Source organism: Oryza sativa, chromosome 11, assembly GCF_034140825.1.
Source record: "Oryza sativa Japonica Group chromosome 11, ASM3414082v1".
NCBI classification, from domain to species: domain Eukaryota; kingdom Viridiplantae; phylum Streptophyta; class Magnoliopsida; order Poales; family Poaceae; genus Oryza; species Oryza sativa.
In genome coordinates, this window is record NC_089045.1 from 11,028,224 (window position 1) to 11,100,312 (window position 72,089).

The following is a 72,089-nucleotide window of genomic DNA, read 5'->3' on the forward strand; positions in this document are numbered from 1 at the left end:
CATTACCCTTTTTAGCTATTTACCCAGTCTTTGGTAGATAGGAGACCTATTTCGTTGCTTCCCTGAGAGAAATTGGTCTGAGACAAGCGTGAGTATTGCACATAGTTGTTTGGTTGCTACCCTGATGCGCATCCTCCCCTGACCTGATATCTTCCGGCATGGGCTTAGGGTCTGTTTGGATGCTACCCTGACAAGGATCAGCCTGGCCTGAGATATGCCAGAGAAAAACTGGAATGTGTTTGGTTGATGCCCTGAGACATTTGTCTACTGCCTGACCTGAGCCGTCCGGCACCGTGGTTAGCCTGGCTCAGGCGACCGAAAAAGGAGGCCTGACCTCCAGGCGTGAGCTAAGAATGTGATTAGCGAGTAGCACGTGTCCTGTCCGCAGGTAGTCAGAGCTTTGAATGGCTTGGAAGCCATGTTTGACTTGTCGATGCGACAGTACCTGCAAAGGATGCATGCATAACTGCTAATTAAGTGGATTAGCTATATTATAACAAAATGTCAGTGCTAATTAAGCACGGTTTTGCTTAATCTGTTTTCCTCAGCCGTAGAACTCCAACCAAACAAGAAAAGCACAGGCACGCCTCATCAGGCAACTTTATTCTTTGATTTTCTTCCACCCAGGCACGCTTTTTTCTCAGGCATATCACTCAGGTTACCAACCAAACAGCCCCTTAGCCTTAGTCAGGCATCCAAAGAGGGTAGCCTGAGCTCCAGGCATAGCAGCACATTTCAGTTATTATCCTAATCCCCCTCGTAGAGGTTGCAACCCATCGAGAGGAGATACAATTATGCTCAGATTTGTTTCTTGCCATGTACACATGCGTCAGGCCATCAAAAGTAACCATTTGAAGCATAATTTCCGTTTCTCTCTCAAGCCAGGGCAGCCAACCCAACAAGTTCGTTCTCTGGCTACCTGACCAGCTAGGCAAGCACTCAAGTACCTCTCAGGCGCACAAATTTATTAGGCATATTGTTGAGGGCACCAACCAAACATGTCCATGGTTTGCCATGCTTTGATCCTACTTACTTTGATTCAGATTAAAAAGCGAAGTCTTGCTCTGAGCACTTTGTATACTTTCATAGAACTTAGTTCTTTTGGTAGAAAATGAAAATCATGCATCAAAATTAAGTATGTTTTTAAAAATAGCTGTCCACCATCCAAAGGATGTCACTTTATGAACCTCGTGATTCAGATCTGAAGGCTCCTCCTCCCACTGTTGATATGTATAATGGCTTTTTCTCCTCTGCCCACGACTCCCTGACCTCCACTATACACAGGTGATGAACGGCAGCACCAAGTCCTCTGGCACTACTAGAGAACTGATCTTTGCTCGGATGACAAAAATCACATATGTCCCGGTTTGAATAGGATCCGGGACTCAAGAATATCTTAAGCCCGGGTTTGAAAGCCGTAAGGTCATTTTTAGACATGGTTCAATAACTATCAGGCCGTGTCAGGCCCCGACGATAAACACCAACCGGAACTAAAGTGACGATCTTTAGTCCCAGTTGGCAACACCACTCCGGACTAAAGATATTTTTAGTCTCGCTAAAGATGATTCTAGGGTTAGTGTAAAAAGAAAGCATCTTTATCCAGGTCAGATGTGTATAGTAGGTGGGATGGTAACGCGTATGAGGGTTGAGGTGAGAGATCTTGAGTTAGACTCCCACATCCCACACATTTTTTTACTTGATATGCATCTTTAGTCCCAGTTATTTCAATTGGGACTAAAGATGTCCCGGGACTACAAAGGTTTTCCAACCGGGAGTAAAGATCCCTTCCCCAGCAGTGCGGTGTCAACTTGCCTTCCAACTATTTGTGCTTTCCTCCTCCTTGATTATTGAGAGCAGGAGGTTCAGATAGGTGGAGGAACAGACCAGCAAGAGCTATGACAAGGGCAGGAGGTCGAGGTAGGTGGAGGGACAGTCTGGCACAAGCTTGGGCATGGAAGGGAGGTCATGATAGGTAGAGAGAGAGACCGGCAGAAGCCTGAAAAGGTAGAGGCAGAGGGATAGAGTTACTGTTAGACTTAATATTATCATTTGTATATTTCACCATATCAAGTCGTATTTAGCTAGTTAGTAGTTTGTGTCGAAGTTAGTTTTTTCCGTGTGCATACTCAGCAGGTCAATAGCATTTGTGATTTAGTTTGATGGGGGGCGTTGGGGGGGGCATGATCCTTGAGAAGCAGCATAGCAGCTTGGTAGAGAAGAGAAGATGAGGGCGAGCGCAGGTGCGGGAACAACGAGGGGAAGGTTAGTGGAAGGAGCATATTCTGGGGTTGGGATTGAGAGATTGAGGTATCATACATGATACCTATCATATCTATATATACCATACATAATACCCCGTTGATTCCACATATGATACAACTAGTAGCCTGATACGACACCCAAGCCTGATCCTATGGATACTAGGTACAATGCTCACAGGTTACAAAGATGACCAATATGGTTTTTTAGTTTGGATACTTGTGATCTACTCCCTCCGTCCTATAATATAAGAGATTTTGTGCGTACTAGGATGTGTCACGTCCACCCAAAATCCATTATTATTATGTGAAGGAGGGAGTACGCACCACTACTCTATATTTAGGCATCGGTACTAGGCATAATACCTCACCAGCCGTTTCCACATATAATACCTATGACTATCTTACAAAAGCACCAGAATATGTTATATGTACCAAATATGTACTATAATTTAATTAGAAATGAGCATGTGTTACTTGTACAAGTGTTACGTAATTGGTCACCGCCGAACTAGTACAGCTGCCGTCTGAAGATTTTGGAACAAGCTCTGATGGCATTCCTTCATTTTTCTTACATTCCCATGGAAGCATATTAATTATTTGACTTGCCAAGGGTCTTCTACGTGGATCTAAGTCCACACAATTTAGCCCAATTTTAAAACATCATCAACTTGTTGGCAGCCATCTGCGTCCAGGGATGAAGACTGTAACATTATTTTCGACATCCTTGACCATTTGTTCCGTACCTACATGTAATCATCATTCGAAACAATTATCATGTGAGTATCACAATAATTGCACAAAGAAAATCCTTAACAGTATATTTTGAGAAACAATCCTCAATTGTTTAGAGAGGGCAGCAGGCAGTAGGGGCATACAGTACTAATATAGCGCTGGCCAGATGGATCCACACGGCTTCGTTGGTTTTTCTCTCCTGTCACGATTTCTAGGATTAGAATACCGAAACTATATACATCTGACTTTGAAGAGATTTCTCCTTCGCTGTAGTACTCTGGTGCCATATAACCTCTGCATGACAACGACAAGAATACCTTGCTTTTAAACTTTATATATGACAGTACTTAATTGAATTACAAAATAAAGAGGCAATGAACATGTAAATACCGAAAAGGAAATTGACCTATATTGATCGTATAACCATTGTGGTACAAGTTCGTGTTTGTTCTTCACCAAAGAGCCTTGACAAGCCAAAATCAGCAATTTTTGGCACCAAGTTATCATCCAGTAATATATTGCTCGGCTTTAGGTCCAAATGAATAATAGGCTTTCTTTGGCATTCCTCATGAAGGTAGCACAGACCCTTGCATATTCCTTTGATAATTGCATAACAGTCACACCATTCAAGACCACACGATTGATCTGCGAATGAAGAAAAAGTAGAGCGAACAAACTTTTATGAACATTTAATAAGCACATAATAAAAGCCTATCCGTTTTTCTTAAAAAAAACTAACAACTACGTACATAAGCAGTTGAAAAAACAAATGCTGAATAGAAAATATTACCAAAAATTATCTCATCAAGGCTTCCCTCTGGCATATACTCGTAACAGAGTAACTTTTCTTGCACCTCAGCACAAATGTATTTTCGTTGGTACTCATCGTATATCAATCTCTCTTGTCGTTCGTCACAGTAGCCTAATAATTGTACTATGTTTTGGTGCTTTAGCCCTAGGAGATGATTAACCTCGTTCTTAAATTGTTTGTCCTGTATTCCAGGATTGACCTCAAGCCTCTTCACAGCCACGGATACCCCATTTTTAAGAATACCCTGTTAACATTATTTCATTACTACAGACATAAATTTTTGAAGAGCAAACACCATGCAAGATGATGGAAACTTTGAATGAAACCTTTGTTTGACAATGCACATTAAGTATGTACATCCAAAAAGAACCGACATGGTTCTAGGATATCATCGCAATAAACTATAGATAAGACCGAGGACTGATAAAATGCTTATTGTCCAAGCTAGTTGGTCCAACCTATTCGTTTACGGTTTCACTGTGCTAAAAAGGGTTATAAAATCGTTCTTTTGGGTGTGGGCGGGGATTGTTTGTATGCTGAATTTTATCACTGCATTTAGGGGAGATATCGACGTTTTCCTTTTCAAAAATGCCGAAAAAAAGTGTAGAGTATCTAAGCATTGGCTGTCTTAGGGCCTATTTTGGGGGATCGAGCTTAAGATTTTGAGAAGCAACTGGTTGGTAGCTAGCATCTGAGAATCTTGAAAAGCTGGGTTTCCTAGTTTCTGGCTTCTAGTTCATTTTCTGGATTCTACAGCTACAGCTTCCTAGAATCTGAACCAAAAGCTAAACTGTTTAGGGGAGCTTCTGATTCTGGGAGAAGCTGCAGCAGCTAGAAGCTCCCCCAAACAGGGCCTTAGTTTTCCACATTTCCAATGTGGTTATAGCTACATACAGACCCTGTTATATATATATTATCAAAGCTATGTTTATTTTGTAGGCCAATGATTCAAACTAACAATAGTTATATTACAAATTGACTATATAACAATTCATATGCATTGCATGAACAAAATCGTCCCCCAAACTAAATATTTCATAGTGTTAGCTTCAAAAACAGATATGATTACTCTCTGGAAGGTAGAACGCTTCATCATACCTTGTAGACTACTCCAAATCCACCACGACCAAGTTCCTGCTCTTTTGAGAAGTTGCCTGTGATGTCTTTTAGCTGTTGTAGTCGCATCTGCCTGGCCATTTTCCTGAAAAGGTAGGATTCTTTTTTATAAACCAAAATGATATGTAAAAAAAAAGAAATGGAAAATGTTGAACTAAACTTTACTGGTTTCCTCTATAACAATAAATTGAGTTATAGAATACACATGTAAAATAATAACATCTATTAGATTCATGTGTGAAATATTTAGAAAGCTTGATGCGAACTGCACCAAATCCAAAATTGAGAATGATATGATAATTCTGTGAACTAAGACGAACTGGAAGGTCTTTTTATGTTTTCTTATGAGATTTTCAAATAGAAACATAGTGTTGGAGGCATGCCACTAGGGCCTTCGACCGAGGCTACTGAAACCACTACGGCTCAAGCGAAGCAACTAGTTGAGGACCACGGCATTCATCCTGGGGCAAACGTTCAAGCGAAGCATGAGAGCTTCACCGCTGTCAGGAGCGCGTCTTCGCCGTGAAGCCGGGAGGGCATGAGGCCTAGAAAGGTCGTTCGCCACAGACGGCCCAAGTTAGGGCCCATTAAGGAGCCCAAAGTAAAATGGACTCTAGTTACCCCAATAGATCTCCCTATCATGAGTATCCATGTAAATTTCCTTGTACTTATTAACCCTAGTGTGCATGAGCTTGTATTAAGACTATAAATAGACCCTAAGGGGCATGTAAGGGGAGATCCCCAAGAAAAGTTAGTACTAATATACACATTGTCTTTATTTTCCACCATGAGTGAACCACGTCGTTCGACACTCGCAGTTGTCATTCGACAACACAGGGTATCGTCAACAAGGACACACTTTTGGTCAAAATGTACCGTCAAATTACATTTCCTACTAAGGAAGATAATCGAGCCAACCTCTTGTGGGGGTTATCTGAGAAAATATATCGAAGTTTTATGGTCAAGGATAAAAGAAAGGACACCTGTGATGAGGATATGGTGCAGTATCAATCGACAATAAATTCTCTAAAGAGTTGCATATCTAAACAGATGTATTCAATGTATCCAAGGGTCATATTAAGAAAGTTTTTCATGCCTACTTTCAACGGATTTTTTCATGCCTACTTTCCAATGGATTAAGTGGCACATGATTTGAATGGTCCAATCAAAAGTGTTGGAAAAGTGATGCGTGAGAATAGCTAACTTTGGGGAGTTTGTGGGTTCTATGGCATTTTTTTTGCGAAAAAACAGGGAGCTTTATTTATTCAACACAATATGATTACAATCTTGAGCGAGAAGCTCAGACACACTCCCTGGATCCTGAAAACGCCGCACCGCAAACGATTTGGTGCGAAGAGCCCGATGGGCTAAACTATGGCATGATTAGATAGTTCCCGTCTATTACAATATTCTCTATAAGTTGGCAAGTAACTCATCTACATGGGTTCAATTGTTTCGATGATCAAATCATTGGCAAGGAGAAAATTGAAGATAAGAAGAATTGTATATTTAGCTCGATTTGGTTTGGACAGCCTGGTCAGTCTTACAGTAAAATGGTCATGGATTTTGCATACGGACTCCATTTTAGTTGTTCGCATACTTGTTAGAAAGATAATTTGATGGACCACGTCATGGTTTTTGTCCCACAGTCAGATTACTCGTGTTTATAAGTTTGAACCGCAATCCACTAAAAAAGCCAATGGTCGCTGCAGCAGATTTTCTTTCTTTGTGTCCAAGTTATGTAATGAGCTTGTTTATTATTTTAGAGGTCTTAGAATTTCCATATAAGAAATAGGTATACTTCCATTGTAGAGACTTGACATTACAAAGAAAAAATAGCTTTGAGTTACAGGGATGTGAGGGTCTCGTTGCATGATATTTCCATGATTTGGCACAACCACATAAAGGGGAACATGGTGATTGTATCAACATTATTGTTTGCTTTCCCACTAGGGATGAAGGGTTCGATAGTTAGCTTCCGCATTCGTAGTTTTTTGATGGTGAGTTGAAAGGTGTGCTATGTTGATTGCATGTTGTTCATCCGCTTCGTTGGGTTCATTGTATTTTCCATCCTACACTGAGAAGGTTGGGCCACCTCCCGTATCAACCTAACTAGCTCAATAAGGAGAGACTTAATCAGGGAAGTTTAAGGTTGAGTACTCGATTCCTTGGATCTATAAACATGCCTTGAGATAAAAAAAAAGTGACAACTAATATACCTTTGATTACTTCGGGCACAAGAGCACTCACTATGGAAATGGGATAAGAAGAGGATCAAGACTGACCAGCCAATACAGACCATCGTAATTAGGGCTAGTGTATCTTCCCTCGAAGGACGAATACGGATATCCATTCAATTGACTATGTCCTTAGTTTCCTAACCTGCTTTTCTTCCTAAAACAGCAATTAGGCACCACACTATGACTTATCCTAGTATTGCCCTCTTGATGAAAATAAGAGCATCAAGACTAAACATAGAACAACCGATTGGCCGAAACAACCATCAGATATTATTGTGCATGAAATTAATTCCGACAAGTAAATGCAGAAGGGCCCCCACATCGCTCTCGTGCGGGCAGATCGGGGGCAGAACCCTAGCTGCCCACACCGCTACACCCTTATCTCCTCCTCCACATTGCCGTCGGCGCTGGAGCTCGCTGGCGACGAGTTGGGAAGGCGGCAGTGAGGCCCACGCGGCATGATGGAACCGACCCAAGCACGAGGAGGTTGGAGTAAGGCCGACGATGACGGGGCCGGAGGAAGAGACGGCGGGTCGGCTTGAAGCGGCGAATCTGGCATCTCTATGGCCGGATCTCCCCTCCCCCAAGCACCCACAGATCTGGCAAGCGCGGGCGAAGTCGTGACCCGACATCGTTGTTGTCGTCGTCCGTGCCGTGCGTGGGACGAGCGTGAAGGAGGAGGGCGAGGCCGCAGGCCAAGGTGAGGTGGTAGCTGGTTGTGTGCGAGGTGGCGGCTGGCGACGAATTTGGTCACTCGGGTGCCAACCGCTGTGATAGGCCACTATCGTGGATTAGGAGGCTTGGGCGCTGAAGTGATGGTGTGGTGGTCCGGTGACGATCGTTGTGCATGATGTTTGTGTGGGTCTTTGGTTGGGAATCACTGGCAAAAGCCCTGCCAGGCCATTAGCCGGCATGACGACGACGACGAGGCCATTAGGTATCATTCCAATTCTTGCAAGCGTCGTTCTAGCGTTGACCTCTCATAGCACCAAGAACCTTTCGCATGCAACGGTCGCTAATGGTGGACTCCTACAATGCCTCTGAAGCTCTACAAACCTAGGGTGTTTGACGAGGCCTTCGCTACCTTGGTTTCGTTCCTTGCTCTACGACGGGTGTTCATCATTCTTATTTGGTTACTGCTGGGTAGAGTCAGAGCTGCTTAGCTGCTGGGGTGCGACGAAGCTTAAAAATGATGACACACTGCAATCACTTTATATGGTTGTTGATGCTAGCTGTGTGTAGGAAGTGATTCCTTGGTAGTATGGGCCAATGTCCTTCGTGGGTATCGATTATGTTTGTTCATTTTTTTGGCATTTGGGTAGCATCGCACTGAAGTCAAAGTTGCCGTGTCGCTTGGGTGGCAAGCTCAACGACGATAACATGTGTGGGCTGATGTGTCACCTCAATGACAAGCTTGGCCGATACCTTGTGTCAGGCTTAATTTGTCATGTTAGCTTAGATTAGATTAGCTGTTGGTGTGTTGTTGTAGTTGTGGTTTTCGCTCAGTTTTTCCTGATTAACGGGGCACTATAAAGTTTGGTCCTTAAAATGGGACACCTTCTTAATATAAAACTTTAGCAATGACTTGATCGTTCGAGAAAAAAAAATTAAATGCAGAAAATAAATTGGTAAGGCGTACCCTGTTCGTTTCTTACGTAAGGAGAGGATTAAATTTTGAATACCGTGACATGCTTTTCAAACTGCTAAACGGTACGTTTCGTGTGAAAACTTTCTATATGAAAGTTGCTTTAAAATATCAGATTAATCTACTTTTTAAGTTTATAATAATTAAAAATCAATTAATCACACGTTATTACCACATCGTTTTGCGTGAAACACTTAATCTTTATCTTTATCTTTATTTTTAGAAGATTCAAACACCACTATAGGTATATAAAAAAAATTGACTGATATATATATATATATATATCGATATTGATAGCAATGTATGAAATCGGAAACAATACATACACGTCACAAAGTCCCGTAGTCAATTCGAACCCTCCTCCTTACTATTACTCATATTCTACTAGCTAGAGTTAGCGGACCTGGGTCCGATTTTCCTAAATGAGTTATAAAAAGTAGTGTTGGAATCTCATTAAGATGAAGATGAAGATTAAAGGTTTTACGTAAAAACGATGTGGTAATAACGTGTGATTAATTGAGTTTAAATTATTATAAACTTAAAAAATAGATTAATCTGATATTTTAGAACAACTTCCATATAGAAAATTTTCACATGAAACGTACCATTTAACAGTTTGAAAAGCATGTAATTTTTATTTAAAAGTTTATCCAATTTTGTTGGATCAAATGCCGAGTGGTTGACCTCTTTGACTGAAATGACTCCTTTCTGTTGTGCTTAAACCCCACGGGGGTGGGACCGTGCGGCCATGTGAATGGGTAGAACTCCTCTAACCATGGTCCACGGGGGTAGGACTCCTCTACTATTGAGGTTGATCCCTCCAACGGACGAGCGGTTGAGAATTGGGACGACGAGGGATTGACCAGACCTGACTGCAAGTGCAAGTTAGTTGCAGTGATTAGCTAGGCCACCCGCCTAGCACCATTGTTGGGCCGGCCAGCCCCCCTTATGTCGGTTGTTGGGTCTTCAACTTGCGGGAGCGGGCAACTTGGATCTAGGGGGTGGCCAGCGGGCCTGATGCCCTGATCAAAGTGCACGTGGGCACTTTGCCAAGCTGGTCCCATCTTTACTCAAAATTATGCTCTATTTCTCCTTTATTTTACTGAGTTCTTATAAAGCACTTCCTCCGTTTCATACTATAAGACTTTCTAGCGTTGTCCACATTCATATATATATATATATATATATATACACCTAGATTCATTAATATCTCTATGAATGTGGGTAATGCTAGAAAGTCTTATAACATGAAACGAAGGTAGTAGCTAGAAAACAACAAAACTACTTCTTCCGTCCTAAAATATACGCATTTTTAGCATAGTGACAAGTCAAACATTTTTTACTTTGATCACTAATAGTTAAAAAATAAAAATATCAATCATGTAAAATTGATGGTACTAGATTTATCATTAAACAAACTATCATAATATATAACTCTTTTTATTTAAAACATCTTACTTTTATATAGATATTGTTGGTAAAAGTAGCATCTCGGAGACCATGTCAGGATCCAAAAATACTTCTATTTTGGGACGGAGTGAGTAATAGAAATACGTTTATCTTAAGCAAATCGATGCATTAAACTTTTGAGTTTAGCTGTTTATATACCGAAAGTTGGGGATCAGAGCTGCTTTTAAGACCTGCTGTTAAGACCGGCAATAATCAGCTTTGGGCTCAAACCAGCAGTTTTTGCCTCATGACTACGTCGGGCTCAATCCGGCATTCGAGCAGTTCAGTATATCTTCAAATTTTTAATAACATGTTAGATTTGATCTCCGGTTCAAGTTTATTGTGCTTGAGGCTCAATAATAACATTTGCTTCCACAATATTGTAAATATATTCTGGAAGCAAGAATAAGATGAATTAGATTTGGCTTTTTCTCTCTCGAAAAGTTATATTTCGCATCCCCAAAGTAGTATGGAAGTGCAATAATACGATGGGGAATTGATAATTGTATTAATTATAAAAACACATATAAGGGATAACTTAAATAAAGAATATTGAACATGAGGGACACCCAACAATGGGACTATAAAATGGAGTCTGCAACAAATTAGTAATATAGTCTTTCATTTTCAGTTTAGTTATCGTTCTAGCAAATGTTATACTTGCACTATTTTTTCTTACAAGTTGTTTTGACCTTTTTTTAATCAAATTTCTATAAGTTTGACTAAATTTATAGATAAACGTAGCAATATTTTTGCCCCAAAACAAACATAATATCAAAATACATTTAATTTAGATTTAATGAAGCTAATTTGGTGTTATAAATATTACTACATATCTATATAATCTTGGACAAATTTAAATGAGTTTAACTTAAGAAAAAATAAAAACGACTTGTAATATAAAACTGAGGGAGGGAGCAGGTCTCTCTACAAGAAATCCTATAATCCACGCACGCTCCTATCACTCCCCTTTCCTCGTCGTCCCCGCGGCATCGGCGCTCCAAACACCAACGCTTCTCCTCGCTAACGGGCCAGGCAGTTACGGGCTTATGGGCTAGGGAGCATGGGTGGAACTTGGAATAGGGCAAGGGAAAAGTTGAATCTGGCGTACAAAGGGTGGAGTTGTAATCCGCGTATGTGGCTGGAGATTACTCAGATTGGCCAAAGACGACTGTGAAGCCATATCGCGATTCCGTGCCGCAAACCACAAGCCATATTGTTTCGGTCAGGGCCGAGGCGGCAAGGACTGAGAGCTCAGCGCATGCATGTGCAACGCGCGGTGAAAACATAGGCCGGCAGGGCAAGGGTTCCGGCGTGCCAACCACGGCGACGCTAACACTTCACTATGCTAATTATCGCTGAATAGAGGACTTCAATATATCCTGCGTAATTGTAGAACTTGGTGCAGCTAACGGCACGGTACAAATGTTTAAGTTAGTCGAGAAACTTACCAAGGAAGTGGAATTAATAGGGCGGTGACGAATTAATCCACTGTGGAGCCAAAGTGGCATTGTAAGGTTTAGTCCCGTTTACTCCTTAAAATGGGACATCTTCTTAAAACTTAGTATAAAATGTCGGCAACGATATGACAGTTTGAGAAAAAAGAGTAAATGCGGAAAATAAATTGGTAAGACGTAAACAAGAAAATTGACTGATACATCGATATTGATAGCAATGTATGAAATCGGAAACAATACATACCTGTCACAAACTCGTGAAGTCAATTCGAACCCTCCTCCCTACTAATCCCTCCGTTTCACAATGTTTGACACCGTTGACTTTTTAGTACGTGTTTGACCATTCGTCTTATTAAAAAAATTTAACTAATTATTTATTCTTTTTATATCATTTGATTCATTCTTAAATATACTTTCATGTACACATATAGTTTTACATATTTCACAAATTTTTTTGAATAAGACGAACGGTCAAAAAGTCAACGGTGTCAAATATTTTGAAACGGAGGGAGTATTACTCATATTCTACTGGCTAGAGTTAGCGGACCTGAGTTCGATTTTCCTAAATGAGGAATAGAACCTTGAGTGGATGAAAGAGTGGATCAAAGGCCGAGTGGCTGACCGCTTTGACTGAAATGACTCTTTTCTGGCCTTGTTTAGTTTGCGAAAAAAATTTTTTGGGTGTCACGTCGAACGTTTGACCGGATGTCAAAAGGGTTTTCTTGGACACGAATAAAAAAACTAATTTCAAACTCATCACCTGGAAACCACGAGACGAATTTATTAAGCCTAGTTAATCCGTCATTAGCACATGTGGGTTACTGTAACACTTATGGCTAATCATGAACTAATTAGCTTAAAAGATTCGTCTCGCATTTTTCATACAAACTGCACAATTAGTTTTTCATTTTATCTATATTTAATGCTACATGCATGTATTTAAATATTCGATGTGATGTTTTTGGGAAAAAAATTTTAGGAACTAAACAAGGCCTCTGTTGTGCTTAAACTTGAGAGGGAACCCACGGGTGGGGCCGTGCGGCCATATGAATGGGGGAGGCTAATGGGCGACCGATCGCCAGGGCGATCGCCCAGCGATCGGTTTGGCCCCCCTCCTCCTATACTCCTCCCTCTTCTCCCCCTTCCTCCTCCTCTTCTTCTCTTTCTACTACAGTACACCAAACAATTTTTTTTTAAAAAAAAACAAAAGTTAGAAAAATTTATGTATAGAAATACTATATATAAAAAATTTGAATTCAAATTCAAATTTGAATTGGGTATGTAAACTTTTGACTTATAAACTTTGGGTCTATAAACTTTAGGTGTATAAACTTTAGATATATAGAAATACTATATATAAAAAATATTTGAATTCAAATTCAAATTTGAATCGGGTATGTAAACTTTTGACTTATAAACTTTGGATATATAAACTTTAGGGGTATAAACTTTAGATGTATAGAAATACTATATACAGAAAATATTTGAATTCAAATTCAAATTTGAATCAGATATAATTCAAATTCAAATTTGAAACGGGTATATAAACTTTTGACTTATAAACTTTAGGTCTATAAACTTTAGATGTATAGAAATACTATATATAAAAAATATTTGAATTCAAATTCAAATTTGAATCGGTTATATAAACTTTTGGTCTCTAAACTTTAGATGTGTAAACTTAAGGTGTATAAACTTTAGGTGTATAAATTTACTAAAATAGGAAAATAATACGGTGCCAAAAAAGAAAATCAGATAGACGAAGGGAGGGGGGGATCGATCGCTGCCCCATCTCCAGCCGAAGAGCATTTCCGCATGTGAATGGCTAATAACCAGTCCTCTACAGCTCTACTATTGAGGTTAATCCCTCCAACGGACGAGCGGTTGACAATTTGGACGAGGAGCGATTGACCAGACCTTACTGCAGTGATTAGCTAGGGGAATAAGTTCACCGGAGTTACCTCCATTTAACAGCGAGATTTTTTAAGGTCCCTCAACTACAAAATCAGAAATGTTCACCACTAAACTTACTTAAACCGTGCAAAGGAGGTCCCATGGCAGTATTTGCACCCGTTTTTACTAACGTGGCATCCTGTTGTACGGTTTTTTTTGACGCAAATACTGCCATGGGACCTCTTTTGCATGGTTTGAGTAAATTTAGAGGTGAACATTTCTGATTTTATGGTTGAGGGACCTAAAAAAATCTTGCTATTAAATTAAGGGACCCACGGTGAACTTATTCCTTAGCTAGGCCACCCGCCTAGCACCATTGTTGGGCCGGCCAGACCACTACTCAGTTGGGTCTTCAACTCGAGGGAGCGAGCAACTTGGATTTAGGGGGTGGCCAGTGGGCCTGATCAAAGTGCACGTGGGCACTTGGCATAGCCATTCCCATCTTTACTCAAAATTATGCACTATTTCTCCTTTATTTTACTACAAAAGTTCTTATTATAAAGTAGCTGGAAAACAACAAAACTACTAGAAATATGTTTATCTTAAGCAAATCGATGCATTAGACTTTTGAGTTTTGCTGTTTATATACCGAAAGTTGGGGATCAGAGCTGCTTTTAAGACCTGCTGTTAAGACCGGCAATTATCAGTTTTTGCCCCATGACTGGCTGTGTTCTTCCCCAGTTTTCCCCAACTCATATCCCCCTTGTTTTCCACTCGCACGATTATCAAACTGTTAAACGACGTATTTTATTAAAAAAGTTTATATATGAAAGTTACTTAAAAAATCATAATGATCTATTTTTTAAAAAAAATAGCTAATACTTAATTAATCGCGTGCTAATAGACTACTCCGTTTTTCGTGCGCAGTACATGGGTTCCCAACCCAGCCCACCGAACACAACTATGTTGGGCTCAACCCAGCATTTCAGCAGTTCAGTATGTCTTCAAATTTTTATTAACATGTTAGATTTGATCTCCGGATCAAGTTTATTGTGCTTGAGGCTCAATAATGACATTTGCTTCCACAATATTGTAAATATATTATGAAGCAAGAATAAGATGAGTTAGATTTGGCTTTTTCTTTCTCGAAAAGTTATATTAGTTTCACATCCCCAAAGTAGTATGGAAGTGCAATAATCAGTTATAAAATTCAACTAGTTTTTTTTCGGAAATCGCTTCGTTCATCCAAACATGCGCGTGATTTTTTTGCGATATTTTATGAATTGAATCTTTCACTTCAATATCAGTTGAGAGTTTTGAATTTGAGTTGAAACTTTTTTAAATTTAAGTTGAATGTTTTGAATTTTGAGACGAAAGTTTTCAAATTTAAATCAAATATTTTGAATTTTGAGGTGAAAGTTTTAAAATTTGAGTTAAAAATTTTCAAATCTTGACTTGAATTTTTTAAAAATTTGAGTTGAATGTTTCAAATTTTCAGTTGAAAGTTTTCGAATCCGAGTTGAAAGTTTTCAAGTCTTAATTAAAAGTTTTCAAATCCGAGTTGAATGTTTAAAGTTGACTTGAAAGTTTTCAAATCTGAGTTGAATGTTTCAAATCCGAGTTGAAAGTTTTCAAGTCTAAATTGAAAGTTTTTAAATCCGAGTTAAAAGTTTCAAATCCTAAGTTGAAAGTTTTCAAATTCAAATTGAAAGCTTTTAAATCTAAGTTGAATGTTTTTAAATCTTGACATGAAAATTTTCAAATCTAAGTTAAAAATTTTCAAAAAAAAAAAGAATTAAAAATTTCAAATCTCGACTTGAAGGTTTTCAATTCTGAGCTAAAAATTTTGTTTATGTATTTTTGTTAAAAAAATAAAACTAAAATTATCATTAGCACTAATAAATATCATTAACACTAATTAGCACTAACCAGTAGGGGGCGTGGCTGCACGAGCTGGACTGGCATGGGACAATAAAATGGTAGAGTCAGCAACAAATTAGCTTTCATTTCCAGTTTAGTTGTCCTTTTAGCAAATCTCAAACTAGGTGGCGTTCTTTTCTTCTGAAAATAAAGATTATGTTTTTCACGCAAAACGAGGTGGTATTAATGTATGATTGATTGAGTTTGAATTATTACAAACTTAAAAAAATAGATTAATATGATATTTTAAAGTAACTTTTATATAGAAAGTTTTCGCACGAAACGCACCGTTTAACAGTTTGAAAAGCGTGCCACAGAAATCTTAATCTTCATCCAACTTTTGTTGGAGAAAAAATGGGACCTAAGATTGAAGGTAGTTGGAATAGGGCAAGAGAAAAGCCAAGACGACGACTGTGAAGCCATATCGCAATTCCGAGCCTCAAACCGCAAGCCATATTGTTTCGGTCAGGGCCGAGGCGGCAAAGACTGAGAGCTCAGCGCATGCATGTGCAACGCGCGGTGAAAACATAGGCCGGCAGGGCAGGGGTTCCGGCGTGCCAACCACGGCGACGCTAACACTTCACTATGCTAATTATCGCTGAATAGAGGACTTCAATATATCCTGCGTAATTGTAGAACTTGATGCAGCAAAGGCACGGTACAAATGTTTAAGTTAGTCGAGAAGTTTACCAGGGAAGTGGAATTAATAGGGCGGTGACGAATTAATCCACTGTGGAGCCAAAGTTTCCGGCTTCCCGTCGATCCAATCAGCTCCTTGGAACGCAATGGACTGAGATTGGAGATGGACAAGACAAGTAGAGGGGGCGTTGCCTTGCTTCCTCTCTACGTACGTATACGGCTGGGTATAAAAGAAAAGTAGAGGGGCGTCGACGCTGCACAGGTCAAGCAATTCGTCAAAAGCGGCGGCTCGGGTGCGTCGACGCACAAGACAAAACGACAGACGTAGACTTGGCAACTTGGCGTGCTAACAGCCCCATCGGTCAACCTAATAACTTAAATCAAAAGTTAAAATTTGAATTTTCAAACTCGGTTTCGAAGTTAATTTTGTGATATTTTGAACGTAATTTTTTACATTGACTTTGAAGTCGTTGCGACCAAATATATTAAAGTTTTACGTATAAATTAATTTTTATAAGCCGTTTAAACTGCTAATGCTATGCAGCTACGACTTAATTAGAGCTTGCAGTAAATCATTAGAGGTCTATGCACTCTGCACTATCTGTATTTCCTGTTTGTTCTTTGACCAGTGATTTGGAGGCAACTACAGCCATCTATCTATCTATCTTCAATCTATTATATACTAAAAGTCCATTAAACTTCCTACAAACACTCTCAAATCGTCACATGCCACCCTATAAATACTACATGACACTTTAATAAAATAGAGAAATCTAACCATTGATTTTTATTTAAATCGGTGGATCGTTAGATCTATCTTTAAAAAAAGGAAAACCTCCCACCGACCCCGCACGTAATCTTTTTTACGTAGTTTTTCTGTTTTCTTATCGAGATGTGCTTCGCTCTCCCACTAAAAAAAAATGCAGAATTTTAAAGAAGATGAGAGGCTAAGATTAGAAGGTGCTTAAAAATCTGAAAATCAATTAGAAAGGGTACATTCGTCCCTGGAGACGCTACTACTGTTACTTGAGAATTGCCCAGATCAAGAATGTAAATCAGAATATAACTGGAAGAAAAATTAACAATGAATAGGATCATCAATGGTCGCTTGATGAAGCATTCAACCTGATATATCCATCCTGCGGTTCCTGCTCTTCGTCTTAAATAATGAATTTAAGGTTATTAACTACTCAGGCCAAGATTAAAACTACCCTTTCAAAATGAATTCCTTTCATCTTCTTTATAATACATACAGTTTTCCATGTGAAAGCATATCACAATTAAAATTAAAATTATCTTCATGGGAAAAAACCCACAAATAGACATCATTCGCATTAAATCCATTAAACATCCTATAAATATTTCTAAACCGTTGTGTGGCACTCTTAAATTAGAGAAACATTAATCAATCATTGGTATTCACTTAAATCGATGGACACATTATTTTACGCCGTCATTAGATTTTTTTTTCTTTTGAAAAAAAAACATCTCAAACCATCTTCCCTCCCTCTCCATCCCTATAGGCATTAAATCACATAAACGCTATGCTAAGCTACTATTTGTCCTACTTAAATTAGAGAAAATCATAATAATCCGAGAAAAAAAATAAAACATTCAACCATTGGTTTTAAGTTAAACATGAATACAATATTTTAGGTCGTTAGATCAATCTTTTTTTTTAAAAAAAAATCCCAACACTCCCTTCATTCCTATCCATGTGTGGTGTGTTATTTTTCTATATTTTTTTTATCTCTTGACAATTAAAATTAAAATTACCTTTGTGCGCAAAGAAAAAGGCCAACGAAACTTCACCTATTAGGTATAGCCACCATATGTCTCTTATGATCTGTTTGAACTATCACATTATTTTTTTAAGTGAAATCAATAACTTAATAACCATATTTACTATATTTAAATGCTAAAAAAAGTTACATTCCACAACCCACATCCATATTGAGACATCCACTAAATATAAGAAAATACTAAAATTTCTTACTAAAAATAAAAAATATCCCACCTTATTTTTTTTATAAAACTGATAGAGCCATTACTTATATCCCGTTAGACATCTAACGACTTTCTATCTACTAAATTATTTTCTCTCTCAACATGTATATAGGAGCTATTCATCCATGCAATTTGATGTGGATGCTTTTATCAATAAATGATCTTAAAATGATCATAGCTTCTAAATTATATATGTGATCTATGAAGTTACGTGGCCAATTGAACATACCGATCATACTAAGAATATTGGTTGCACCAAGAAATCTTAACAGCAAAACAACCATGGAATCTTAACAGCAAAACAACCATGATGTTGCCTTAGCAATATACAGGCCAATTTTAGATAGTAATTAAAAGATCATGTCTATTTATTTCTTTTTGGTAAAACTTGCTATGGTACATCGTGAATTCCTAACATTTAGCATAGAACAATCTAGAAACGTGTTTTTGTTACATGACACTCCAGTTTAGTGGTAATTTGTGAAAAAAAAAATACTTTGACCTCTATTTTAAATTTTCATATTTAGAGAGATATAATTTAAAACGAATGCCTTTACCCCATGCCAGGTTGCAGGATCAACCCACTTATATTTTCATCCCGAATTGTAGATATCAAAACATTTCAAGAATGCTTTATAGTGTGGAATTCTCCCCCAAAAGTTAAAAAAGATGAAGATGAAAAGAAATGAAAATTGAACAAAATTTATCTAATTTTGATTTTTTTGCGGGGCTTAAAACCCATCCTAAATAGAAATATTTAAATATTTTGATAGGACTAATAAAATGGATATATCTAAAATTTCAAGCAGAATCTAACACACAAATGGACATTCATAGTAAACATATCTATTGTTTCGACACAAAATTTTATCATAAATTAAAAACTATACGGTTTAAAGTAATTTTATTTTATAATTTATATGTTGCAATGGTAGTTAGAAGAAAAATCATAACCATAGTTCAAAGTACATTAAATAAGTTTAATTTTAGTTTAGGATAAAGTAAAAGAATATTTTTGATAGAAAGCCACCCACGCATGGACATTCGTAATAAAATTTCACTCACATTAAATAAGATGCCCGCGCATATGCGCGGGCTACCTTCCTAGTTGCAAAAAATAGGAAAAGAAAATTGGACGTAATCAGCTTACCTAGCTTCGAGTTTTCCTTGTTCCACTTAAATACTACATCAGTTTTTTAAATAGATGATGCTGTCCATTTTTTATTACACATTTAATTATTCATCTTATTTAAAAGTTTTACATAATTATAATTTATTTTGTTGTGAGTTGTTTTATCACTTAAAGTATTTTAAGCATGATTTTATATTTTATACATTTACATAATTTTTTTAGAGTAAATTTCACAAAACGTTTTATGGTCCAAGTTGCAGAAACCATACACACTTTGACACTTAGCACTTAAGTACATATATTTTGGTAGTGTAGTTTCACAAAACTACACTATCAATGAATGGATTCACCTGTGAGATGACGTGGTTGTTCCATCTAGGATGAGAACGTGGTATCCTATTAATTTCGTGTGATGGCTAGTAATATGATGCCACATCCTCGTCCTAGGTGAAACAACCACGTCATGTCGTGGGTGAATCCATTCATTGATAGTGTGGTTTTGTGAAACTACACTACTAAAATATACGTACTTAAGTGCCAAGTGTCAAAGTGTGTGTGGTTTTCTGCAACTTAGACCACAAAAGGTGTAGTTTTGTGAAATTTACTCTTTTTTCTAATAAAACGAATGGTCAAACATGTCTTCATAACTTGATGGCATCATCTAATAAAAAACGAGTATCGTATGTGACAACTACACATAGCATTCCCCCTGAACTTTCAACGTTTTTAATTCACGGAACGATTTAAATGAGTGATTCTTACACTTCGAGGAAAGTTCATACAGTATTAATTAATTAGAAAATGTATGAATTACCCCCCTCCCCAACTATCACGGTCGATCGAATTACCCCCCATAACCATAAAACCAGACATCATTCACCCCAAACTATGTAAACCGGAAAAATCACCCCCCTGGCTCAATCCGCGGTGGTTTTTGTCCTACGTCGTAGTCCAGTCAGCAATTTCTTTTTTTTTAAAAAAAAGTCAATGGGCCCCACATGTCAGTCTCACCGTCTCTAACTCTCTCTATCCTATCTATTTCCCCAATCCCTCCCTTTCTTCTTCCTCCACTCAGCTCCATCACTAATCGGCGGCGGCGAGCTTATTGCGGTGGCGACGAAGAGGGGTCGAGGACGGAACCAGCTGAGTACAGTGGAGAGGGGCCAAGGACGGAGGCGGGCGAGGGCGCAGGCTACGCGGACGACGCGCTCTGCCTTTGCCTCCACCGTCGGTCTCTACCTCTGCCTCCACTGTCGGTCGCCCGAGCTTGCCGCTTCCATCGCGACCACCCGTGCTTGCTCGGCCGCCACCGTCGGCCACCCGAGCACACTTCGTCTCTGTCGTTAGCTTGTCGAGCTCGCTCTGCATCCGCTTCCATTGTCGGCCACTCGAGCTACTAGTCAAGCGGCGCCATGGTGGTTGGGGGCGGCAACAGCGAGAAGGAGGTTGGGGATAGGGATGGTGCAGGGGAGATTGGGGGTGGGAGTGGTGCGGTGGAGATTGTGGGTGGGGGCGGCGAACACGCAGTGAACGTGAGAGAAGGGGGAGAGGGATCAAGAATGTTGCTCCACCACTGCAAACTCCAACCTTGACCAAGCGAGGTCACTGGAGCTCGCTCCGCCTTGCCGCCTACCCAAGCGAGATCCACATCCGTTGCCAGCCACCTGAGAGAGAGCGTGCGCACAAGGGAGACTTGGAGGGATATGTATGACATGTGGGCCTAAAGATTTTTTTTTATTTTCTTTGCTGACTGGATTGCCACGTTGGTACCACGTATACAAGTTCAAGTCTAAACCACTAAGAACAAGAACAGTGCTCAGGGGGTTATTTGTCCAGTATGAATACTTGAGCGTGTAAAATATCTGGTTTTATGGTTTGGGCAGTAAATCGATCGACAATGATAGTTCAGGGGGTAATCGTACTTTTTCCTAATTAATTCCTCCATTTAGAGTACTTACTTCCTCCGTCGAAATATGATTAGCATAAAACTTCTAGACAGGAGGACCAAGGAAAATTATCAGCAGGTGGCTGGTGTCATTTAATCCACCTTGATTCATTTGGCCTTATTTTGTTAGGCTTAAACTTATTGGTTTAGACTTTAAGTAAGCTTTTTAGCTTATATGATATATAAGCCGATGAATTTATTCTCCTAAGTTTAGTGGTGAAGTATATATCTATCTCATATAAACCAAAAAGCAGCTCCTCCAATCTAGTTCAGTGTTAAAGTGGCTAATGGTTTAAGAAAACCAAAGACTTTTTGGCATATAGGCCTTAAAAAAAATGGCCTAATCATCCCCATCGAAGAAGCTGCATTTTGTCCTTTTTCTCCACTTCGGTGGATCTTGCATGTGTTACAGAAGGGAGAGGAACCAGTAACTTTTACTCAGCCGCATTATTGCATGCGAATATATTAACTGTGCCTACATTGAACGTATTAACAGTACTACAAAAACCATCGTTAGTGGCGGCCATTTTAGGTTTTCGCTGGCAGAAATCGCAACCGCCACAAAGTCAAGGCCAGTGAAAATGTAGATCTTCACTAGTGGTTAATTATCGATCGCCGGCGATAATCCATTTTCGCTGGCGGTCGTCTTAAGCCAGCCGCCAACAAAAATCCATTTTCGCTGGCGGTTGCCTTAAGACAGCTGCCAGCGAAACTGAATTATCGCTGGCGGGTTACAGGGACTAAACGCCAGTGTTAATGCTGGCCAAGTTTAAGAAAAACGACCGACGGAGCAACACCGCTCCGTCTGCCTCCGTCAACGCTCCACCATTCAAAAATTTCACAGAATTTTACCCAATCATTCAAAATAGCCCCAAAAATTTATATTAAAGAATTTTCATTCACCCAAGCATTCAAGCATCACAAAAATCAACACAATAGCATCACAAAAATCAACACAATAACAAAAAATTTGAAGTACCCTCGCCACCGCCGTTGCATCTCCTCCTTGGCTACATCGACGAGCGGGTCGCCTCGTTGGAGCTGGTCGTGCTGCTGCCTAGGCTCGCACCGCCGCATCTTCTCGTTCTTCCTCGCCCACAATGCCTTCGTCACTTCTGCGCATCCACCATCACCTCCACACATGGATTTCAGATTGCCGTGTCAACAAAAATGGCGAATTGAAGCGCAAGAACGGATGGGTGCTGACCTTGGAAGGTGATGAGATGGTAGATCTGGATGAGGAGTAGCTCCACTGGCATTGGGCTTGTCCCCCCGGGGCGGCGGTGGCCTTGTCCCCGCAGCAGATCCAGACTCCTAGCTGCGCGGTGGCGGCGGATCCGGCCTCCCCACCCGTGCCCGAGCGCCGCCAACTGCCGCGTTCGAGCTCCGCCGCCGCCCTCCCTGTTGCCCGCGCCTGAGCTCGCCGCCTCCCGTGCCAGCCCTCTCCTCCGCCCTCCCTTTCGCCCATGCCCGAGCTCCATCACCGCCCTCCCTGTTGCCCGCGACCGAGCTCGCCGCCGCCCGCGCCAGCCCTCTCCTCCGCCCTCCCTTTCACCCGCGCCCGAGCACGCCGCCGCCCGTGCCCGAGCTCGCTGCTCACGCCTGTGGATGGAGGGAGAGAGGGAGTGGAAGGAGGAGATAAGGTAGGTGGAGTGAAGGGAGGAGGAGATAAGGATGGGTAGGTGGAGCGATTTTTATTGCCGCGATTTTTTCAAGGGCTGGAGTGGCGCGGTCCCCGCTAGTGAAAAGATTTTTGCTGGCGGTAGGATAAGAGTTCCGTCAGCAAAAATAGGGATATTTTTCCAAGCGAACTTCTTAATCTATCGCTAGCGAAAACGGATTTTCGCTGTCGGTTCTAAACTCACCGCCAGCGAAAATAGATTTTTACTAGCGGTCCTAAACCCACTATCCCTCGTTAGAATTTTGCAAGCGGATTTCTTATATAACCGACAGTGAAAAAAATAGGATAATGCCATAAAAAATCGTTTTTCGAGTAATGTAAATCAGTATGCAAATCTCCTCCAAACAGCCTATTGTGATGATCAATTTGAAACTTTCGATTTTTTTACATGACCATCATGTTAGGATGGAGGGAGTAATATTTATTCAACGATACTATCTTTTGACGCAAATTTTCATATGCTCATATTCAGTGCTCATTTTCTATCAATATTTAGTTTAACCAAATAATGTATTCAAGACAATGCCAATATTCCATCACAGTACAAACAACACATATGGTCTTAATTACATGCCAATATAGATGTCTTGTAAAAATATGAAATATTTTTTGAGCTGTTTTCGCCTAGAAAATACAAATGCAGGCTGAAACACCATTTCCAGATGCGTTTGTTCTAACAAGTACTCCCTCCATTTCACAATGTAAGTCATTCTAGCATTTCCCACATTCATGTTGATGTTAATGAATCTAGATAAGCATTTCCCACATTACATGAATGTGGGAAATGCTAGAATGACTTACACTGTGAAACGGAGGAGGTAAGAACGAGCGTCTCTAAAAATGCATTTCCACCTCAGTATGTTACTTCCCCTGATATGAAAATGTATGATTTCCAGGCAGTTGGATAACAACTTTTAGAATGGTATTTTTGTCTTACGTAGAAAAAAAAAGGTTTTTTTAATTTTATTTTATTAGTCGTTTGAACTTTTTCCTAGTGAAACTTTGTTAAATTTGACCAAGTTTATAAAAAAAATTAACATATGTAAATTATCAACTAGTTTTATTAAATCTAGCATTGAATATTCAACACAAAACAAATATAATATGTATATTATATTTATTTTGTGTCAAAAATACTATTATATTTTTATATAAACTTAATTATACTTAAAAGGTTTTGACTATGAAAAAAATTCAAACAACTTGTATTATGAAACGGATTATATATCACAACTTCAATCATCAGCAGGCATATCAAAGAATGGAGAAGAACAAACGATAAGATTTATTGATCAATGCTAAATTAGCTTAACCAGCTAAAGAATTTACACCCACATCCACCTAATCTTTCGATTGTTTTTTTTTTCTAAAACCTATTCCTTCAACTCAACCGCCAAAGGCCAAAGCTGGTCTCCAACTCCTCATCCCCAACCATGAGAAAATGAGCCCCTCCATCGATCACCCTCTCGCCGTCCTCCCCCACCCAGCTGAAATGCTCGCACGGGCTCACCTCGAAGCTCACCATGGCCTTCTCCCCTACCTTGACATGCTGGCTCCGGAACCCGATCAGCTGCCTCGCCGGCCGGCCGCCGCTCGTGGTTGGCCACCGGAGGTACATGAGCACCGAGTGCTTGCCGTCCATGGGGCCGTGGTTCTGCACCTCGACCACCGCCGGGAAGACGAGCCGGCTGCACCTCTCGACGCCGATCTCCTTGACTAGGTAGCTGCTCATGCCACCGCCGTCGTCTCCGGCTCGCCTCGCCATAACTCCGGCGAGTAGGCTCAGGTTACCGGCGTTGGAGGTGGAGAAACTGGAGAACATGCGGCGAGAGAATTTGGAGTAGCTGAGGCCGTAGCCGAAGTTGTAGACGGTGTTGCCCTGGTAGAAGCGGTAGCTCCGGCCGGGATAGCCGGTGGCCGGGTCGGCGCGCATCCGCATGTCGGTCATGGGGACCTTGGTGAACTCCTCCGGGTACCACGTCACCGGCAGCCTCCCGCTGGGGTTGTGGTCGCCGAAGAGCACCTTGGCGATGGCGAGCCCGCCGGCCTGGCCGGGGTAGCCCGCCCACAGGATGGCGCCGATCTTGGGGTTGTCCTTGGCGAACGTGACGTCCACCGGCCCGCCGGTGAGGAGAACGAGGATCACCGGCCGCCTCGCCGCGTTCGCCACGGCGGTGATGAGGCCCTGCTGCTCGCCGGGGAGAAGCAGGCTCGTCCTGTCGAGACCATCCTGCTCCTGCTTCTGGCTCAGCCCCATGAAGAGGACCACGTGGTCCGACGAGCTCGCCAGCGCCGCCGCCTCGTTCGTCGCGGCGACCGCGCACGCCGGCGAGTCGCACCCGGCGAGGAACCTCGCGCGGTCGCCGAGGTACCCCTTGATCCCTTGCAGCGGCGTGGTGGTCTCGCACGGCGGGCCGAAGTAGTTGCCGTGGAGAGCGCCGAGGTTGTCGGCGTTGGGGCCGATCACGGCGAGGGAGGTGACCGCCGAGGGCTGGAGCGGGAGGGCGCCGGCGTCGTTCTTGAGGAGGACGATGCCGTCCTGCGCTGCCTCGAGGGCGAGGCTCTTGTGCGCTGGCGAGCACACGTCCGCGGCGCCGAGGTGGCCGTACACGGCGTTGCTCCTGGGGTCGCCGTCGAAGTGGCCGAGGCGCATGCGGACGGCGAAGAGGTTGACGAGGGCCCTGTCGATGTCCTTCTCCGTCAGGTTCCCCTTCTGGACTGCGGCCATGGCGTGCACCTGTGTGTAGTTCCCGCAGTTCACGTCCATTCCTGATAATTGCAACACGATTTCAGTTAAATTCATTGCCTAGAATCTAGGATTTTTAATTCCATACCTGGAGTTTTGTTAATGGAACGCTAAATTAACTGTCAAGGATTCACAGTATTGCAAATTTCGCAACAATATTGGTACATTGTGAATTTCCCGGCACAATTCATTGCAGAGATTTGTTCCGGGCCAGCAAAAAGTACCTCGAGGTATCGGTACCTTACGGTACTAAATCGTTTCTGACCGTTGGATCTAGCTGGACAGGATTTGTATTGTTAGATCCAATGATCATAAATGATTTGGTACCATGAGGTACTGGTATCTGAAGGTACTTTTTGTTGGATCGGAACAAATCTCAGCTTTAAACAGGGTTCAATATTGCGAGAAGGGAAAAGGGGATATAGATCCAAAAAATTGTCGTTGTCTTGAAAATTCTAAGTTATTTTTACATAACTAGAAAGAAAGCCCGCGCATATGCGCGGGCATCTTATTTATTATTTATAGAAATAATGCTATTAGAATTATGTCATATCTCATCCAATAGATATAAGAAATTATAGATTTTGTCTCATAATAACAAAAATCTATATTGTGAAATAGACCGTAATCTTTAATATAAATGATAAGAATGTCTCAGATTAAAAAAATCGCTTTTGTCCAGGTTATATGTAAACTTGCCTATTATCACCATTAATTTTATCATTGCTCTTAAAAGGTAGATATCTTTTTAATAAATAAAACTTCATTTGTACCACCAAAATAAGCTTAATACATCATTAATACAAAAAACGTTCATTTCCACTACATACTTAAATATTTATGTCAACACTTATTTCTAAATCTATGAATAAATATCTAAAACTACCGCGCTTCTATTGGTTTATACGATAACACCATTAAAAAATAGACATGAAATGCCCCCTCTAATGGGTGGAACCATCAAGGCTTTATTTATCCACTGCCTTCAAGCATGGGTCGAGATAGTCATGCCTCATAGCTAGTATGGAGCATTATTTTAATTAATCCTAGTTTGCTATCGGCACCCTTAAAGAAGATTGTATTAGTAAGTGAGAAGTTCAGCACTATTATCAATTGTGGCCTCCTCTGGGCTTGCTTTAACTCAACCATATGTGTGCCCCCTACTATACTTGTGGTAGCTTAGCAAGCTTTGTTATTCATGCTCTGCCCAGTGCCCTTCAGGGAAACAAAGAGAAGATGGATGTGATGAAAATAGTTCTTCATTTCTTCCCGTAAAAAAATAATTTTTTTATGTTTTGTGTAGACATGATTTGTTTATGGTGTTAAGTAGTACTTCTTAATTTTTTATGTTAGAGATACAATGTAATCTTTAGAAATGAGTGAGATTGATCATTAAACATATATGTAGCTAAACAAACATGTGACCGTGATAATCTTTAAAGTATCATATCATTGTATATATTTTGACAAAGATCTAAATTTTAACATCCGGTTTGTTTTTGGCACCTACTGTTAATAATTACATGAGACACCTTTACTAATTCTAAAAATGTATTTATTTTTCCAAATTATTTATAATAACTAATTAGATGAAGTGCACTTATAGTTATATCAGTAGGGTGTATAGCGTACATTCATCAATTATCACATCTGTCCAACATATTATAATTTCTCAACTATAAGAAAATAAGAAAATATATCATGAGTAGTTTTATGTACATGTTATAGGATTGTTCATTTGTTACCAAACTTATTTGGCAAAGAAAAAACGTAAATGACCATATTTTTTGTGATAGATTAAGGAGTTGTATTATGGCAAGATCATTGCCTGGGCATACCAATCAAATAATTCTGAAAAATCCAAAAAATTGAGAATCTTAATCTCACAAAAATTAAAATAAAATTAGATGTAATTGACAAACTATAATGTTGTTTCATTTTCATGCATGTAGATTTCAGTTAGTGTTATATAATTATCAAGTGATATTTGACCATAAAATACAATGTGAAATTATTTCAAAAATTATCATGACATTAATTATTATATGTCACCAAAATGATTTGAAAAAGTATTTTGATATTAATTATTATGTGTCCGCTCCATGGGTTGTAATGTATTTAGCACTATAATATAACTATGATAAATCGTCAACATTTGAATAGACCTGATTATAAGTTGACTATATAATTTAAAAATGGGTCTTTAAACACATTTAATTTGTTTTTATATTAATGTAGTTTAACTTGCATATTTAATACTGTAGAATCCTATTATGAAAAACGTCTATATGTTTTCGAAGGTTCTACCAACTTATATATATATTTTTTCGGGGCTTTATAGCTTTATTATCTTATGTATGTATGTTTCTTTTTTTTCTATTGAATATTTGATAAATAGTTTCTCTCATATACACAGGAGATTAAGAGGAAATGGGCTAATCTAATGATCTAAAATAATGGGTCCATTATTTTAAAATAAAAATTGACAGCAAAATTATAGAGTGCCACGTGGCAATCTAAGAGTGCTTGTTGAAACACCACATGATCATATTTGTTGAGTAATAAATTTTGTTTTTGTAGTATAGAAAGTCATATTTTGAAAAGACCGTATATTTTTCTTTCTATCGATGTACATATATTTTGTTCTGGTCTTATGGATTTTCTTTTCACTCATGCATAAGTACGTATCTTTTCAAGTGAACAATATCTAAAGTTTTTTCTGTTTGATGGTTTTTTATCGTACTTACATACTCTTATATATGTATTTTATGGGCTTTATAGCTTTATTATCGTACGTATATTTCTTTCATTGTTTTGTTTCAATCGAACATCCGGTAAACAATTTCTCTCATATACATAGGAAATTAACAGTAAGCGAACTAATCTAATAATCTAAAAATAGGTCCATCATTTTAAAAGAAAATTGATAGCGAAATTATATAGTGCCATGTGGCGGTAAGAATGTTTGTAGGAACACCACATGACCATATCTGTGGAATAAATTATATTATTATAGTAAAAAAATCATATTTTTTTTCTACCTATGTACATAAAATATAGGGTCTTGTAGCTTTTCTTATTATTAGGGTCATATATTTATAATTTTATTATTATTATGATATATATTTTTTGCTATTTTTTTCAAGTGAACAGTTTCTTTTTCCTGTTTTATAGTTTTTTTATCGTACGTAAGTACGTTCTTTTTTAAAATGAACAGTCCTAAAGGTGCCTTTAGTGCTTTCCAAGTACGTACGGATGGTTTATTTTTTCCGGTATAAACGACATCTATGCACAGGACATGATATATTAAGAGGAAGCAAAATTTAATTTAATGGTCTAAAATAACGGGTCCACCAATTAAATGAAAATCGACGGTGAGATTAGAAAGTGCCACGTGGCGGCATAGGAGTGTTTATAGGGTGCCACGTGGCGGCTCGAGAGCGTTTTTAGGAAGTTTAATAGACTTTTAGTATATAATAGAAATAGATAGATATGGATAAAATGTTCAATTTCCGGTAATTTCTTATCGCGGTGGAAATTTCAATATTGAACATTTGCTTCAAAGTGATGATAGATTGGAGTATATTTAGCTGTAACTTGATCAACATTATTTACAGGACATGCAGAATGAACTTACCAACCTTGATAGAAACAGCAACTGTATCCTCTGGCGATAACGTGTAGTGATGCGCGTCGCGTATAGTAGCCACCGCATCACAGTCCGAAGCAACATACCTGAGTATGCATGTGTAAACGATATATGAGAATAAACGTCCAGTTTTTTTTTTCATGAAAGAATTAATAATTCTACACAGGTGATCATGGACAAAATGTACAGAAACTATATAATAAATGAGACATATATTTTGACAAAGTTATAAAATGACATGGATCGATCGATCGTACCCGTTCATTCCCCATTCCTGTCTTACTTTCTTGGTGAGGAGATCGGAGCTGGCACAGGCAGGGACGCCATTGATGCTGTTGTAACCACACATGATGCAGGTCGCCTTCCCTTCCGCTACGCAGCTCTTGAACGGCGGGTTGTAGGTGTCCTCAAGATCCTGGAGAGTCACCTGCATATATATGCGCGAACCTCACGTCGTAACTAACACCCGTTATCAATCAAAACATAGCTTATATATACTCAAGAAAAACCATCCACACATGTAGAGCAGGGAAAACAAAAGTAAGGCCACATGAGTAGTCTAGTATTGAAAAAACAAAAATAAAAAGGAAAAATAAGAGAATGGTATGACCGGATAAGCCCACTTCCATCAGGTAGGGAAGCCCAAAAGAGAGAAATACGCCGGCCCAAAAAAATAATCAAACGCACGCACAAGAGGAAATCAGGCGGAAATGGGCCTCATTGCCTGGTCCTTATTGTGAGGGCCCACGCACGCAACTGACCGCGAAATAGCCTTTTTCGTAAGGGCCATGTTTTTTCTCCACTTGAGAGGATGTCTCCCCACTTTTCCCCGTACTCGCTCCGTCCTAAAAAAGATAAACCCTGGGTTTAAATCTGGACACGCATCATATCTAGATTCAAACCCAGGGTTTGTCTTTTTTAGGACGAAGGTAGTATGCCACAAAAAGTTAAAAAAAAAAGTACGAAAACCTTTGACAAGTTCCTAATGGGCGTGTGCGCGCTAGCTCGCTAGCTGCCTAACTCTGCGCACGCACCCTATCTCGCTTCTCCTAGCGCTAATAACGCTGATTAACATCGATAACGTTAATGAGCGCTAATGATAATTATTAGTATTATTTTTTAAAAAAATAATACATAAATAGACTTTTAACTCAGATTTGGAAAACTTTCAACTCGGATTTGAAACTTTCAACCCAGATTTCAAAACTTTCGACTCAGATTTGAAAACTTTCAACTCAAATTTAAAAACTTTCAACTTAAGATTTGAATACTTTCAATTTATTTTTTTTTAAAAAAGTTCAACTTAGATTTTGAAACTTTCAAATCTAAATTTGAAAAAATGAAGTCAAATTTGAAAACTTTCAAATCAGATTTAAAAACTTTTAACTAAATATTTGAAAACTTTCATATCAAAATTCAAAAATTCAACTCAAATCTTAAAATTTTTCAACTCAAATTCAAAACTTTCAACTAAAATTAAAGACGAAAGATTCAATTCTAAAATAAAAAAATCATGAAAAAAGAAAAAAAGAAAAAAAACACGGAAATTGGCTTTTTCGGGGAAATAATACAGACGTGGACGCCGTCGCATACGCACCAGCCAGCACTGGGCCATATGGGCCTAAAACACGCGCCGCCAACGCGTGCACGCGAATTAGCTATCGTGGTTATCATAAGTTGGGCCAAGATCCAAATAGGTTTAGTTTGAGTGTTCGACATCACACAAGGGCGGAATCACCTTTGAATCGTAGTTGTACCGCACGACATTGTTCCAGTAGTCGAGGTCGTACGCCGTGGCGTGCTTGCAGCACGCGGACGCCTCCCCGCCGATCCCCTGCAGCCCCGTCACGAACGCCACGGCGTACCTGCTCGCCGTGACGGGGTCCTCGCCGGGCGTCTCCTGGCCGCGTCCCCACCTCGGGTCCCTGAAGATGTTCACGTTGGGGGACCAGATGGTCAGCCCGTTGGCCTGCCCGAGGTTGTACAGCGCCCGCGCCTCCGCGCCCACGGCCTCGCCGACGCGCCGCCACAGCCCGGCGTCGAACGCCGCCGCCGTGAGGATCACCTGCGGGAAGCTGGTGACGGCGCGGACGGTGCCGTTGAAGCGGATGCCGCGGCCCCAGATGGAGAGGCCGTGGAGCCCCTCCGACCACCACTCGTACGCCGGCACGCCCAGCCGCGCCACGCCCGCCGCGCGGTCGCCGAGCTGGGACACCTTCTCGGCCAGCGTCAGGTTCGCCACCAGGTCCGCCGCCCGCTGCTCCGCCGTCAGCCACGCGTCGCAGAACCGGTGCGGCTGCTGCTGCTGGCCCTGCGCCGCCAGCGACGACGACGGCGGCGGCGGCGGCCCGCACGAGTACGGCGGCTCGTCGGCCATGGCCACGCGCGGCTACACCGGAAGAATTAGCAGGAGGAGTACCAGAGCTACGGCCATGGCGGCAGCGATGCGGAAGGCGGCGGCCATGTCGATGAAGTGAAGAGGTGAGGTTTCTTGATGCATGCTTAAATAGGCGGCCGTGGCCAATGGCTAGACGCCACGTGTGCTAGTCATGCTAGCTGTTAATTTGGATGTACATGCCTGCATTCTGTCTGGTTCATTTCTTTTAGCAAGTATAGTAGGATAGCCGTTTCCAAATCATTCGAATTAATTGTGTGATAAAATGATTCCAAGTATAGGAGCATAGTACTGTTAGCATTTAGCTGGAATTTTTGTTTTAAGTTGATCCGTGGCTTGATTTATTCAATTTTTCGTACTGGCAAGGATCTTGTAGTAAATGCAAGATTACAGTAGCTGGATGCATACACATTTGTTGATACGTGCTATAGCTGTCCAGATAACGTTAAAGTGCTAGAATCAAAAGCGAGGAAGGACTATAATGGTTAAAAAACTGTTTAAGACTGCTCGATCTCTAATGGTTAAAAAATATATGCCTGAGATCTCACTCAACTTACCTATAGGTTCAAGATTACGAATCATATAGATTTACCCAAAACGATTTGGAGGCTCGAAACATATACTTCACTAAACACGTAAATGGTACATTTCAAACTGTTAGAAACTAACGGTTTAAGAGACCAACCATAACACAAGAGAGCACCCCCATGTGACAAGAATAGGTATGGCGGCTGACCTAAGTACCCATTGGAGTAGACCCAACCCATGCATCCTCCTCTCCGTACTAGGATCATCTGACGTAAAGTCGGACCAACGAGGTCATCAACATGTGTGCCTGATCGTCCATGGCCCACATGTCAGTGACCACATCAGTGGGAAGTTCACATCTCATCACCTTCTCTAGGAACAGTGTTTCAAATTGTTGTATAGTAAGAAGAAAGGCGAATGGTGCTTATATTTGTGGACTTATGAGCCAACAAATTGGTTGATTTACTAGGGCATTGTGGTGCAACATGTTGAAATTATAAGCACATAATGATTTAATTTATTCCATAAATAAATCATGACATTGCAGATGTAAACTAGATTGAACGCATCATTAGATCTACACATGTAAACTAAGCAGTAAAACATGAACAGATCAAATATGTGCAACATGCCAATTTTGCGGACCATTCGACGCGTACGTCGTGCATGCGCGCCGCCTGCCCGCCCAGGCGAGGCGAGCGAGCGCGCGCGTGTGTTTCCCCTCTTCTCTCCACCACACATGCTTCAAGTGGCTAGGAGGGCATCCTCCCTCTTAAGGAGGTCCCCTCTCCTAGAAAAGCAAGGTGGTACTAAACTCCACATGCATGCCATCCCATGAGGTGGGCTTTTGTGATTTTCCAAAGAATTAATCTTCGAATGGGCCTTAGCCCATCTATTAATTCCAACACAACATGTGCGAGTGCCTTTCCACAAGACCACAAGGGCGATGTGCGAAGTGGCAAAACATTGCGCCCATGAACCCAGCCGGTGGATTCACCCTAATGCTGTTATCCTTGTTGGGCGGACACACCCATTAGGAAGGAATGGGTCGATCGGCCCAGTTACAGTTCGTGGCACTTCACTACACATTTGAACCTATTTTCTAGTCCTATGCCTATCATATTAGTCCTATGCCTATCATATTAGTGGCCAGCCCACCATCAGCCCATCAAGTATTTCAAATAGGAATAAAAACGGTGGCGGAAATTACCGACCGATAGTATTGTTTCTGTATAAGTAGTGTCATTTTACACAATTTTAGATTTTGGTTTTCTTTTTCTTTTTTAGCATAACATTATATAGTCTACACTAAATAGTTAAATTGCTAAGTATGAAAATCAGTTTTGAAATAATGATGTTATTTTAGACCATTTTCAACCATAATTCGAGGTATCATTCCTCCATCGTCATTTCATCTTCGTGGCTATGCTCACCTGCTCACATATCTGACTTTGATGTTTGTCCGTCTGTTCATCATTGCTTGTGTGTGTTGTCTCGTACGTCGGACAATGGTACCCTAACGAGCATCCAACTAGCAAGGGCTATCCCTTGCTAGAGGGCACCCTATCTATAATTTAAAGATCCGTTCGCCTTGTTGTTGCTGCGTTTCACTTTAACATTAAGTTAAAAGCATAGTAAAAAAAACCCGGATCGATCACTAAACCGCTCAAGCACCTATATCACCGGGTCACCGGTCCAACTGCTAGTTCGTCCGGTCCAATTGCTGAACCGGAAGAGGTTTATTTAGCAAGCTAGCTGGTCGGTAGTGGTGCTCAGTTTCCATCTTGGCAGTGAGAGTTCACTCCCTCCCTGAGCCGGTCTGGGTGAAAACGGTACGGAAACTTTCCGGATTCCAGACCTAATTTTGAAAATGGAATCTGTCGGTCGGAATTTTTTTAGAAACGGAAACGAATTTGGAAAGATTTTCTCGGAAACGGAATCGAAAATGATAAGGGCAGTTTCCGTCGGAATTCAGAATCGGTCGGAAAATTTCCAGAAATTTTCTCGGAATTTCTAGAAACTTTCTTGGAATTTCCAAAAATTTTATGACTGAAATACCCTGGATTCTTTTTTAAGCAGTGAATGAATAGTGAATACCATGGTGTTTGTCTGTTATTATTTTAAAAACTAGTAAGGTAGCCCGCACAGTTGCGCGGGCATCTTATTTAAATTTTGATATTAGGATTTTGAATATTATGACTTTGTCTCTCAGTGAAAGAATTTGAATGTTCCTTTATAACACATGATTGAAAAAAAAGTAAGAAGGCCGGAAACATGTTAGAAATGCATGTGTAAAACAGCGAATAAACAAATTTTGGACAGTAAACGAATTTTGTAAAGAGTACAGAAATAACATGAATTTTAAAATTTGTTAACCCACATAGATGAAATCATCATCTTTCATTGCATAAATAAACTGCAGTTAACCAAACAATCTTTCCGTTAGCAGCTTGATTTTCTCGATCCCATGCGGAGGGAAAAAACATACGCATGCATCTTATTACTATTTTATTAATTTTATTTGCTATAGAGATATACCGCAACTTTTTAGATATCAGCTAATCGTTATGTGCACCGTGCATGGATACCTTGTAAGAAATATGATTTAGGGATTAGTAGATAGTGGTAGTGTGGATATACCTCATAATAATTGATCAAGTATATTGTATACTACATATTAAGCGTTTTAGTAGCTCTCTAAAGAATTTATCAGAGTGGCTACTCCCTTATCCTATATATCTATAAAGTTCATTCCCAATAAGTATAGCTAATGCTAATTCTCTCTTCTCTCATGAAGCCACAACACCTCAATTGTTTTTAGCCCTTGGATGATTCATCAAGGGTGCAAATTGCATCTCTTCTCCGCAAAAGCCACACCATACAACTCAACCATTTATAACTTTTGAATAATTGATGAAGGTACAAAATATACAAGCACATGAAAGAAAATCATATAGTAAATCAGATATTTTTTTCTACTACTCATATCTACTATTTTATCACACAATTCTCCTACAGCAATGTACGTGCCATCTAGTTCATAGTGAGAACGTTTCCCAGACTGCTAAACGTGTTATATTTTGTCTTTTTCTGATAATTTCTATTATTTTCTCTAATTTATTATAGTACCATGTACAAATTTAAGAGTGTTCATAAGATGTTTAATGGACTTAAACTTTCCTATGTTTATTTTTGCATGGTATCAGTAGGATATGAATTTTTTCAACATACTTACTATAATGTATTCGTGCAAATTAAAGGACGGTATAGTGATGCAATCAATAGGAATCCCAATCGCACACTTTTTTTACTATAATCCAAAGGAGGTTTAAATTTTAATTTTAAATCCCAACTATAGTTTTGAGCTGAGTTCAAACTTTTTAACAGTGTATTGCTCTTTTGGATTTCACAAAGAAAACAAAACGAAAGAGAGGAACGTGGGACCTGCGTGGGTACATACTTATTTACACCTAGAAGTGGGGACTTTTAGAGATAAATTAAATTGGTAGTTTTTTAAGATAGATTCAATGCATGGATAAAACAATGGTCTAGCAAAATAAATGAAAACCAACGGTTAAATGCAGTTTTTCTTAGAATTTATGTGATTTATTATAGCGCCACGTGGTAGTGAAAGAGCAATTATGCCCCTGGTGGGTTTTGGTTTATTGATGACAAACGATTAAGGGACTAATGTATTTATTGAGTGTATAAGCAAGTGATTAGTCCGATGAAGAAGCTAGGAAATGGACTTATCGATGGATGAGAATTAAAGAGAAGATATTGAAGATGCGGGTATGAAGTGACTACCTATGGCAAGACGGTGAAGCACAAGCGACGCTCAGCTGCGATGGACCATGCGGTGGTGAAGGGCAAGCAAGGGGATTGGTGCCGGCGAACCGAAACCGATGGTGAAGGGCGAGTGAAGACTATGTCGTGATGAACCGTGCGAGGCCACTTGAAGCCATGGATTATCCGCATTAATCATTGGAGAAATAGAAGATGAAATGTCAAAGATCAAGAAGATGAGATCTTCCCAATGATCAAATGACCTTGACGTTGGTAACCCTCCAAGTGAAGAAACGATATGATGTGAAGGTACTCCTATTGGTATAACTTTGCTTTATAAATTTGAGTTTAGGATGCCGTACTATTAAGAGGGATACCACATGCATATAATTGGTTGAATACTAGTGCTCAAAATGCTTCATCTTTGTGTGAGTTGAAAAACCTAAGCCAAAATTTCAATCTCGAGTTGTTTCACTTGTCACAACAGTTACACCGGGTTTCTTTGCAAGTTTTCATAATCTCTTGAAGGTTTTGGACCATTTTTTATGTTGGGTTTGATAGCCCACAAAACTAGCTTTCCATAGAGTCCAAGATCTTCGAAATCGGAGTTCGGAGTAAAAAGTTATTGCAGTTTTACTTGAGCAACATCAGAGTATCCGATTTGAAATCAGACTATCCGATGTATCGGACTATCGAACTTCACTCTCTGCCTTTGTTTGAAAAATCCTTTCGAGTGAGTTTTTCTATGTGTCGGAGTATCCGATGTTGGATCAGATAGTCCGATGATACAGAGACTCCGAAATTTCATGGAACTTGAGTCTCTGTTTCAGGACGATGTTTTTGCTTCTAAAATATCAGATACTCCGATTTAACATCAGATAGTCTGATGTCTCGGAAAGTCTGAAATTTCATGGAACTTCGTTCTCTATTTCTCATAGCCTTGGAGGTTTAAAATATCGGACTATCCGATGTGGGCTGAAAGTTTCCCCTCCAACGGTCACATTTTGGGGGGATCTATATAAACCCCCCACCAACCCTTTTCTAGGGTTGCCCAAACTGATTTCATTCCAATCTTGCTTTGGGTTGAGCTTTGTGCTAAGTGCTTTGGATTTTTGAGCTCTCTCCCTCTCTATCTCAAATCCCCCTTGTTCTTTGTGACTTTGATCTTTGTGTGTGGATTTGGAGTTTGGGAGCCTAGTGTGTGTTTCTTTTGATCTTGAGCACTAGGATTTGTCTATGAGTTGTGTGGTGTTTATTACTCTTGGAGGTTGAGGACTCCTAGACGGCTAGGTGTCGTTCTTGGGCCACCGATCTACGTGTGGTTGGCCAAGAGAAGTTTGTGAAAGCCGGATCTCGTCTCCGCAAGGAAAGAGATAATCTGAGTGGAAGGAGGAGTGCATTTGTGCAACCTCACGAGGATAGGGTTGAAAAAGATCCGGCTCTTTACGAGCCCCTCAATGGAGACTAGAATTCCCTCAAGGATTTGAACTCCGGGACATACATCGGCACGTAAACCTCGGTGATATCCTCACTCTCATTACCTTCTTGTTCCATTGCTTTGTGCTATGCTAATATTGTTGTTGGTTGAGCTCACCTCTTTGCTTGTGGATTGAATCTAGAGCTCTTAGGTTGTTCTCCTGTTTGTATTGTTGTTGTGCAGGTCAGATAGTCTGATCTCAGTTCAGACTAACCGATTACATAGGACTATCCGACCTGATATCAGACAATCTGACCCTATTTTATTTTAGCTTCCGCATTTATTTTTAAAAACCGCCTATTCACCCCCCCCCTCTAGGCGACATCAAGGTCCTTTCAATTGGTATCAGAGCCAGGTCTCTCTATTAAGGGCTTTACCACCTAGAGAGTAATGATGTCGACTAGTGGTTTAGTAGATATGGTTCCTTTACTCCTTTTAGATGGTTCAAATTATGATTCTTGGAGTACTCGCATACTTGACATATTTAGGACCATGGGTTCTCAAATAGAGCGAGTTGTAGATGTGAGCATTTCTCCTCCTAATGATAAAGAGCTATCATTTGAAGAGGAAGAGAAATGCATACATCTCAATGCTCAAGCTACTAATGTTTTATTTAGTGTTTTGAATGAAGATGTATTTAAAACCATCATGCCGCTTGAAGATGCTCATCTCATTTGGACCACACTCAAGGAGAGATACGACAAGTCCAAATGTGATGATGTACTCTTTTTGGAAGAACCACTTGAGGAGTGCTCAACTTCATCACCATGCGAAAAACCTCAAGTGACTACCTTCGATGATCAAGATAATCATCCCAAATCCGCCTTATCATCAACACATGACTACAGTGAAGGTAATGAATTGGTGAGTAAGGTTGACGATCGTCCAATTCTCCCATTGGATTCCGACAACACCGATAATGAATTTGTCATATTGCATTGTGTTGTTGACTCATGTATCTCACCTAGCCCCAAGTATATGTGTGAGGATGATATGGATAAATGCTCAACTTCCTATAGTACTTGTGGAACTAACCTTTTGAAGGGAGAAGTAAATTAGCGCCAACGGACAAGTGAAGAATCCACCTCACCAAGATGCTCATCTTCTATTTCCGAAGATCATGCTTGCTTTATGGGAGAAGATGGTGACTTCGAGTTTGATCACTTGAGCAAGAAGGACATTACAATTGTGATAAAGCTCATGGAGACCATTAAGAAGCAACAAGCATGCCTCATTAAGAAGAATGAAGAAATCATGAGTCTAACTGAAGAACACAAGAAACTTAAGGATTTTCATTCTTCATTGATTATGAGGTATGAAAAATTAGAAAATGAATTTGCTTGTGCCACTAATTTTATTGCTTGTGTAGCATCTTTGGAGAAGCAAAATCAAGAGCTTAAATCTCAACTTGACGAGATCACTAACAAGTATGTGGATTTACAAGAAAGACATGATGAACTTTTGTGTTCTCATGAGAATCTTGTGGATTCTCATGCCATGCTAGAGGTATCTCATGAGGTGATAATTGCAACGGTAAAATCCTATGAGCCTCATGTTCAAGTTGATCTCACTTGTACTAACCCTTGTTGCTCCCAAGCAAATATTTCCCCGAGCACTATATGTGACTTGGATTGTGTAGGCAAAAGGGAGAAGCAAACAGATCATGGACTTGTGTGCATTGCTCAACCTTCTCAAGATAACCGTGAGGGCATGGTGAAGAAGCTTGAGGAGGGATCAACCGTGGCTTGCACCAAGATCCATCAAAGGGATAGCAAGTCCAACAACGCTTATACCAAGGGACGAAATCAAAAGATGATCAAGAGTTCCATTACTTGCTTCAAGTGCACCGAAGTGGGACACATTGCCTCAAGGTCTCCTTGCAGATTGGATGTACAATGCAAAACATCAAGTGAGAGGCAAACCGGCAACAAGCAAACCAAAAAGCAATATAGAAGCAAAAGTCGACTTTGCTATAATTGCCGGGCAAAGGGACATATTGGTAAAAATTGTCCCATGGGTAACATTCCTAAGCCAAGTCTCTCATTTGATCATAAATTGCTTAGGAATGCCAAAAATGACATTTATGCTACTAGGGTGATTTGTTCGCCACACACTAGCACAAAGGCCATTTGGGTGCCTAAGTCTCTTGTGACTAACCTTTATGGATCCAATGTTTTTGGGGACCAAAATGTGCTAAAGTGAGAAATAGGTATTTGGAGATGCATTGGAGGTTTGACTCATTTGTGGAAAATCAAGTTCACACAATATGCAAAATTGGAGTCAAATACGAGGATAGTTGTTCTACATCAAGAACCAATGTCATCTCGGTAACAAGTATTTACATTTAAATATTTATGTCCTAACCTTGTGTAGGTTATGCTTGTGCATAATGTTTATTCTTGAACATTTCTTGGTTGATGCATAAGTTAAATTTGACTAATGTTTTTGATTTACCAAATTTAGTGGGAGTGCTATAACCTCTCTTGTCTTTTGCATCCCGTAAATGTGTTTTGGTCATTTTACGAGATCAAGTTAGTTTTGCCACTAGAACCTTATTTTTTATATATATTGGTTCTTGGAGGTATGTCAAGCTCATACATATGTATTGCAATCCAAAATCTTCTTATTTACTATTTCTTGACTTTTGGATGAAGGTTTTTGAATAGTGAGCTTTTATGTATCTTTTTGCTCAATCTTATGAGTTAACCCAAATGTTCAACTCTTTGATTTCAAGTGAGAGATACTTTAGGGTGAAATTGTGCAACCACATTCATGTATCTCTTGCTCTCAAAACTTGAAAAATCTCAAAAGTTGCATTCATTGTTTTCAAAAGAGCATATTTAGTCAAAAGTCAAAAATCGTATGTAAAAGGCCAATATTTGTGAAAATATTTTCAAAAGTATTTCAACATTTGTTTGAAATGTTTTCCAAAGCTTTTGGAGTAAAATTTCTTATTTTCAAAAGAAAACAACTCTTTTTAGTCTAAACAGGATCTGTAGTGATCTTGTTTTTGTTAAAAGTGATATTTTACCCCAAATCAAAATCTATTGAGTTTTTGAAAAAGTTGCCAATACAAAACTTTTAGGGTTGGTCATTTCAAACATATTTTTAGTTCAAAGCTTTTCCGAAAGACCAACCATTCAAATGTTGCAGCCTTGTGAAGTTCATCAAAAATCTTGACTTTACCTCTTTTGGCCAAAACTTGCTTATGGTGGGTTCAACTATTTGAGCCAAAATTCTTTGTGAATATGGGCTCGAATTAGTATCTCTAATCCATCTAAGGTTGTCCAAATGTCAAACCTTATAAAAATCTTATTTGGATGCGATTTGGCATTTTGGTTGAGATTTATTGACTTGAATGGCCTACAAAACTCTTTTTGACATTTCTCTTGATAGACAAATATTTTTTGAGAAATTCTTTTTTGAAAAGTTTCTATTAAGTGAAAAGATCATTTCTGCAAGGTTTCGCATCATTCCGATTTAATTTGGAAATAATTTGACTTTTTCTCACTTTGCTTAAGTTGATGAAATTTTCAAAAAATTCATGGTTTTTGACTGATTTGTGATTTTTATATCTCAAAATGGGTTGCAAACTGGAATGAGTTTATATAATGACTTTTGATCCTCTATGGTTGGACGTCTTGGATAAATTTACTTGGAGTTTTCGAAGGTCATTGGGATAGTGTTTCAATGCTCTTTTCTAGCTCATTTTGAATCCCCAAAATCTGAAAATCCTGAAACTTTCAGTTTTCTAAATCTTTGTGATTTTTGTGGCTTCTATTTGGTTGAGAATTGGGTAAAACTCCCAAACTGAAAGATATGCAATGTTCTATGACCTATCTACAAGATTTATTGCAGATTTTATTGTGGAACCAAAGGCTTCGGTAAGACTGCTCGATTTGCAATCAAGCTCATCTATCACCATGCCATCGAGCCCGGAGGCTCTGGGTGGACACCTCGGAGACTCCGGGAAGATTCCTTGGTCACCCGAAGGATCTAGGCTGGTGGCTCCAAGCTCACAAGAACATGCATACTTGATCAACCTCAATCAACTCAAGTCAACCTACCGCAATTGACAATGAAGAACATGAAGACATGCTTCCGGCACAAGTGGATGGGATTGATGCCAAGGGCAACTTAAGAGCAAAGTTACACCATGCAAGCTCAAGTCCCATCGGTGTACCATCCAAGAATTTACCACATCGTTCAACGAGATTATCCCTACAACATCCTCGATGACATACAAAAAGGGAGTAACTATTCATTCTAAATTTGCAAAATTTGTGAATGTTACTCTCTCTTGTTGTCTTTGGACTATTAGAAGGAAGATGGTGCACATGCTAAACCAGATTGGGTCATGGCCTTACAAGAAGATCACAAGCACTATCAGGACGCAGACTGTGATCAAGGAGTTAAGCATATTCGTGATGGGAAAGCTTAAGTTCTTTCTCGGGATTGGAATCAAGCAAATCAAGGAAGAGATTTCATCAAGCCCATCAATGTGCCAAGTTCAAATTGGCTTCAAGATATCAATTTTATCGAATGGGTATCTCAAAAATTGACAAGGAAGGTAATTCGATGATCCATAGTTTGTTATTCAAATTGGTATGATTGGATCACTTGCCTTGTCTGTGCATCTAGGTCAAGTTTAATTCATTGATAATTAGCCTAATTTGCAAAATGTTGTGACGAAATGCTTGTTTAGTCAATAAGCGAGTATTACTCACAAAGTTGTTCTAAGTGAATCAATGTGCTCGGAGACCTTATTCTACATGAATTTTTTGGTCTTAGCACAAACTATGAGATTCATACACGCGAAACTCATTTGTGAAATGTTTTGTGAAAATCTTGGGTGAGATTTTTTTTAAAAAAAAACTCTAGAATTTCACTCGAATTTGTGAAGAAGTGGTTTGGCAAGTTTAAATCTCGATGATCCTCTTCATCGTGTATCATGTCCTCTCCTTACCATGCTTAAATGCCAAAGTAGGAGAGAAGGACTAAGGGGGAGGGATACATTAGATTAAAAAAATGTGTCTTTAACAAGTAAAGGGGAGACTTTTTTTCTTCTATGCTTTAAACCCTTTGTATGTGAGCTTTCTATGTGCAAAGTTTGTATCTCAATGCTTATAGATTTACTTGTGATCTTTATGTGAAATTGATCTTCATTTCCTAATCACAAGTGATGAAATATAAAATTGAGAGGTAAGTACTCGATGATCCCTCATCAAGGATCCCTTTGCTTTTCTTTCCCTACTTATGCCCCTTTTGGTGTTAGATGTCAAAGGGGGAGAAGTATTCTAAAGGGGATAAAGAAAAGATTGATCAAAGGGTGAGATATTTGTGAGAAATTATCGAAATGCATGCTTTAAAGATGCCAAAGAGTAAACGAGAAAGGGGGAGAGAATACTTGAAATTGTTTACTCATGCTTTCTCAATCGGTACCGGAATCAATTGGCATAGAATCAAGTTTTTGCAATTGGCATCAAGAATTTCATTTGATACATTTTGATATATTTTATCTTTTTCTGATAATTTCTATTATTTTCTCTAATTTATTATAGTACCATGTACAATTTTAGGAGTGTTCATAAGATGTTTAATGGACTTAAACTTTCCTATGTTTATTTTTGCATGGTATCAGTAGGATATGAATTGTTTCATCAGACTTACTATAATGTATTCGTGCAAATTAAAGGACGATATAGTGATGCAATCAATAGGAATCCCAATCGCACACTTTTTTTTTACTATAATCCAAAGGAGGTTTAAATTTTAATTTTAAATCCCAACTATAGTTTTGAGCTGAGTTCAAACTTTTTAACAGAGTATTGCTCTTTGGATTTCACAAAGAAAACAAAACAAAAGAGAGGAACGTGGGACCTACGTGGGTACATACTTATTTACACCTAGAAGTGGGGACTTTTAGAGATAAATTAAATTGGTAGTTTTTTAAGATAGATTCAATGCATGGATAAAACAATGGTCTAGCAAAATAAATGAAAACCAACGGTTAAATGCTGTTTTTCTTAGAATTTATGTGATTTATTATAGCGCCACGTGGTAGTGAAAGAGCAATTATGCCCCTGGTGGGTTTTGGTTTATTGATGACAAACGATTAAGGGACTAATGCATTTATTGAGTGTATAAGCAAGTGATTTGTCCAATGAAGAAGCTAGGAAATGGACTTATCGATGGATGAGAATTAAAGAGAAGATATTGAAGATGCGGGTATGAAGTGACTACCTATGGCAAGACGGTGAAGCACAAGCGACGCTCAGCTGCGATGGACCATGCGGTGGTGAAGGACAAGCAAGGGGATTGGCGCCGACGAACCGAAACCGATGGTGAAGGGCGAGTGAAGACTATATCGTGATGAACCGTGCGAGGCCACTTGAAGCCATGGATTATCCGCATTAATCATTGGAGAAATGGAAGATGAAATGTCAAAGATCAAGAAGATGAGATCTTCCCGATGATCAAATGACCTTGACGTTGGTAACCCTCCAAGTGAAGAAACGATATGGTGTGAAGGTACTCCTATTGGTATAACTTTGCTTTTTAAATTTGAGTTTAGGATGCCGTACTATTAAGAGGGATACCACATGCATATAATTGGTTGAATACTAGTGCTCAAAATGCTTCATCTTTGTGTGAGTTGAAAAACCTAAGCCAAAATTTCAATCTCGAGTTGTTTCACTTGTCACAACACTTACACCGGGTTTCTTTGCAAGTTTTCATAATCTCTTGAAGGTTTTGGACCATGTTTTATGTTGGGTTTGATAGCCCACGAAACTAGCTTTCCATAGAGTCCAAGATCTTCGAAATCGGAGTTCAGAGTAAAAAGTTATTGCATTTTTACTTGACCAACATCAGAGTATCCGATTTGAAATCAGACTATCCGATGTATCGGACTATCGAACTTCACTCTCTGTCTTTGTTTGAAATATCCTTTCGAGTGAGTTTTTCTATGTGTCGAAGTATCCGATGTTGGATCAAATAGTCCGATGATACAGAGACTCCGAAATTTCATGGAAGTTGAGTCTCTGTTTGAGGACGAAGTTTTTGCTTCTAAAATATCAGATACTCCGATTTAACATCAGATAGTCCGATGTCTCGGAAATTCCGAAATTTCATGGAACTTCGTTCTCTGTTTCTCGTAGCCTTGGAGGTTTAAAATATCGGACTATCCGATCTTATATCGGACTATCCGACGTGGGCTAAATGTTTTCCCTCCAACGGTCACATTTTGGGGGGATCTATATAAACCCCCCACCAACCCTTTTCCAGGGTTGCCCAAACTGATTTCATTCCAATCTTGCTTTGGGTTGAGCTTTGTGCTAAGTGCTTTGGATTTTTAAGCTCTCTCCCTCTCTATCTCAAATCCCCCTTGTTCTTTGTGACTTTGATCTTTGTGTGTAGATTTGGAGTTTGGGAGCCTAGTGTGTGTTTCTTTTGATCTTGAGCACTAGGATTTGTCCAAGAGTTGTATGGTGTTTATTACTCTTGGAGGTTGAGGACTCCTAGAACGCTAGGTGTCGTTCTTGGGCCACCGATCTACGTGTGGTTGGCCAAGAGAAATTTGTGAAGGCCAGATCTCGCCTCCGCAAGGAAAGAGATACCCTTAGTGGAAGGAGGAGTGCATTTGTGCAACCTCACGAGGATAGGGTTGAAAAAGACCCGTCTCTTTGCGAGCCCCTCAACGGAGACTAGAATTCCCTCAAGGATTTGAACTCCGGGACATACATCGGCGTGTAAACCTCGGTGATATCCTCACTCTCTTTACCTTCTTGTTCCATTGCTTTGTGCTATGCTAATATTTTTGTTGGTCGAGCTCACCTCTTTGCTTGTGGATTGAATCTAGAGCTCTTAGGTTGTTCTGCTGTTTGTATTGTTGTTGTGCAGGTCAGATTGTCTAATCTCAGTTCAGAATATCCGATTACATAGGACTATCCGACCTAATATCAGACAATCCGACCCTATTTTGTTTTAGCTTCCGCATTTATTTTTAAAAACCGCCTATTCAACCCCCTCTAGGCGACATCAAGGTCCTTTCAGGTAGCTTAGAAGCATTTATAGGGATGCTATGTGGCGGCTTAGAACCATTTATAGAGATGCTATGTGGTGGCTTAGTAGCATTTAGACGATGTTTATTGGACATTCAGTATATAATTAATAGATAGATAGATGGTAGATTGTCAGTAATAAAAAGAATTATGCTGAGCATAAAACCAACATATATTGTTTATAAGTTAATACATGCAAGGATGCACGCATGCATGTAACCCTCCATGAAGAAGACATCGACAGATGTAACCATGGTGCTTTAGCTCTCAACAACTTATGAAAAAAAAAGAACAGATGATGCATATACATGCTTGAGAGGTGAGCAGATTGCCGGATTGGACGTTTTATATGTTAGCTGTTAATTTTTCTTTTCAATCTGTAATTGTTTTTTGGTTTTTTATCTTTTTTTTATTTCGGTCTTTTTTTATCACTTTTAGATGTATTTTCTCTCATATAGAAACGGTATATTAGAAGTGAGAGACTATATTTTAATGGATCTAATAATCTAATGGTCCAAAATAACAAATCGACAGTTTAAGTGTTAGATGTTTCACTTTTTCTTACAATTCTCTAATTTATTACCACGTCACATGGCGATGTATGAGCGTTCGTTAAAAGCCACATAACAACTTGAGAGTGTTTGTAGAAAGTTTAATAGACTTTTAGTATATAATAGATATATTGTGATATACGATGTTTAATTTAATGGATATTTCTTATTTGCTAGCTAGAAATTAAGGAGGCCAAAGTGAGCAAGGAGAGATGACGTAAAAATTTTTGCAACCACATGATAGTATATGTTATTATTTTTTGCTATTTGTAGGAGTATTTGTAAAACGATGTATTTCTTATATATCAAAATACATGGCTAATATAGATAAATAGAATATGTTGTAAAAATTTATAATTATTTAGTTATCTAATTATTTTTTACATAATAAATTTATTATCTACAAAATTAGAAGATGGATGGGATGAAGAAAAGAGAGGTTGTGAGGGAGTAACGTACGTACACGTACATGTACGTGCTTTACGTGAGGAGTGGAGGCCCATGAGGGGAGCGGGAGAGGATGGGATCTTGGTTTATTTTGTTTAATATAGATCTAATGGTGCAAAATAATGGGCCCGCTATATTAAGTGAAAATCAAGGGTGAGATGTTTTTGCTTTTTTTTCTAGAATTTCTTGGATTTCTTTAATTTATTAGAGCGCCAAGTGGCGGCTTAGGAGCGTTTGTAGGAGGTTTAATGGACTTTTAGTATATAATAGATAATTGTTATGCAAATCTAAAATTACATAAGAATATTTTTTCCATGCATTGGGCTTTATCAACAGCATTACTCTCTTAAATATAGATAATTTATTCTATAGATTGTGTTTTGTGATGTATAGTTGATACTTAACAATTGGACTTATACGATTGTGTTTTATAATGAATTGTTGGCCGTTGAGGCCTTGAGAATTGGATTTATCAGTTTGAGGGATTTTTTATAAAGGTTCATTTCCACTCCGTTATCAGTTTCGATAATATTCGATTCTGTTTTTGTATCTGGGGTTTCCGATTTCGATTCCGATTCCGAAATTAATATTATAACGAAAATGATAAAGATGGTTTCCATGCCTAGTTAAAAGGGCTTATCTGTTAAATGGAACCAGGTATGGAGAAAAAAAATACACAACTAATGTTAGGGTTTGGGTTAGGGCTCGGGCGTCATCCGGGCGACCGGGCGGCGGTGGCCGTCACCCATGGTTTGGGATGTCTATGGATGGAGTTCTCCTCCGATCCGTTTGTGGAGTCTGCAGGGATGGCTCGGGCGTCGTCCGGGCGACCGGGCGGCGGCGGCCGTCACCCATGGTTTGGGATGTCTATGGATGGAGTTCTCCTCCGATCCGTTTGTGGAGTCTGCAGGGATCTCGCCTGCTTCCGCTTGCCATGTCTGGGTTGTTGTTCTGATCTCACCGGTGATATTGACGAATCCAGATCGTTTTGGTCTGGTATTGGGTTTTTCATCCGAAGTCATCTTCGTTTCTGTTTGGATTCGATTTCAGGGAGGAGAGGGTTTAAGAAAGGTTTTCGTTGCCTTCCAATCATCTCGGGACAGATTGGTTTGCCTTGCTTACCAAACTCATTGGCAGAATTGGATTACATCTCGTACTGCCTAACCTTTTGGTATAAAGAGATCGATTGGGGGCTTCTTGGGATACGCTCTTTGTTTCCCCTGAAGCCTGGTTTGCTGGCTTGCAATCTAGGGTTTAGCCAACTGCTCTTCGGTTTTCAACCAATGGAGTCTACAGCCGGTGGGGGTGATAAAGGGATCGTCGGTGAGACGATTGCCCACCCGAAGCCGACTGGGGGCGACAGGTTTGTTCAACCGAGTGCTACGCCGGCGGCAATGGTTCTTGCGGGGGAAGAGGGGAGGCAGGGCTCCAAGAGCAGAAACCAATCTAATTCGAGCATGTCAGAGAAGGATGTTGTGGGTAACCCTAATCTCCATAGTGGTCCAGAGGTTTTTACTGAAGGAGTGATTGATGAAGAAGATGACGACGCAGTGGAGGTTGTCCTGGAGGAAGATGAGATCGCAAAGGCAGGTCAGTGGACAATCCTGGCTCATTTCTATTCTCTCCGGGCGCCGAATACATCAGCCCTATTTGAGGACATGCGACGTGCCTGGAGACTGAGGGCAGATATGAGTTTCAAATCTCTGAGGGACAACTTGTTTATTATCACCTTCAGTGCGGAAGGAGACTACAATTTCATGCTACAGGGTGGTCCGTGGATTCACAGGGGCGATGCTCTCTTGGTGGCTGAGTTTGACGGGCTCACTTGTCCTTCCAAGATTCTCCTCAATTCAGTGCCGATCTGGGTTAGGATTTATGATCTCCCCTTGGTTTTGATGATACAGGCGAGAGGGAAGCTTTACGGCAGTAAGCTTAGCAATGTACGGGAAGTGGATGTGGTAACAGATGGTCTAAACAAGTATGATTTCTTTCGGATTAGGGTTGACCTCCCGGTGAATCACCCCTTGAAAGCAAAGATTGCTATCAAGGTTGCAGTGCAAGGAAAAGAAGTGACCCGCAGCTTTGATCTTCGATATGAGAGAGTTCCACACTTTTGTTTCATCTGTGGCTTCCTAGGACATTCAGATAAGGAATGTGATAAGAAAGTGCCAAATGCTGACCACCCCTTCAGGTTCTCGGCAGACCTTCGTTGCTCACCTTTGAAACCTTTTGAGAGGAGAATAGGTCAGGTGAAGGCCTTTGCCAACGCCGGTGTTGCTCGGAACCTAATATTCAAAAGTGCTGGCAGTGCTGGCTCCTCCTCGTCGGGCAAGGTGAAGGGGGATAAACGGGATGAAATAATTCCGCCAAGAGTTGATGCCCATGATGATTTTGAGGGCCAGGAAAAGTCTAGGGATATACACACTGATGAACAGCTCGCGCAGCAAGCCCAAGGGATGATGGTTGATAGCCAGGTTGGTATGAAGGGTGGGACATCTGGTGGTGTTCTGGGGATACATGGTTTCTCGGTTTCGCACTGTGACCAATCAGGGTCTGACTCACATTCGGCTCAGTCCTTGGGGATGATTCCGGCAATTGCCAATTTGCACCAGCAAGCATCCTTTGGCGATGTATCTTCGGAAGATCGTGGTAATCTCATCAAGGAAAATGTGCAGGCTCTTTCGGCGGCTCAATCTTCAGGCCAGGTTCAGCAGGCCATTCAGCTCTTTCAGCAACCATCGTCGGTGTAGAAGCCGGTGCAATCCGACCAGGGCAAACTGACTAGAGCTTTGAAGCGTTCCAAGAAAGCGGAGACAGGACAAGCGGAGGATATGGAGGCAACCAGCCCAGGGGCCACTGGTAATCTGACGGAGCCGGTGAACCGGCCCCGTCAGGAGCAAGGAATTGCATAGCGTGGAACTGTCGTGGCATTGGGAACGCTGCGACAGTTCGTGACCTTTGCACCTTAGTTCAAGAGGCGGGTTCCCATATTGTTTTCCTTAGTGAAACTAGACAGAAGGTAGAGAGAGTTCGTAGGTTGCGTAACAGGCTTGGTCTCAGAGGTTTTGCAGGTGTGAGTAGTGATGGTATGAGTGGAGGATTAGCTTTATTCTGGCATGAATCTATCCATATGGAAATAAAAGCTGTGCATGAAAGATATATTGATGCGTATGTTTGTTTATCCCATGATGGTCCCAAGTGGCATGTTACCTTTGTGTATGGGGAACCTAGAGTTGAACATAGACATCGCATGTGATCTCTTATATCTGCCATTAAGCAAACTTCGTCTCTACCTTAGCTTGTGATGGGGGACTTTAACGAGGCTTTATGGCAGTTTGAACATTTGCCGGTGCGACAGAGAGGTGAAGGGCAGATGCTAGCGTTCCGGGAACTAATCCAAAATTGTGACCTTCATGATCTTGGTTTTTCGGGTGTTCCTTTCACCTATGATAACCACCGTGAAGGGAGGAATAATGTAAGGGTCAGAGTTGATCGTGCTTTGGCTGATGACAGTTGGCGGGATATCTTCAGTGAGTCGCAAGTTGTCCACCTGACATCCCCATGTTCTGATCACTGCCCGGTTCAGATAAAGTTCAGTTCGGAACCTCAGCGCAGCACCCGTTCGAAGTGCTTGCACTATGAGATATGCTGGGAAAGGGACGCTCAGTCCACTGCAGTGATCGAAGAGACTTGGAAGGAAGTGGGCGACAAGCAAGACCTAGGGAAAATTTCCTCTGCCCTAGGTCGGGTAATGGGTGCACTCCGGCTGTGGAGCAGAACAAAATTCAAAAACATAGGTCGAGAGTTGGAGAAGGCGCGTAAAAATCTGGCGCGTCTGCAAGCTAGTAACTCTGATAGGACTGAGTTGCGCCGGGCCACTGACCACATGAACGAGCTCCTTTACAGGGAAGAAATGCTTTGGCTTCAATGCTCTAGAATCAGTTGGTTGAAGGAAGGTGATAGGAATACTAAGTTCTTCCACAGCAGATCAGTGTGGCGTGCAAAGAAGAACAGAATTTCTAAACTCCGGGATAGCTCCGGCACTATTCAAAGTACGACAACAGCGCTGTAGAATATGACGATCTCATATTTCAAAGAAGTGTTTAAGGCAGATCCTTCTGTTGATCATTCTAGGGTAACACGACTTTTTCAGGAGAGAGTAACAGAACAAATGAATGCAGAGCTGTGCAAAGAGTTCACTGATGAGGAAATTTGCGACGCTCTCTTCCAAATTGGGCCGCTAAAAGCCCCGGGCCTGGATGGCTTTCCGGCACGCTTTTATCAGAGGAACTGGGGCACACTTAAAGCGGATGTCATAAGAGCTGTGAAGGAATTTTCACCTCAGGGGAGATGCTAGAAGGTACTAATGACATAGCCATTGTGCTAATTCCAAAAACTCAGCAGTCGATAGAGCTGAAAGAATTTCACCCCATTAGCCTATGTAACGTACTGTACAAGATTGTCTCAAAATGCCTTGTCAATAGACTTAGACCAGTCCTGGACGACCTAATATCGCCAAATCAGAGTGCCTTTGTGCCGGGGAGGTTAATTACAGACAATGCTTTACTTGCTTTTGAGTGTTTTCACTATATCCAAAAGAGCAAAAGACCAGATACGGCTGCTTGTGCATATAAGTTGGACCTCTCAAAAGCGTATGATCGAGTGGATTGGAGATTTTTGGAGAAAGGTATGTACAAACTGGGTTTCGCTCATCGTTGGGTTAAGTGGATCATGGCGTGTGTAACCACGGTAAGATATACAATTAAATTTAATGGAACCTTGTTGAGTACATTTGCTCCATCAAGAGGCCTCCGCCAAGGAGACCCTCTATCTCCATTCCTTTTTCTGTTTGTGGCTGATGGTCTCTCCTGTTTGATGGAAGAAAAAGTGATGCAAGGATCTCTGTCTCCGGTTCATGTTTGCCGCAGAGCTCCAGGGATTTCGCACCTCATGTTTGCTGATGATACTCTCCTGTTTTTTAAGGCAAATAATGACCAAGCCCGAGTGACTAAAGAGGTCCTTCATGATTATGCCCTAGGAACAGGACAACTTATCAACCCGGCTAAGTGTTCCATGTTGTTTAGCAGTGCTACTCCGGCCGAGGTACAAAATTCTATCAGCAACACCCTTCAGTTAACCAATGTGTCTTTTGAGAATAAATATCTGGGTTTTCCTACCCCCGAGGGGAGATTGAGCAAGGGTAAGTTTCAGAGCTTGCAAGAAAGAATCTGGAAACGTATAATGATGTGGGGTGAGAACTTTTTGTTAGCTGGAGGAAAGGAGATTATGCTGAAAGCAGTGATTCAGGCCATGTCGGTCTATGTAATGGGAGTTTTCAAGTTGCCAGATTCGGTGTGTGATGATCTCAATCGGCTTTCGCGCAATTTTTGGTGGGGTGCAGAGAAGGGTAGAAGGAAAACTCACTGGAAGGCCTAGGATTGCTTGACAAGATCGAAACAGAAAGGTGGGCTAGGATTCAGGGATTTCAGGGTTTTTAACCAAGCGCTACTGGCTAGGCAAGCCTGGCGCCTGTTGGATAACCCTGGGAGCTTATGTGCAAGAGTACTCAAGGCGAAGTACTACCCTAATGGATCTGTGGTTGATACGTGCTTCAGTGGCAATGCGTCTCCAGGCTGGCGAGCTATAGAGTATGGTCTAGAACTCTTGAAGAAGGGACCCATCTAGCAAGTGGGTAATGGTCGATCAATTCGTATTTGGCGCGATCCTTGGATTCCTAGAAACCATTCGCGCCGGCTAATCTCGACGAAGGGCAGCTGCAGGTTGATCTGGGTTTCGGATTTGATTAAACCGAATGGCACCTGGGATTCTGACCACATTAACCAAATCTTCTTACCCCTGGATGCTGATCTCATTCTGAATATCCGGTTGTCAGCTAGACAAGAAGAGGATTTCCTCTCGTGGCACCCTGATAGACTTGGTCTTTTCTCGGTCAGAAGTGCATATCACCTTGCTTTATCCCTCAATGAGATGGCTAGTAGCTCCAGCTCCTCAGATGAAAACCTGAGGAAAACTTGGGATTGTCTGTGGAAGTCCAAGGTTCCGCAGAAAGTGAAAATTCATGCATGGAAAGCAGCTTCCAATACTCTGCCCACAATGGAGAATAAAAAGAAAAGGAATTTAGAGGCTTCTGAGATTTGCAAGGTTTGTGGTACAGAAACGGAGGATGTTATTCATGCCTTATATTGGTGCCCTCAAGCACAACAACTATGGACTTAGATGAAAGATGTCATCTTTTTGGACCCTGCTGTTGTCAGACAGTGTACAGGACTAAATTTGAGTTCTTGACCTACTTATGCTTTTGCCGGAAGATAGACGAATTATTTTCCTGATGACTCTGTGGCGTGTGTGGTTAGTGTGAAACGAAATAACTCACGGTAAAATACCTCCTCCAGCTGTGGTGTCCAAAAGATTTCTGCTGAGTTATGTTAACTCGCTATATGATATACATCAAAACCCGGTTGGGAAACTGTTAAAAGGGAAGCATGTGTTGGTTTATCCCCTGCGAAACACTTCTAAACCAGTGAAGATCCAACCCCCTGTTCCCTGGACCAAGCCGCAACTAGGATGGATGAAACTGAACATTGATGGCTCCTTTGATGCTTCCCTGAATCAAGGGGGTATAGGTGCCATCCTGAGGAACAATGCAGGTTCAGTCATTTTCTCAGCTTGCGGCTTCATTGAGAGGTGCAGCAGTGCCCTGGAGGCAGAGCTCCTAGCGTGCAAAGAAGGCATTATCATGGCGCTTCAATGGACTTTGCTTCCAATCTGCATTGAAACGGATTCCCTGGAAGCTGTAAACCTCAATCAGTCGGCAAATAATGTGAGATCAGAACTGGCTCACCTGATTCGGGAGATAGGTGAGTTGATCTCAGGAAACAGGGAAATAACTATTAAGAAAATGTTGCGATGCCAGAATACTGTTAGTCACTTCCTAGCTAATAGGGGTCGTACTGTGTCTCGATCTGAGTTTTGGCCAGACAACACTTGTAACCTCATAACACACCTGGTGTGTGAGGATTCTTTGATTGATTAATGAAATTTCCCTTTTTCCCCCCAAAAAAAAAATGGCTTATCCGTTGAAAGTGGAAACCCAAAACAGCCACGCGGAGGGAGTGGTCGCGGCAAATGGTTTGTGGCCACGTGTATCATTCACCAGCTGGGATAATTAGCTGGACTTTTATTCATGTGAGTAATGTATGACTCGATTTGTTCATCCCATATCAAGGGCCAATTCGTTGGCCGTTTGCCAGCGATAACTTCCGTCTTTTCCCTTTTCCATTAGCTTGTTTTGTGAAAACAATGTGTTTTGCAAAATCTTTTTATATAGATAGTTTTTTTAAAAAATTAAATAAAAATATTTATCAAATTTATGATAATAAATATTTGATTAATTATGTGTTTAATAGCTTTTCTCGTGTTTTATGATGAGGAGTTGCCACCACCAACTAGAAAAACGAACTCAACCGTTAACAGGGATCGTTTAATGAATAAAAGAATAGTAGTTGGTTTTTCTTTAAAACTTAGAATAGTAGTTTGTTATCGATCCATTTGTTGATAAGTGTCACATCTGGCCACTAACCTTAAGCGCTCCTTTGGCAGCCCGGATTCCAGCTAGGGCTGAAATCGCGTCGGGTTGGGTCAAATCTCATCCTTCTCATATTATAACCCATATTTTATAATCAGAATCAGGTTGGACACGGATATAATGTCGAATATGGATATAACCTCGGATAATATCGGGCAAAAATATTTGACGAATACGTACCAAAACAGATACGTACACTATGGGTTGTGAATATTTATTCGGATATCAAGTCGAAGCAACAATCATAAATAGCACATGGACAATAACCATTCAACAATTCTATATATCCATAACACGATTATATTAGGCCATTAGGGTATTAGGAAACATGATAGCAGTACAGTACCTCATAGCCACAAGCTAAACGTAGACATCATCCAAAATATCACCAATTCATCATAACAGTAGTACCACATAGTACTCTCTCTTTTTCAGGTTATAAAACTTTCTAGCATTGTCCACATTGATATAGATGTTAATGAATATATAAATATATGTCTAGATTCATTAACATATATTTGAATCTGGGCAATGATAGAAAATCTTATAATATAAAACGGAGTAAGTAGTACCAATAGATAACACCATAATACTGCTCAGGCGAATGAAGCGAGGAGGCTACTAGGAATAGGATGGAGGGAGACACAACACGGGCAGACGGCAGGCCAGCGAGGCGGAGACGGCGACCGCTGCTGCCGATGACCGGTGCAGGCCGGGCAGCAGCGGTAGCGACGAGCGCCGTGGGTGGCGGCGCGATGGGCGCGGGTGGCGTAGGCAGCGCGACGGCCGCGGGTGGCTCAGCCGGCGTGGTGGGCTGGTGGCACTTGGCGCGGGTGGCTTAGCTGCTGCAGCAGTGCAGGGAAGCGGGCGCGCGGCAGGCAGCCAGGCAGGCTAGCGGCAACGGCGGCGGAAATAAGGAGACGCGACGCCGCCCCTCACGCACAGGCGCACCGCGCACGCCGCCCCTCTCTCCTGTTCGGCTGCATGTTCCTATTTCCTAGGATTATTGTTGGGCCGGTGGGCTGTTGGGCTTGGTGGACTGGTGGTTGACCTTTTGGCTAATACGGATACTATCCATATAACTAATTGGATAATATCTGTATTTTTTACCGGATAATCCGTATTCATCGAATCCGATTTTATATCCGTAAAAAATAACCCGTATTCGAACCCTATATCCGTGTAAAGTTCCGGATACCCAAATTTTTGACCTAAATTTGATCCGAAATAATACAGCCGGACGAACGGTCAGGAAATACCCGCCCCGTTTTCACCCCCTAATTCCAGCCCATTCCCAATGAAAAAGCTCCACGATGAACTATCCACGGGCCTAATTACTTGCACGTTTGGAAGCCCACGGGACCGAAAATTCCCTCGCTATCCACGTCACTTCCCTTCCCTGGGGAAAAGTCTTTGGCCTCAGGAGATCAAGATTTTTAAAAGTTTCTTCCTCCACGAGCAGACGCGTTTTCTTCCTTCTCGGAGTCTTTTACCCCTATGCCATTAAGAAAGTTACAGGTTACCTATATATCACAAAAAATTTGGAGTTACATGTATACCATGAGCCCAACTTTCGTTGACCCGTGTGCCATTTTGGATGGATGGAGACATAACAGAGGTGTTAGGGGTTGTGTAAAGACAGTTTTGCCCTTGTGTACAATAATGGGTTTAAAAAATCAGAAAAGTGAAAAATAATTTAGGAAAAGCGTTAAAAACCAGAAAAAATGAAAAATAATATTTAAAAAAGGTAAAAATCAGAAAAAGTGAGAATAAATTTTAAAAATGTTTAAAAATCCAGGAAAAATTAGGAAAATGTGGGAAAAATTAGAAAATGGTGGAAAAAATAAGGAAAAATCGGAAATAAATTTTGTAAAAAGGAAAAAACAGGTGTATGACCATTGTATACCAACAAATAACGGGTAATCAAATATTGTAGTTTGGTGTGAGTAACATGAATTCATGTGGGCAGGTATTATTGTCCAATACATAAAAACAAGCATATGCCCTTTTTTTGTATTTAATGCTTCGAATCAAGCATACACATAGAGCTTCCAAAGGGCACCAATTTCCAAAAGCAATCGCATAATTCCAAATTCCGTTTCTCGCAAAAGACGAGAACTCCAAACCATATACAGATGCATCTCGAAACCCCACACGAGAGAGCGAGAGCGAGAGATCGAGAGATAGCATGAGAGCAGTAGCCGCAGCTAGCACATCGTGATTCGAATCTCACGTGACCACTGCAAATATCTCACTCGCTCACCTGCGGTGGCGGCCATCGATGGAGGGCCCAACGGCGCTGCACCACCCGACGACCGACGACGACGCCGGCCTCCCGGACCAACCACCACCCGCCGCGCGTGCCGCCCACGTGCCGCGCGACGAGGGAAGACGCGGGAACACGTGGGCCTTGGAGGAGGAGAGGAGGAGGCACGACGGCCTGGCGCAGCAGCGCGCCGGCCTAGGCGCACGGCGACGGTGGCGGCGACGACGGCTCCAGCGAGGCGAGACGGCGACGGCTTCGGCGAGGCGAGGCGGCGACGGCTCCGGCTCCGGCTCCGGCGAGGCGAGGCGGCGGTGGCTCCGGCTCCGGCTCTGGCGAGGCGAGGCGGCGGCGGCAGCGGCGTGCGGCTAGGGTTAGGGTGCGGCGGCTTGCAACGCAACGGGGAGAGAGCAGGCACTCACGGGAGATAGCAGGAGAGAAGAATAGAGCTGAAAATCCTTAGGGTCAAATTAGTCATTTTTATACATGGGTCCCACATGTCAGAGCTATGGAACTGTTAAGTTCTAACATAAGGTGGACGAAATGGCACACGGGTCAACGAAAGTTTTTCTCATGGCATACAGGTGACTCCAAACTTTTTTGTGGCACACAGGTAAGCAGTAACTTTTTTAATGGCATAGGGGTAAAAGACTCTCCTTCTCGCGAGCCACGGCTGACAGACCTCCCCACTGGTGAGACTCCGGCCAACTCCGCCGCCTCTCCCTCCTGCGAGACGCTTCATCTGCCCCACTCTCTTCGAGATCTAGAGTAAGATTAAAAATAACAACAAAATGAATAACCCTTTAAATTCAAAAATTCCCTCATCCCCAGTTTGCTCAGACCATATCAAACAATTACGTTGCCACGTGGACCCATCTTTCTGATGCCAACCTGCATCTTGAGGTAAGAGAAAGATGATTTTTTTTATTTATACATTTTTTTATTAAAATATTTACAAAAATAAATATTTTTTTTTGAAAATTTACAAATCTAATCGACTGCCGCCCTTTGGGAGGGCAGCAAGGGACCTAAATGCAAATTTTTCAGCACAACTTTTTAGCTCTATGATTTTACAATTTAAAATTATATTATATAAAGTTAGATGAAATAAAACTTTATATCAAAACTGTAGAGCTCAAGGAAATCTACAACTTTGTAGTTAACTTTTTCATTTAAGATGTTTTAGATATCCAAATATTCTTTACAAAATATAAAACACATTTTAAAAAATCTCAGATCTATATTTCAAACGACATTGGATGGAGATAAACTTTATATAAAAGTTGTAGATCTTGATGAGATCTATAGCTTTGTAGTTTATCACTTTTCCATTTAAAATCATTTAGAGTATCAAATAAGTATTATTACTTTTTAAGCAATTAAAACCGGTGGAAAGGGTTTAAACACAAATAAAAATTTTGCATTTAGGTCCCTTGCCGCCCTTGACGATTAGATTTGTAAATTTTCGAAACAAAAATTTATTTTTGTAAATATTTTAATAAAAAATGTATAAATAAAAAAAATTATGATCGAGGAACTGGGCCCAGCCTGCTGTGGCCCCACTGCTCACTGGATCGAAACGCATGTCTTCGCACGGCCACCTGCGTTGGTATGGGCCATATTTTCCCAGCCCAGTGCCAGTGGCAGTACCACGTCTCGAGGAAAGAGGGGTGGGTCTTCATGCACGCCACCGGCTCGACCGAATGCCCTCGTCCGGTGACCGAATGCGAGAAGCGCTAGCCTGCAGCTTGTCGCAGCGCGACCCGGGGGCGCAACAGCAGAGGAGCAAGAGCAGAGGAAGAGGTGACCCCAAAAAAAACGGTTTTGCTATAGTTATGTCGCCATAAATCTAGTCAGTTTGTTAGCCCTCAAAGTTTCGTTTAGATTCGTGCAGGACTACTTAATTTGCCATCGTGCGTGCAAGCACTAGTTCGTACTACATACACATGCACCTGTGTTGTTTGCTGTGATTTATCCGATCGATCACGTTCCTTTGATATCTACATGTAAAATTACACTCTATTTACATATGTAATTTTGGAATTTACATATGTAATTTCGAGATTTACATTATAAATACACTAAAATTACATATGTATTTTAGGAAGTTACAATGTAAATACATGCCGACTATTTTTTAGTGAAAGATATGGCGTCATAAATATAACTACACCCAAAAAAACACCTTATTATTACCCCTTCTAATTTCCACCAATAAATTATCCTTTCATAGCTGATTATTACACCTTAAATTAATTTCTAAACAAATGCCTCCTTTCTTTAATTAGAGGCAAACCCATCCGAATTACAAGATAAATTAATTAATTTTAGTTACGCAACAACAACTTATAATAAATCATCGGAAAGAATCAATTGCAGCACTAATCCATTCCAAGATTTAATCGGCTTCTCATGTCGTTCATGCGTCGAAGCTGATCTCCCACTCGTCGTCTTCCTCCCCGACCTTGAGGAAATGCGATCCTCGGTCGATCACCTTCGTGCCGTCCTCCCTCGCCCGGCTCAGGTGCTCGCACGGGTTGATCTCCATCGTCAACCTCGCCTTCTCCCCCGCCCTGACATGCTGACTGCTGAACCCGACCAGCTGCCTCGCCGGCCGGCTCGCCCCCGCCGTCGCGTTCGGCCACCGGACGAACACCAGCACCGAGTGCTTGCCGTCCATGGGCCCGTGGTTGTGCACCTCCACGGTGGCCGGGAACTTGAGCCGCTCGCACCCCTCCTCGCCGATCTCCTCCACGTGGTAGCTCTCGCCGCCGTCGCCAGCCGGCTTCGGGATCACGCCGGCGAGGAGGTTTCGGTTGGGACGACGTGGTTTCGCGGCGGCGACGAGGCGGCGGGAGAATTTGGAGTAGCTGAGGCCGTAGCCGAACTTGTAGACGGGGTTGCCTTGGTAGAAGCGGTAGCTCCGGCCGGGGTAGCCGGTGGCCGGGTCGGCGCGCATCCGCATGTCGGTCATGGGGATCCTGGTGAACTCCTCCGGGTACCATGTCACCGGCAGCCTTCCGCTGGGGTTGTGGTCGCCGAAGAGCACCTTGGCGATGGCGAGCCCGCCGGCCTGGCCGGGGTACCCCGCCCACAGGATGGCGCCGATCTTGGGGTTGTTCTTGGCGAACGTGACGTCAACCGGCCCGCCGGTGAGGAGGACGAGGATCACCGGCCGCCGCGCCGCGCTCGCCACGGCGGTGATGAGGCTCTGCTGCTTGCCGGGGAGCAGCAGGCTCGTCCTGTCGAGACCTTCCTTCTCCTGGTCCTGGCTGAGCCCCATGAACATGATCACCTGGTCCGACGAGCTCGCCAGCGCCGCCGCCTGCCCCGTTGCGGCGAACCCGCACGCCGGCGAGTCGCACCCGGCGAGGAACCTCACGCTGGAGATATACCTCTGGACACCTTGCAGCGGCGTCGTCGTCTCGCACGGCGGGCCGAAGTAGTTGCCGTTCAGCGCGGCGGGGTCGTTGGCGTTGGGGCCGATGACGGCGGCGGAGCGCACGGTGGCGCGGTCGAGCGGGAGCGCGCCGGCGTCGTTCTTGAGGAGGACGATGCCGTCCTGCGCCGCCTCGAGGGCGAGGTCCCGGTGCGCCTGGGTGCACACGTCGGCGGCGCCGAGGTGGCCGTACGCCGCGTTGCTCCTGGGGTCGCCGTCGAAGTGGCCGAGGCGCATGCGGACGGCGAAGAGGTTGGTGAGCGCCCTGTCCACGTCGCTCTCCCTCATCTTCCCCTGCTGCAGCGCCGCCATGCCGTGAACCTGCGTGTAGTTCCCGCAGTTCAAGTCCAACCCTGCTTGCATTGAACCAATTCGTTAAAAAAAAGAGAGAAAAGAATGATCAAATTTCATCCAAATTTAAGCGAGTATTTGGAACAATTTTTAAATCGAATTGGGGTTTTGTACTGACCGGCCTTGATTGCAACGGCAACGGTGTCTTCGGGTGTTGGCGCGTAACGCTGCGCGTCACGCAAGAGGGCCACTGCATCACAGTCTGAAGAAACGTACCTGCATACGTCGTGGGGCACAGATTAAAATTGGTGCCAATATCAGGTAGTAAGACTTCTATCTAATTATCATTTTTAAGATAATCTAATGGGCCAAAAGGGTGAAAATAATCGTGCCTACAGATATTTCAATCCTTTATAAAATGGGAAAAATATTTTATTAGGTTAGTCCAGCATATATAGATGTTGTCTCCTTGTCCCCTTGTTAGAAATTATTTTTTTCTTTCAAATATAATTCTGGGTTTGGAGGTGAAATTACATTATTTATGAAATAAAATTTTAGAAATGAAATAGATACAAACAAGAGTGTTTAAAATGCAAAATTTTAATTTAATTTGTTTATATTCAAAAAGTTTATATTTAAATTTAAAAGTACCATGAATATTTATATTCCATATCTTAAGATAAAAAAAATTAATTCCAAATTAAAACATAAATGGCAAATTTGAAAACTAGAGTTTGAAATGTTAGGATTGATAGGTAATACTTAAACAACAACCAGCTAATATTTGAGATATGAATATATCTTACCCATCCAGTCCCCACTGTCCCCTAAAGGTCTTGGAAAGGAGGTCAGAACTAGCGCATGCAGGGACACCGTTGATGTCAGTGTATGCGCACATGACGCAGCTTGCCTTTGCATCCACTACACAGCTCTTGAAGGGCGGGTTGAACGTGTCCGCTAGATCTTGTGCCGTCACCTACATTTACCATAAACCCATTGTTTTATGAGTTGAACACTTGATGATCGAAATGTATTTCTTTATAATGAATTTTACTCTAAAAAACACAATTTCTCTTCTTAATACCTTTGCGTTAAAGTTGTAGCGTGCGACACCGTTCCACTCCTCGAGGTCATAGGCGGTGGCGTGCTTGCAACAGGCGGACGTTTGTAGAGTCCCTGGCGTGCTCCCCTGCAATCCCTTAACGAAGGCGACGGCATACTTGCTCGCCGTGGTGGGGTCCTCGCCTGGCGTCTCCTGGCCACGGCCCCACCTTGGGTCCCTGTAGATGTTCACGTTAGGAGACCAGATGGTCAGCCCCTCCGCCTGCCCTAGGTTGTACAAGGCCCTGGCCTCCGTGCCGATCGCCTGCACATAATCACGCTTATAATTATCATTATTATCACCATCACTTATAGGTACTTCCTCCGTTGCAAAATAAAAAAATATGAGATGTGACACGTGCTTATACTATAAATCTAGACAAGAACAATTTATCGTTAGTAGTCATATAGTCAGGGATTCTGAGTTTTTTTTCCTTCAAAGTTAGTGAGTACTAGAAAGGAGAGTATGCACTAGCTAGGGTTACCAACTGATAGGACATGCTTCGGTTGCACGCTCGTTTGGTGGAGTCTAACTAACCAAGCATATCCAGCATGCATAATGCACATGGGAGCTAGCTAAGCTAGATAGTATCACTTTTTTCGCACCAAGTCAAGTGTACCTAACCATTATGGTATGATCCAGCGATCATGGAGGCCACAAAACACTAGTGTTTACTGTCATAACAGACGACAAAGACAGCGACGTCTGGCTGATTAATGTGTGCATGTACTGTTGATGATGTACACAGTCACGACAGCCGGCATAATTACTTGAAGAAACTAGTATGACAGCCGGCATGCATAACAAGATCATTTAATCGATGGATGGCCAAAACAAGATCTAGATCCATGTATATGGCCTCATCATGCTTGCATGCTAGCTGTTAGATTAAGCAAACCACTATAACAGCAGCTATAATTAGTTGATAACTAGTCAAAAGTTGGGTAAATTAAGCAGAGGCCAGACATTAATCAACATAATTGTACTCTACATGCTTAGCAGGGTAGTTGGGTACAGAAAAGCTAGCCGTCCGGCCTGCCTGACCTAACTATATCTATAGCTAGCCTTTGTAACGGTTAACGCCGCCTCAGGTCATTGCTAGTGCTTTGCAACAACCAGACATATTGTTATGTGGCATCTAGTGGTTAACAAGTCAGAACTGAACAACCAATCATGTGTGTGCTTGTGCTTTGCATGCACCTGTTGTCGTCTTCACTCTGTTTACTGGCCCTTCTATATGATGTGCAGTGTAGGGTCCTGATTCTTATGCCGTCCTATATAGCTCTTATACCTTGATTGCAAACAATGTATGTGTGTGTTGCTGGAAAGCAGAATGTATGTGTTGGTCAGATTTTAAATTATTCTCACCACCAACTGATTTAATTTGTCCTTTTACATATATATCGGCAGGATAAGCTTAATTATCTAACTAACACGCTTATTTTAGCTTGGAACATTGTTATTTAAACGTAGCATATTGGTAAAAAGAAAATTAAGGCATACTATTATATATATTTGATCTTGTCCCACTTAAGTGAGCATCTCCAAGTTTCCCCAAATCAGATACTCTAAGATATATATCCACTTTTTCATTATAAAAAAATATTATATCATTTCCTACCACTATATATATGTCACTATTATGTACAATCCCCTTGATGCCTCTCTACTCTGTCTCTTCTGGCCTGGACCATTTATGATCACATATATGAAATTAATGGCCAGGCATGCATGCATGCCAACTTTATCTTGCCGAATTCAGTCGCAAACAAAAATTGATACTGTATTTTATTTACCACGCCTTGATATATATTTTTTTGGGATTATATATATATATATATTTTACTTGGATTGTCTATCGCAAATACGATTTGCATTGCCATAATTAACAAGCATATGCTCCTATAGCTGATAAATACTAGTAACGAAACGATTGGAAACAATTACAGTGAGTGACATGTGGGCCCAGCAGCCCAGGAGAATTATACCTCAACCTCACCTGATCGATCAACAAAGTGGGGTTAACAGATGATATTCGATCGTGCACAGTCGATATGGATTAAGGACTTTGAGCTGTCCTGCATGTTTATCAATGTCCAGAGTGTTTATCTTGACTACATTTTCAGCAACGGCAGGCATGTACTGCCCAAATAGTTGGCAGATAATCCAAATTAAAGTGGGCTCACCACAGCACGCATATTTCCTTTCTTTTTTTCCGCCTCTTAATTCTTTCTTCCCTGGATAATGCAGTATATGTAGTATACACGTATTTTAAAATGTATAGTATATGTATATACACGTATACAAATTTTACACATAAATACAGTATATGCATATACACGTATTTTAAAACAAGAAAATCGGGAATAATTTTATATATCTCCATTAGGTCCCGTGTGTTTAATTTAATGTCTTATTACACAAAATTTGCAACATACGTGTACGTTACTCGAGTCTAGCTGTAAAGTGTCTGTACAATGTACTACTACCTACAGTGAGTTCGTCTACTTGTCCCAACGATGTACGTATACGGAGTCCCTAACAAGTAGGCGCTCTACGTACAGTACATGTATAAGTACACGCAAGTACATAAATATATACGTTCACGAAGTTTATACGCATGAAAAATCATATGGTCCTCGAAAAAAATACTTCGAGCTATGAATTTTACATGTACCTAAGTTTACATAACAAAAATATTACTTCTCCAGCTAGTACCTTATTAAAAATGGTAAAATTACCGATATACATACTAACATGTATACTCATCGTCGTCGTGGTGATAAGTTAGTAATACGATGGTAGCAAGACTGTAGGGTTGTAAATGGTTAATCCACGAACCTATTTGTAGGTTAAAATAAACCGTGAACCCGTATATTTTGATCTTTTAGTGAATTCACGGATTTATTTTTAACGTCTAAGCTAAGTGGGTTCTCGGGTTAACCATTTACACCCTTAGCTAGGCATACACGTACCTGGCCGATGCGGAACCAGAGGCGGTCGTCGAAGGCGGCGGCGGTGAGGAGGACCTGGGGGAAGCTGGTGATGGCGGTGACGGCGCCGTTGAAGTGCATGCCGTGGCCCCAGTAGGAGAGCCCGTGGAGCCCCTCCGACCACCACTTGTACGGCGGCACCCCGAGCCTCGGCACGCCGCCGGCCTCGTCCCCGAGCTGCGCCACCTTCTCCGCCGCCGTCAGCCGCGACACCAGGTCCGCCGCCCGCCGCGCCGGCGGCAGCCTCGCGTCGCAGAACGCGTACCCCGACGACGGCGACCGCGGCCCGCACGAGTACGGCGGCTCGCCGCCCTCGACCAGCAGGAGCAATACTGCGGCCGTCAGTACCAGAAGGACGCCGGCGGCGGCCGCCATGGCTAGCTCGACGTGGGGTGATGGAAATGGAAAGAAGTGAAGTGATGCGGCTTTGAGGACGAAGGGTGTGTGTCCTTATATAGGAAGCCATGGCCAATGGCTGCACGCCACGTGTTATTTTGATGTTAGATATATATTTCATCATTTTTTTTAAAAAAAACCATATTATTTTTATATGTATATATGGTGTTCATGTGTGCGAGCCTTGTAAGCTAGTAGTAGCTCACATGCATGGATATGGATTAATTCTTTTTTTTTCCTTTGGTTTGGATTAGTTAGAATATCTTGATTGGTTTCTAAATAAGAAGGAATTGATTGATAGGATAAGCATTGCAAGCGAGAATGCTTTGAGGATCTTTTTGTTAAAAATCAATGGAGTGGCCTAACAATTTGGGCATGCTTAAGCACCTTTATTTTTACACTAAATGCACTAAATCTTCGGACATTTAAAGTGTCCATGAATCGGTTGATAAGAGTTGGACTGCCTACCAACTATATAGATCGATGGATCATATTTGGCGCATGATTAGAGGACATTAAGAAAAGGATTTAACTTTACGAAAAGCCAGCACGCAAGATATTAAGAGCAAGAGCATACAGCGCAGTGTGTCCGTATATGTTTTTTTTTTGTGACGGTATGTATATGGATTGATTTTGATGCAATACGATGGGGACTCCTAGCTAGCGCGTGCTCGCTGCTAGCGTGCACTCGTCCCCTATTAACTACCTCTATTAACACTATTAGTTAATATACTTAACTACCTCTATTAGTTAATATACTTAACACTAATAATAGTAACTAGGAAAGATTAAGATTTTTTGATATTTTTTACTAAAAGATTGAAATTTTTTTAAGTTAGATTTGAAAATTTTCGATTCAAATTTTAAAATCAAAATTTGAAAACTTTCAACTCAAATTTGAAAACTTTCAAGTACAGATTTAAAAATTTTGAAAACTTTCAATTTGAGATTTGAAAACTTTCAACTCGAGATTCGAAAACTTTCAAGTCTAGATTTGAAATTTTTGAAAACTTTCAAATCGAGATTTGAAAACTTTCAACTCGAGATTTAAAAACTTTCAAGTTCAAATTTAAAAATTTTCAACTCAAAATTTAAAACTTTCAAACTCAAAACATGCTAAAGATTAAAAAATAATCAGAAAAAAAAGGAAAAAGCGAATAAAATGGGTAAAGAAAAACGAAAAAAAAGAGTGGGAGGCGCGCTCGCCGGTGCTGGGCCTTCTGGGCCGGAAACGCGCGCCGATTAGCAATCGCGCAATACGATAACATGGATGTCCCGTGCCCACTTAGCAGCAGTTTTCTTTTTTTTTTTTTTGAAAAGACTACTGGGGCTCACCCGGTAGTTTGGATTATATAAATATACAACAAAAGAGAAAAGTCCAGATTTACAAGGTTTGTAACCAACTAGACACTGAAGAAAGAAGAGGTTCATTCATTCTACATATAGGTTCATTCATCCTACATATATGTATGAGAATTTCTTGCTTAACATTAACAAACCAAAAATTTAGATGTGGAACGATATTCTGAAAGATAAGAGCGTTTCGTTGAAAATATATATGGACACTTGATAGAAGTAGTTGAAAAATCAATATACGGACAATTTGAAAATATATGGATTGAAAAATTAATTATTTTTTTTAGAATCAACTTCACAAAAATACTATTAGAGCGCCAAACATGCATCAGCCCAGGCCCATCCCACCCCACGTCCCGTCATCCCACTCCTAACGTTGTCGGAGTAAACGATTTCCTCCTATTGCGCGCCTCAACCACCCACCTTTATTCGAGTAAACGATTTACTTCGATAATAAAAACAACTCCCCTGCTTCCGATCCCACCCCATGTCCTGTATCGTGCTCCCACCATTATCGGAGTAAATGATTTACTTCGATAAAAACAACTTCTCTGCTTTCGGTATATATTCTATTTTCCCATACCCAACCAACCACTCTCGCCCCCACTTCATTTTTTCCCTTTTTTTTGGATCTGAATCAATCCACCATCCCAACCCACAGATCGACGACACACCATGGAGGAGGACGACTACACCGTGGCAGTTGATGGAGGTGGCCGACGGCGGTTGAGGCGAAGGCACTGCTTCGGACCTCACTGCCGAACGCTGGGCAGTACCTTAACCAGCAAGGAGGTGTTCACCTGGGCCAATACCAACAACCAGCGGCTGCCCACGTCGGCGATATTGATAGAACAAGCAAGTAAGGAAAATGATACCCTGATTTGAATCTGCATACTCTCCTTCAATTTCAGGCATGAAGCCCCAATTTTTTTTTAAATCAAATTAACGTGCAATCTCCAATATTACCTGATCTCAATTAATGGGCTGCACATGTCCTACATTGGCACATCGTGCTCATGTGGTTCGCCATAGAGGATAGGGTGGAGTCCACCGGTGATGGAGGTTGTTTTCTATTTTTCTTTTGCTCGTCATCTCTATTGACATGAATGAGAATGTTTTTGCATTTTTTTCGTGCTTGCTAGATGATCGATGGCTGCTACTACGCAACATCGAGTTCCTCTCTATACCACACCACTACATCCTTCCATGATTCCATCGTCAACTACAGATCGCCATCCGGTTGCCCTCTCCACTACCAGTCACAAGACATAGATCACGTTCTTCATCCTTATAGCAAGATCTAACAAAGCCACCAGATGGATTTTTGGTTGAATCATTTTTTTTCTTTTCTAGTTTGATTCACCTATGAGTAATTTTATCACTTGTGTGTGATTGAGCCTGTAATTTCTTCATTCATACGACTATTTTGTGATACAGATCAACAATACTCTTAGTATCAATTTCTACTCTTATACTGTATATTGAACACATCAGTAAATATATTACTACACGGTGGCTACGAGATCATGGCTATATCGAGAGGAAGGTGGTAATTGTTTTACTTGTAGACCACGAAATCTTAGTTTTTACTCTTATACTGTGTATTGAACACATCAGTAAACATATTACTACACGGTGGCTATGAGATCATGTGCTATATCGAGAAAAAGGTAGTAATTGTTTTACTCACAGACCATGAAATCTAAACAATATTTACAATATTGGTAAAAGAATTACTAGTATTGTAAACTGGTAGTAATTCTTTTACGACCATCTAGGTATGGCGTCATATGATGTGGAGGTATTCATGCGAGTAAATTTGTTACTTTTGAATGAGCAGATGTGGGAGGCTAGGAGTAAATGAAAAACTCCACGGAGTAAATTCGTTACTTTTGAAACGTGCGGAGATGCTAGAAAAAGGGAAAACTCAGAAAGAAAAACTAGACGGTAAATATTTCACTAAAATGTGAAAACAGAAAAACTACATAGAAGGAACGAAAAACAGAGAAATCTGGATGGTTAATATTTTATCGGGCCCATTGATGAAGAACGGATGAGATGGAAAAGAGAAAAAAAAATACGGAAGGTGGAGTGGTAAAAAACGAAAAAAACAAACCGAGAAAAGGTGGGATGCGGGAGGGATGCGGAGAAAAGGTGGGGTGGTAAAAAAACTGGAAAACCGGAAGGAGTGGGCATTGTGCGGTGCTCGAACTAATAGAGCGCGGAATAGCGCTGCCGTCAACTTCAACCAAATTTGAAGAAATTTCCATGGAGAGAGGTTAATTAATTACCACTTAAAATTTCAACAAACATAATTAAACATAATTAGATTTTGGCTTTAATTTTTTCTATCCCCTTTTGATGTTTTAGAGATGCTGAAACTATTTTCAACTTGAAAATCATGATTTTGAAGCTCACTTATTTATGAGAAAGGGGACAATATAATCGTTAAAAAAATTAGTAGTAGAATGAGCAAAGAGGGGATTAAAATTTAGTGCTCGATAAGTCGACCTATTATTACAGATATTTTCAATCTAGCATGTATATCTGGTTTCAAGGATAAAATCATTTTGAATATATGAAAACTTAACAGCGCCAGTAGTGCACGTTTTGACAGTACGCCGTTTTATAACTCTTTGAGAGTTTTTTTTTATCGCACTTTCTGAAAATAAATATTCTGAAAATAACTAAAAAAAGACCATCCGAAATCAAGTTCTGATATTTTAAATTGACCAGGCCTTATAACCCATATCTTTACAACCTTAAAAGTAGAGCCATGCTTCTTTCATCCCCTCCTCCCATCATGCAAAGTGCGCCAATGCATAATGTACTTAAGGAACCGAATCTAATGTTTTATTCCACAGTAACACTTATAGGCTATATCTCATCTCTATTTATATTGGTATGACCCGCTACAACGGAAGAACATGTTACTTTCACTGCTGGATAAAGGAGCATCACTCCCGGTTGGTAATCCCTTATAGTACCAGTTATATAACAAGGACCACGAATCCAGGACTAAAGATGCCCATCTTTAGTCCCGGGTGAAATAACCGGCATAAAAATTTTTTTTACTTCCGGTTGGTAATATTAACCGGGACTAAAGATGGAGGCAGACCAGGTCCTATTGCTAGTATTTTTTTCCTTTTTTTATTGTTTTAACATTGAATATTGATTTCACTGCTGGAGATATCCCCAAATCATCCCCAAATATTGTTTTTAACATTGAATATCCCCAAATCATCCCCAAATAGATCCAACAGATCACAGAACAAAATATATCTCCAAATCCTCAAATTGATCATCTCCAAATACATTACAAATTCTAAAAACATTACATCACATGTTCTAAAAAAATCATCACAAATACATCACATATTCACATCGTATACAAATCGAATACATCTTACATCCAATCACAAATTCTCAAGAGAAAAAAAATATCCATGCCGCTGCCGCCTCCCCTCTGGCAAAGGTGCAGGCCGCCGCCACGTAGGCCGGCCGCTGCCGCTGCTGCGCCGGCCGCCGCCAGCCACTGCCCGGCCTCCCCTCCATGCGGCCACACCGCCGGCCGCCTGCCTCCCGGCTCTAGGTCTCGCTCCTCAATCTGCTCTGGGCAATATGAGAGGATAAGGATAAGAGAAGATGAGGAAAAGGAGAGGATAAGGAGGAATAGGGAGATGAAGATAAGTCTGCATATGGATTTTTAAGTCCCGGTTGCCTGACAGCCTCTAACAGGGATGATAGAGTTTTAAACCGGGACAAAAATATTATCTTTAGTCCCGGTTTCTATTCAAACCTGGACTATTGTAGTTTTTGTCAACCGGGGAAAGATGGTTTCTCCAGTAGTATTATTTATAAGGACGTATAGTTGCTGAATAAAGCGGAGTCGTCCTTCTTCCACCCCCTCCCTTACCACGCACCGAGTGTAGGCCCCGCTTATGTAACCAGCAGATTCAATGTTATTTAATCACCCTCTTAATTATCTCATTCTTAATTATATGAGACTATTCCGTTATAATGTATGGGTATGTTATTGGTTGCTGAAACAAGCAGGTTCATACAAAACGTTGACACATGTATGCAAAAGATAATCACTGAGAAGTATCACAAGTAAAAATAATTGTGTCACAGTACCTAATACTCCATTATTCAGGTCAAATATAGGAGATTCTGATTTTCTTTTATTCAGGTCAAATATAGGAGATTCTGATTTTCTTTTAAGGTCTTCGACGCGAGATTAATTTTATTTTAAGGTCACAAACTTTCATAAATTTTGACTTAAATAAAATTTTCAAATAAAATAAGTTTGTGAGATTTGAAAGTATGTTTCAAGGAAATTCTTCATATGTTTTTTTACTATCAGTTCAAATATTTTAAAGTTCATTGTTAAGTTAATGTCTCAAAAGATTGATATAGCATATATAATATATTTATATATTTATAACTGGAGGAATTATATCTAAAATCAGACGATTTTTTCCAGAAGCAAAAGTATGTTAGATGCTATTAAGGTCACTCTCAGTCCACCAGCAAAATGCTCCAGCTGTTTATTGCCAGATATTTAATTTCTTAGCATATTTATACTACTTCCATCATACTCATGGATAACCATCCATTATTCATACTACTTCCATCCAAACTAGAATCATCTTGTGCGGATTTATATACAGTAGTAGAATATATACAATATATTTTTTTTATTATTTATTTTATTATATGGCAGATGCATACGGCTATACACGCAAACACTACACTTACACACTCGCAATATACCCCTAGCTAACAAGTACTTCGAAAAACGAGAACCAGCAGCACATCTCTTATTTCAGTAGCAAGATTTTTCTTGAAAGCATGCCTGCTGTACGTATAATATTTATGTGCAATTTTGTTCAGTTGTCATAACTCATAAGGTAGGACATGGTATCTATTTTTCTCTTATTTGTTGGTATACGCAATTGTTTGGACATGACTTCGTTACGTACAAACAGAGCCCATACGAGGACCATTTTCATTAACGAACTTGATGTGTACTACACCAGAATTGACATGTCGTCAGAGTTAGCCCACGACCCTTCTGCGGAAAACCTATTATACTTGGAGTGTTCTCACTGCTAATTATAATTGAAGACTAATTAAATGTAGAAAGGACAATATTCAAGGACGAAATAATTCAGGTCACCAGGGGCCTATCAGATGCCGACAGAGCAGGCTACAGGAGATATCTGTGAACCAAAAGATGCTATATATCACTAACCAAGAAATAATTTGGATCAAGATAGGGCCCAAAGTTTACTCTTAATTAACCTCCTATCTCATCTCTTCTTGATTGATTATATTTTTCCTTTGAGATGGCAAGGAATGTACAAATATAGCAATATAATGGCTATTTAGATAAATGTAGTGTTCATGAAGAATATGAAATTCCATGCGTACGATATAAGAATGGCACGGATAATCTATTTTATCCGCATTTATACCCAATTTGCAAATAAGAGACAGGTAAAAAAAAATCCACCCCTGCATCGCAGTAACCAGACAGGCGCTTTATAAGGCAATACAATATAGTAATATAGTAGTTCTAGATTTCTTTTGCAATTACATAATCAATCTACATTGTTGGTAACCAATGATTCTCCTCATCTTTTGTAACAGGTAAACATTCTCTAGTGATCAAGTCATCTGTTCATGGTTGTGAACCATTAGAGATGGAGAGAATCTACTCTATACTACTAAATTCGTCACAGTTCAATGATTTGCAATTCACATTGTCTCTTTCCATAATATACTAATTACTTTATCAATTATTTTAGAATATGCCATTGGATTGAACCTTTTTTTCAAAGAAATACCTAAAATACCCTTAGAGACATACAAAATTAACAATTGGTTTATCTCATTAGAAGTTTAAAAAAATATGAAATTTTTTATGTGGCCTCCTTACACAACATAGAAGCTTGTATACAAGTTTCAAGTTTTTTTCAGCTATATTCAGCTTTTAGAAAAAATATTTTTATGTGGTAGTATATGAGAGAAAATTTGCTTAAACACGAGATAATAGCACAAAAATATC

General features: G+C 40.8%; 2 protein-coding genes, 1 long non-coding RNA gene and 2 pseudogenes across 4 annotated transcripts; 1 reads left to right on the forward strand and 4 right to left on the reverse strand.

Annotated features, from left to right (window-relative positions):
• Nucleotides 1-2,297: 2,297 nt before the first annotated feature.
• On the reverse strand, nucleotides 2,298-16,353 carry LOC107279291 (cysteine-rich receptor-like protein kinase 37). Of its 2 annotated transcripts, none has more exons than XM_015760422.3 (6): nucleotides 16,215-16,353; nucleotides 4,903-5,005; nucleotides 3,784-4,048; nucleotides 3,384-3,638; nucleotides 3,137-3,287; nucleotides 2,298-3,004 (listed from the first exon to the last, which is right to left on the reverse strand). In XM_015760422.3, exons 2-4 carry the CDS (start codon nucleotides 4,999-5,001, stop codon nucleotides 3,400-3,402), a joined length of 603 nt encoding a protein of 200 aa, XP_015615908.1. In that variant the 5' UTR covers nucleotides 5,002-5,005; nucleotides 16,215-16,353; the 3' UTR covers nucleotides 2,298-3,004; nucleotides 3,137-3,287; nucleotides 3,384-3,399. The 2 variants fall into 2 exon arrangements, with proteins under 2 accessions (XP_015615908.1, XP_015615909.1); XM_015760423.3 differs by having other exon boundaries at nucleotides 2,612-3,004; nucleotides 3,400-3,638.
• A 5,772-nt stretch (nucleotides 16,354-22,125) lies between these two features.
• On the reverse strand, nucleotides 22,126-22,930 carry LOC136354016 (uncharacterized). The gene is made up of 2 exons (XR_010737698.1): nucleotides 22,455-22,930; nucleotides 22,126-22,362 (listed from the first exon to the last, which is right to left on the reverse strand). It is a non-coding gene; the product is annotated as an uncharacterized lncRNA (long non-coding RNA).
• Nucleotides 22,931-24,309: 1,379 nt separating this feature from the next.
• LOC4350301 (probable beta-D-xylosidase 7) lies at nucleotides 24,310-31,787 on the reverse strand (annotated as a pseudogene).
• A 16,066-nt stretch (nucleotides 31,788-47,853) lies between these two features.
• Nucleotides 47,854-53,624, forward strand: LOC136354154 (uncharacterized; annotated as a pseudogene).
• Nucleotides 53,625-58,625: 5,001 nt separating this feature from the next.
• On the reverse strand, nucleotides 58,626-64,702 carry LOC4350302 (probable beta-D-xylosidase 7). The gene is made up of 5 exons (XM_015759717.3): nucleotides 64,247-64,702; nucleotides 61,254-61,535; nucleotides 60,976-61,145; nucleotides 60,348-60,445; nucleotides 58,626-60,231 (listed from the first exon to the last, which is right to left on the reverse strand). Exons 1-5 carry the CDS (start codon nucleotides 64,637-64,639, stop codon nucleotides 58,859-58,861), a joined length of 2,316 nt encoding a protein of 771 aa, XP_015615203.1. The 5' UTR covers nucleotides 64,640-64,702; the 3' UTR covers nucleotides 58,626-58,858.
• Between the last annotated feature and the right edge of the window lie 7,387 nt (nucleotides 64,703-72,089).

Excerpts from the sequence above, each read along its gene's own strand:
- LOC107279291 (XM_015760422.3), bottom strand. The coding sequence starts at position 5,001 with ATGGCCAGGCAGATGCGACTACAACAGCTAAAAGACATCACAGGCAAC. Across the intron at positions 4,049-4,902 it reads GATTTGGAGTAGTCTACAAG|GGTATTCTTAAAAATGGGGT; the intron begins GTATGATGAAGC and ends TAATGTTAACAG. Across the intron at positions 3,639-3,783 it reads CCTTGATGAGATAATTTTTG|ATCAATCGTGTGGTCTTGAA; the intron begins GTAATATTTTCT and ends CTTCATTCGCAG.
- LOC4350302 (XM_015759717.3), bottom strand. The coding sequence starts at position 64,639 with ATGGCGGCCGCCGCCGGCGTCCTTCTGGTACTGACGGCCGCAGTATTG. Across the intron at positions 61,536-64,246 it reads TCTGGTTCCGCATCGGCCAG|GCGATCGGCACGGAGGCCAG; the intron begins GTACGTGTATGC and ends GATTATGTGCAG. Across the intron at positions 60,446-60,975 it reads GGACAGTGGGGACTGGATGG|GTACGTTTCTTCAGACTGTG; the intron begins GTAAGATATATT and ends CGACGTATGCAG.